The following is a 59,615-nucleotide window of genomic DNA, read 5'->3' on the forward strand; positions in this document are numbered from 1 at the left end:
GACACATCGCTTGTGAATGGTGCCGAGGTGGGATCAGAGAGGCAGGTGTTTTCAAAACGGAGTGACCAATCCAGGCCGGGGTAGGTTTTAGATTCGAATGATGGATGCTGGGAGATAGTATCATCCAAGCATCCATTCATGAAAAGAGCCCCGGGTCTCACAACCTGAGGTTCCTCCTCCAGAAAACTCCCCATCGAACCTGACCCAGGGGGCACGAGCCCAATGGGTTTGCAGCAGAAAGAACTTTGCTTTCCAGTGTCCCTCTCTCTGCGGAAGGAAGAAGTGGAAGTTAAAGGAAGGAAGGAAGGAAGGAAGGAAGGAGGGAGGGAGGGAGGGAAGGAAGGAAGAGGTGGAAATTAAAGGAATAAATATAATTTGCTCGTCTTCTTTTGGGTCTCTTTCATAAGAACCAGATCTATCTGTCCTGTGTCCGTAAGAAACACCACCAGATTCCTCCTCAGTTTGTTGAGAATAGGGGCAATTTCTACTTTTAAAAAAAGGTAACAAGGAATGAGTGTTTTTTTAGATATATACAGCAGTTGCTGAGGCCATCCCGGAAGCTTCCAAGGCCCACCTGGTGGTGGTCAAACCTGCACTTTCTCCACCTGCTTCTCGTTGACTGTCGGCTCTACCATGGAGCTCGGGGTGTAATTGAAAGGGGTCACCCTGGCAGCCCGGCTCGGGGAGCTGTATCTACTCAGAGGAAAGTTCCCGAGAGAGTTGACGGGCGCTTTGTGAGTAGAGGTGACCTTGCCTGGTCTGAAGCCATCCATCTCGCAGTCCTTGGGTGTTATCTTGGGTACCTCCTGTGCCTCCAATGTTGGAGAAGTGCTGCAGTTGGTCTTGGCAGTGGCGAAGTCTTCTGTTTGAACCACGGCGTCGCTGGTCTTCCGTTGAAGGGCTCGCCAGGCCTGGTGGTTCTCTTCTTCCTTCAAGGTGCTAACCAGCGGCAGGGCCGTTGACGGGAGGGTGCTTTTCAGAATATGGGGGATGTCTTCATCGCGGATTCTTTTCCAGGTCCCTTTAACCCTTGCTTGTGGTTGCTCTTTGGTCCATTGCTCTGCAATCCCTAGATGAGGAGAAGGAACCACGGGGAGTTTGGCGGTCTCCTCATTCGTTTTCTTCCCCCTGCCTAATGACTCGGGGCAACAGGGAGGCGTGGAAGCCAGGCTGGTTGTCCTCTTGACAGCGTTGATCTGAGGGGATGATGAATAACGCTTGAAGGGCTCTGGTGGGACGCTGCTTGTTTTGACAGGGAGCCTGGATGGGCTTTCTGAACTGGTTTGCCTCAGAGGCCTGGTGCCCACAGGGACTCTGTGGCTGGGAAGAGGCACCTGGGAGATGACAGGCCGTTGGCTTGGCCCTGCCGGCTTGTCCACCTTGAGATCGTCACAGCGGGACGAGCAAAGGAAGACCGTCGGCAGGCCAAGCCTGCCTCTCTGAGGAGACACACCCTGAGAGAGTGAGGACAAGAGATCACCACGGTGCCTCATGAGGAGGCTGGATGACTCCTTGATGAATGTCAGCTGCCGCAGGAAACCTGAGCGGTCCGGCTTGCTGCTGAAGGACCTCACCGAGGACATGTGCACCAAGTTGAGGCAGCTGTTCTGACAGACGCCCTTCCCATTGACCTTGGGCCTTGGGTCACTGCCTCCTCTTCCCACCTGCTCCTCCAACACAGGCATGGTGTTCCTTGCCGGGAGAGTCTTCTTAGTGGGCTTCTGCATGAAGGGGATGCAAACGGGAGATTTCTGGGTCTTGTGTTGCTTGGAGATGGGCACTTTCTGGACCGGTTTGGGGTTGAGGCTGGGAGGCATAGCATTCCCACCCACCTTCCCGGCTTCGCGAGATGGCATCTGCCGGTTGGGCTGCTGGGATGGCGACATTAGCTTCTTTTGGTTGGGCTGGGATGGCGTTGACGTCCTGGACGACCCGGGGGAAACCGCTTTGGTAATCCAGGCTGGCGGGGTTGCGCTTCTCTTGGGCAACGTGAGGTCCACCATTTCCGAGATCTTCCCAGGCCTGTGGAGACTCCGCGATCTCTGTTGGTTCAGATTCGGGTTCTTCACAGGGGCTTCCAGCTTGGCTGCAGGCCCAGTTTTCCTTGGGGTGGACCTGGGACTCTGCATCTTTGACTCATTTGCCGTGTTGGGCATATAGATCACTGCCCTGCCCTGGAAGACCACCGGTAAGTTGGTCAATGGTTTCTGTGGGCCTAGATTTTTCTTCGCCCTGCCATTCCTGCAAGTGGCAACTCCAGCTTCCGTTGGCTTCTTACCATCTTGAAAAGCCTTTGTGTGCTCTTTCTTCTCCATGTGACCACCAAGGGGCTTCTTCCCTCTCTTCTTCTCCTTCCTGTCCAGAGATAGCTGCGAAGCAGAGCCAGCCGAGAGGCCAGACATAAAGGAGAGGATGGAGTCAGATTCTGAGGATGGCTCCCTGCCTAAACAGGCTGCTTGGTGCAACCAAGTGACAATGGAGTTTGCTCCTTCCTGGATGGCTTTCCAGTCCACGCTGTCCAGATTTGAACCTCTTTCATCGATTGCTTCATCCATCAGAGCTTTGGTCTTCTGCTCCTTGGCCTTCAGGGCCTTCTGCTCCTTCTTGCCATTTGTCCTTTTTGCTGATGGACGTCTCCTCTTGGGCATGGCTAAGCCAATACACTTCTGCAGCTGATCGTCCTCTGAGTTGTAGCTGAGTGAACTGGCAGAGCTGTCCCTCCCTCCGGACGAGGCGGCTCTCATCTCATGCCAACAGTTCACAGTCACGTGTTGGTTGGCCCTGCTGGTGTACCCTGGCATCCTCTCTTCGGGGTTGTAGAGTTCCAGATCGCTGAGGGAACTCAGGGAAGAGCTGAGAGAATAGTACGGCAGGGTCTCATCCGCAATGAGGTTGCTACGGAAGTTGGGCACCATCTTGGTTTTCACCTGGAGCTGCTGTCTCGCACTCGGCTCAGGCTCTTCCTTGGCCGCCCAGCATTCTTTCTTTTGACCTTTGCTGGTCTTCCTCTTGGGTGAATTCTTCATGCTGAGCTCCATCAGGTCATCTGAATCATTCTCATAGAAGAAATAGACTGCCTCCTCAGTTGGCATCGTGTGGCAGAGGGACTGGAAGACCATGTCATTGTTGCAGCCCCCATTCTCCCGGGGACCCCCCTTCCTGGAACAGCTGCCTTCAGAACAGGCCCTCAAGCTGCCTTGCCTCATGAGGGTCAGCTCCAGGTTCTTGAAAGGAATGTGCCCCCTCTTGGACTCGGCAAATTGGGCCCTGCCTGCATGAAGTGGGCTGGTGTGATTCAATCCGGTTTTGTGCTTGTAAGATGAAGCCATTTTGGTTGGAGTGGAGTGGCTGGAGGTTATTCTTCCAGCCCGTGGGCTGCCTCGCTCACACTGCATCGCCTCCAACTTGAGCCCCACTCCCTGTGGCCCTAGTGTTTCCCTCCTCTTCCCAGAGCAATGCCTTGAGTCCCTTTCCTCCTTCATTGGGTACTGGAGGGTTTTGTCGCTCAAGGAAGCTGCGCTAGAGAAGTTGACTGGGGTTCCTTCTGCTGAGTCAGTGAAGGAATCCTCGTTGCCAATGTAGTCCTTGTTGGGTCTGGTAACTGTAGCCCATCTCTGCTTGGGGATACCCAAGTGGGAGTTCGCAGGGACCAGCATATAGACTGGAATGTGCACTGGCTTCTTGGACTGAGGTTTCAAAACCTGGGCTGGAAGGCCGGAGATGAGGGATGTACGGACCTTCCGGAAACGGGACGGCAGGGGTGAGTTGATGCACTCCTTCAAGATCTCAACATCTTCATCGGAGGTTAACTCGAGCCTCTCCGGTTTCCTCTGGTTCTCATTGGCCCTCTCGTCCTCTCTTTTCTCGTGCGTCATGAAGCTCAAGGCGTTCCTTCCTGGGAATGGAGGGATGAGTTTCAGCTCCACATCCTTCTGGACATAGTGTTCATGGAGGGGCAACGCGCTCAAGCTGGAAGCGCAGGAGAAGTTCTCGTTGGGTTTCTCCACAGTGAAGTAGCCCATGGAGTCGAGGTCTTGGGGCATCTGGAAACGCTCTTTGAAGTCTGTGATCTCCATGAATTTCTTGACGTTGTTCTCCCACTGGATGTTGAACTGGCTGGCCTCCTTCTCCGCCTGGCTGCCCAGTTCGAAGAGAGGCGTTTTGCTGCGGCTGGGAGGCATGGTTTGCCCAGGGCTGTCTGGTAACTCGCTAGGACTCACGGTCCTGCTGATCATCTCACTGCAGGGTTCGCTCTGGATAGAGCTGGCAATGGATGGGCTCTCAAAACTGCCCAGGGAGCTGACTGAACTGCAACGGCTCATCACCAGGGGAGTCTCCTGGATGTAGTTCTCAGAGGAGCTGGACGGGGTCAAGTCTTCATGCCGGGAGGGCGAAACGCCTCGAAGGAAGACCTTCTCCTTCTTGGGGAAAGAGATAGCGATGGGCTGTGAGATGGCAGGGAGAGGATCCGCCACCCTTTTCGCCTTCTCTGCTTGCTCTACTCGGTGGGCTTCTTCCACTTCTTCGACCTCGATGATCTCCAGTGAGGAGTCACTGTCCATCTCATTCTCGCTGTGGCTTTGCCCGTCCAGCACGTTGTCAGCTGAGGAAAGGGAAGACAGAGAACTGCACCGGGAGAAGCATATTGGGGTGTCCTCCACTGAGTATTTCTGCAGCTGCTCTTGTGCCACCGGTGTTGGGATTGGCAGCTTCTCCGCAAGCTGGATAACATTTTCCACCGTCCGCATGGACAGGCTTTGGTAGTATGACCCGGCTCCCAACAGCCTCATAGCCCCAGATTCTGGGGGTCTGTTGTCCACATTCTCCATGAGGGGGACATGGTGGTAGGAGGGGGAGAGCTTAATTGTGTGGACTGTTGGGTTGGGATCCAGCTTGTTGCTTGGCGCTGTCTCCTTATATCCAGATTCCTTCTCAGCAACATCGGTGCTTTGGGAAGCCGCCGTTTTCTTGGCCTTCTCAAGAGGTTCCGGTTTCTCCGCCACCTCACCGAGCTCTTGATGCTTCTTCCCCAGGGGTTCCACCTTCTCCGGCCTACTGATCAAGATGTTCTTCAAGTCGAGGCAGCTGGGATGCTTCTGGCGCCGATGCAGCTCATCCTTGAAGTCCAGGAACGTCGTCCTGGTGCAGGGTTTCATGTGCTCCTTGGTGCAGTACCCATCGCTGGTGTTCCCACTGTTGAGGCTGTCGTTGGACAAGCTGGTGTAGGCTGTCTTCAGCCTCAGCAGGGTGTGAGCCCAGCTCAGACCTTCCCGCTTGATGAACCTGCCAGTGTCCGACAGGCGGCACGGGGAGCACGACTGAGCCCGGGTCTCGTGGATTTCGTCGGAGCCGCATTGCCAGTCGAGGCAGTGGTCTTCAGAGCTGAGGCTGAAGCTGTCATCTGAGGAAGTGTGGAGAGTGGAGATGTCTTCCACCAGCTTGTCTATCTTGGCCACAGTCGTGGAAGTCTTGTTGGCCAGCTTCTCAGCTGCCATGGAGACCTTGTTGTCTGGGGGAAGAAGCAGTGTGGGGACCTTTTTTGCTTCCGTTGGCTTCCCGCTCTCACCCTTCTCCGGCTCCAGGCATCTCCTTTGGGCGATGGCTCTGGGCAGAGCCTGGCCTTGGAGGAAGGAGGAGTTGAGGAACATGGAGAGGACTGACGCGTTCCCCGTCTCTGTGCCGCCAGAGACGTTGGGCACCTCGTCGTCGTCGAAGCACCCCGAGTCGGAGGCGTAGTCCTTTGCCAAGCTCTCCATGTGCCACAGGGGCTTCTTGGTGCTCTGGTTCTTCAGGATCTGCTTCTCCATGGTGTTGAAGGTCTCGGCCAAGTGCTTGGCATCCAGCTCTGCCTCCAGCACCTTCTGCTTCCTCATGTACAGCGAGGGCACGCACGACCCAGGCGAGATCACCAGGGTGTCCTTGTACTTGAGGGGCCAGTTGGCCAGGAGGTTGTGGAGGGCTGCGGCGCTGCCCATGGCAATCATCTTGTGCTTGGAGTCGACGAGGTTGCGCAGCATGCTGACGGCGCCCAGGTCCCACAGCAGCTCCTGGTCTCTGGGGCTACAGGCAGAGAGGTTCCAGAGGGTGCCGCAGGCGTTGCTGACGATGGTCAGGCTGTGTGACTTCAGGTGCTGGAGTAAGGTCTGGAGGCAGCTGTGATCCCGCAGGACTTGCCTGAAAGACAGGAGGTTCACATGTAAGGCCAGCACAGGCAGTGGGGGGGGGGGGGATATATCTCCCCCTCTGTCTCCCCCAGTGGAGGCTGGTGGCTCCGATTCTGGAGGGGCTACGAATCCATTCTGCCTTTCAGTCAGAACCAGCCAGAACTCTAAAGGAGCTCTCCAAGGGGTGTTCAGCTGATCTCCCTGGTACATGTGTGTAAGGCTGCAGTCTCACCATGCAATCCTGTGCATATTTACTCAGAAGTAGGCCCTGCTGCTTTCAGCGGGGCTTACTTCCAGATAAGTGTGTGTGGGATTGCAGCCTAACACTGCAGGCCTATACACAGCTACTCAGAGGGAAGCCCCACTGAGGCCAGTGGGATCTATAGGATTGCTACCTCTGCTGCTTTTTCAACCAGTCAAACTGGTCCTCAAGAGGGCTTACTCTGGCCTTCTCCCCCGGCACCCTCTAGATGTACTGCACTATAACATGCTGAGAGCTGTAGTCCAACATGTCTGGAGGGTGCCAGATTGGAGAAGCGTGGCTTACCCCCCAATAATGATGATGCTGATGATAATAATAAACTATCTACCTTGCCTACATCTATACATCTATGCCTATACCTCTCTCTCTCTCTGTCTGATTCTCTGTGTTTCTGTATTTCTGTGCATGTTTCTGTGTTTGTGTGTGCTTCTGTGTGTATGTGTGTTTGTGTGTCTGTGCCTGCATTTCTGAGTGTGTGTGTTTTTGTGTTGGTGTGTGTGTATGTGTGTTTCTCTGTGTGTGTATTTCTGTATTGCTGAGTGGGTGTGTTTCTGTGTTTCTGCATGTGTGTGTTTCTACATGTGTTTGTGTCTGGGCTGGGTGCTGTTATTTGCCCCAAAGAGCAGGATGTCACATGAAGGGGAAAGAGGGGATAGGCACTGACCGGTAATCTTCCCTGGTAGCCACGAGGCTGGAAGTGTTCCTCAGGATCCCCCCTCCACTCTCAATGACGGCTAGTGAGTTGCTCTGACACTTGTAGGTGAGGGTGCTGACCAGGAAGCCAAGCGCCCCCTCCACCATGCAGATTGCAGCTTTATTCTCGGTGCTGTGAGCCGACAGGTTCCACAAGGCGCTGAGAACACTCTTCAGGGTGGACTCCTAGCATGAACAGCAGAATTATCGTGATAACAACAACAACTTGCTGTCAGAAGCACAGGGAGGGCAAAGCAAGCTCGAGCAAATGACCATATCTACATTATAATGCAGTGTTCTGCTTTCATACTTCTTCCACTGTAATGGATTCTCTCCCCCTGAATTGTGGGCATTGAGACCTGGGAAGTGTGCTAAGAACTCTGTGGGGGGGGGGGGAAGGGAGAGAGGAAGGGAGGGAGGGAGGGACAAATGTAATGAGAAAGGAAGAACAAAGAGAGGGAGGGAGGGAGGGAGGGAGGGAGGGAGGGAGGGAAAAGACAGAAAGATCTAGGATCAAGGTAGATGTAGGATGGAGTTTGGATGAATGGAGCAAGTGAATGAGAGAGAGAGAGAGAGAGAGAGAGAGAGAGAGGGTCCATCTAGTCCAGCATTCTGTTCACACAGTGACCATTCAGCTGCCCACAGGAAACCCACAAGCAGGACATGAGTGCAACAGCACCCTCCTGTCCATGCTCCCTTGCAATAGGTGTATACAGGCATACTGCCTCTGATACTGGAGGTAGCACATATCCATGAGGACCAGTAGCCACTGATAGCCTTTTCCTCCTCCATGAATTTGTCCAGTCCCATTTTAAAGCTATCAAAATTGGTGGCCATCACTACATCTTGTGAAAGTGAATCCCATCGTTTAATGATGCGCTGCCAATCAAAACACATTGTGCAGCTATTTCATCTTTTTTTTCTTAACTGATTTTCTGCAGTCAGAGAAAAAACAGAAGAAAGCAAGCAGTGGGAAAACACGGGAGAGTTACAAGCAGAAGATGATGACATCTTGCAACGAGGACCCCCTGTAAAACTCTGTGTTTGAGGCAGGGGTGACGGTGCGAGAAAAGTCTTGTCTGGAGGCATGCACGGATTGACAGATTTCGCATCTCCCACTCAACTTTCTGGCCCGAAATGGAGAGAGGAGAAAATCTAGAACTCTCAAATCCACCATGCAAAGATGTGAAAAAAGTGGAATGGGAAAATAACTAGAGGAAGAGTGCGTGTGGCAAAAGACAGAAACTGGAAAGCATAAGAGCATTTTTAGGGTTAGATATGTGGATGGGGGCCCCTTCATGGATCACTGCCTTGTTGTGGCGAAGGGGCTTGCGTAACTCAGTGAAGCCATAAGCTATGCCGTGCAGGGCCACCCAAGACGGACAGGTCATGGCAGAGAGTTCTGACAAAATGTGGTCCACTGGAGAAGGAAATGGCAACCCACTCCAGTATTCTTGCCAAGAAAACCCCATGGAACGTATCACAAGGCTAAAAGATATGACACCGGAAGATGAGCCCCTCAGGTCGGAAGGTGTCCAATATACTACTGGGGAAGAGCAGAGGGTATTTCCAAGTAGCGCCAGAAAGAGTGAAGTGGCTGGGCCAAACCCGAAAGGACACTCAGCTGTGGATGTGTCTGGTGGTGAAAAGAAAATCCGATGCTGTAAAGAACAATATTGTTTAGGAACCTGGAATGTCAGATCAATGAATCAAGGTAAGCTGGAGGTGGTCAAACATGAGATGGCAAGATTGAACATCGACATCTTGGGAATCAGCGAACTAAAATGGACAGGCATGGGCGAATTTAATTCAGGTGACCATCATATCTACTACTGTGGGCAAGAATCCCTGAGAAGAAATGGAGTAGCACTCATAGTCAACAAAAGGGTGGGAAAAGCAGTACTGGGGTACAATCTCAAAAATGATAGAATGATCTCAGTACAAATCCAAGGCAAACCATTCAACATCACAGTAATTCAAGTCTATGCCCCAACCACTGAGGCCGAAGAAGCTGAGGTTGATCGGTTCTATGAAGACCTACAACACCTTCTAGAACTAACACCAAAAAAAGATGTCCTCTTCATCATAGGGCATTGGAATGCTAAAGTAGGAAGTCAAGAAATCACCGGGATAACAGGCAGGCATGGCCTTGGTGTACAAAATGAAGCAGGACAAAAGCTAATAGAGTTTTGCCAAGAGAACATGCTGATCATAGCAAACACTCTTTTCCAACAGCACAAGAGGCGACTCTACACATGGACATCACCAGATGGTCAATATCGAAATCAGATTGATTATGTCCTTTGCAGCCAAAGATGGAGAAGCTCCATACAGTCAGTAAAAACAAGACCTGGAGCTGACTGTGGCTCAGATCATGAGCTGCTTCTTGCAAAATTTCGGCTTAAATTGAAGAACGTCGGGAAAACCACTAAACCGTTCAGGTATGACCTAAATCATATCCCTGATGAATATACAGTGGAGGTGAGGAATAGATTTCAGGGATTAGACCTGATAGACAGAGTGCCTGAGGAACTATGGACGGAGGTCCGTAACATTGTTCAGGAGGCAGCAACTCAATCCATCCCAAAGAAAAAGAAATGCAAGAAAGCAAAGTGGCTGTCTGATGAGGCTTTACAAGTAGCTCACGAAAGAAGGGAAGCGAAAAGCAAGGGAGAAAGGGGAAGATATACCCAACTGAATGCAGAGTTCCAGAGAATAGCAAGGAGAGACAAGAAGGCCTTCTTAAATGAACAATGCAAAGAAATCGAGGAAAACAACAAAATGGGAAAGACTAGAGATCTCTTCAAGAAAATCGGAGATCTCAAGGGAACGTTTTGTGCAAAGACGGGCATGATAAAGGACAAAGAAGGCAGGGACCTAACAGAAGCAGATGAGATTAAGAAGAGGTGGAAAGAATACACAGAAGAACTATACAGGAAAGATCTGAATGTCCCTGATAGCCATGATAGTGCAGTCACTGAACTTGAGCCGGACATCCTAGAGAGTGAAGTCAAGTGGGCCTTAGGAAGCATTAATAACAACAAAGCTAGCGGAGATGACAGTATTCCAGCTGAGTTATTTAAAATCCTAAAAGATGATGCTGTTAAAGTGCTGCATTCAATATGCCAACAAATCTGGAACACTCAACAGTGGCCACAAGACTGGAAAAGGTCAGTTTACATTCCAATTCCAAAGAAGGGCAACGCCAAAGAGTGTTCAAACTACCGCACAATTGCGCTCATTTCACATGCCAGCAAGGTGATGCTCAAAATCCTACAAGCTAGGCTTCAGCAGTATGCGAACCGAGAACTACCGGAAGTACAAGCTGGGTTTAGAAGAGGCAGAGGAACTAGAGATCAAATTGCCAACATTCGCTGCATCATGGAGAAAGCAAGAGAATTCCAGAAAAATGTCTATTTCTGCTTCATTGACTACGCTAAAGCCTTTGATTGTGTGGATCACAACAAACTGTGGCAAATTCTTAAAGTGATGGGAGTACCAGACCACCTTACCTGTCTCCTGAGAAACCTGTACGAGGGTCAAGAAGCAACAGTAAGAACCCGACATGGAACAACCGATTGGTTCAAAATTGGGAAAGGAGTACGACAAGGCTGCATATTGTCACCCTGCTTATTTAACTTATATGCAGAGTACATCATGAGAAATGCCGGGTTGGATGAATCAGAGGTCGGAATTAAGATTGCTGGGAGAATTATCAACAACCTCCGATATGCAGACGATACCACCCTAATGGCAGAAAGCGAAGAGGATTTCAAGAGCCTCTTGTTGAGGGTGAAAGAGGAGAGTGCAAAAGCTGGTTTGAAACTCAACATTAAAAAAACTAAGATCATGGCATCTGGCCCCCTCACTTCCTGGCATATAGAAGGGGAAGAAATGGAAGCAGTGACAGATTTTACTTTCTTGGGCTCCAAGATCACCGCAGACGGTGACTGTAGCCATGAAATTCAAAGACGCTTGCTCCTTGGGAGGAAAGCTATGGCCAACCTAGACAGCATAGTAAGAAGCAGAGACATCACCTTGCCGACAAAGGTCCGTCTAATCAAAGCTATGGTTTTCCCAGTAGTAATGTATGGCTGTGAGAGCTGGACTATAAGGAAGGCTGAGCGCCGAAGAATTGATGCTTTCGAACTGTGGTGCTGGAGAAGACTCTTACGAGTCCCCTGGACTGCAAGGAGGTCAAATCAGTCCATCCTAAAGGAAATCAACCCTGAGTGCTCATTGGAAGGACAGATAATGAAGCTGAAGCTCCAATATTTTGGCCACCTAATGCGAAGAGAAAACTCCCTGGAAAAGACCCTGATGCTGGGAAAGACTGAAGGCAAAAGGAGAAGGGGACGGCAGAGGATGAGATGGCTAGATAGCATCACGGATGCAATGAATATGAACTTGAGCACGCTCCGGGAGAGAGCGCAGGACAGGAATGCCTGGCGTGCTATGGTCCATGGGGTCACGAAGAGTGAGACACGACTGAACGACTGAACAACAACAAAAAATGTGGATGGGGGCCTGGTGGAGGGGAGAGAGAAGGATTAGCAGATAGCTAGACAACTAGACAAACACAGAGTGGAGAGGAAAACGGGATCACGGTTGCCACCCTGTTGTTCCCTGCTCACCTTGGTGGCCCGTAAGGCGCACTGCATCAGCACCGTGACGCTGCCCACCTCCCTCAAGACTTTCTTGCTGTTCATGTCCGCACGCCAGGAGAGGTTCCGAAGGATGCTGGATACCACCTAAGGAGGAGGAGCAGTTGGGAAGGGAAGGAAGTGAGTTGTGGATAGGGGAAAGGCACGGACAGGGCTGGGGCCCAGGGTTGGCATCGCAGGACACCTGCCAAGGGCCCACAGCCCAGCAGAGGCCCATTGACAAGAACCCCTGGCGTTGCTCCTCCTTTTCCCCACTGCATCCTGCTTGTTCACCTGCCTCTCACTCTGGCCTGGACAACAGTGGTGGTGAGAAGGAAGGAGGAGCAGGACATGCCACGGCCTGCTTGCTCCCTGGCTCTCTGCCTGCCAAGCAAGCAAGGGGGAACAATGAAGAGGAAGAGGAGGAAGAACGAGAACAGCTGGTGACCATGGCAGTGAGAAGGAGGGGGCACATTGAGGGTGTCTTGTCCCCCTCCCAAAATCCCCGGAGCCCATACTGGTCTGCTTCCTTCCTCAGCGTCACTCTTGCTCATGCTCACCTGATGTAACTCCTCGCTATCGGATGCCAGCTGTGCAACGATGGCTTGCATGCATCTCTGGCGAGAGCACAAAGTTGCCTAGGCAGGAGGGAATAAGAGAAGGAGCACAGGGCGGAGTGGGTGCGAGACAAATGTCAGATTTGGGAGGGGGAAAAAAACTGGGATGTCCCACCCTAAGTTGCCCGTTGTCTCCAGTAAAGCACACTCCTACCCAGCCTTGCAAATAAGCCCAGCAAAGTTACCAGCCGGAAAGAAACAAACAGACAAACATGCCACCCAGTTTCACGAGCCTTCTGGGATAGCAGGAGCGGAGAGCTCCGTAAGCAACAGTGCCATAGGGACCAGAAAAAACAGCTGTAAGTCTGGAAGCCAAAGTCAAAAAGAAACAGCTGCACCAATTGAATTTCCAATGTGTTTGGACACTTGGTCTTTATCAAGGGAAGTAAAGGATGTTGTTGTTTTTAATCACTGTAAGATTGTATTATTTTAAATTGCTGTAGACAGCCTTGATGAATTTTAGCAGATAAGGCAGTGTATAGATGATGAGGAGGAGGAGGAGGGGGGAGGAGGAGGAAGGGAGGGGGGAGGGGGAGGAGGAAGGGAGGGGAGGAGGAGAACTGATGCATCTCTGCATAACTTCCAGATGCCACCTCAGAAGCCAGCGCTCAGAAGAACTATTTAGGTGAATAAGCATTTTAGTGATCATGTGTGACCATGGGAGGGAGATGGACGCCATCCGATGCATGCCAACCCTCATTGCCCCTCCACCTCCTGGCTTCTGCTTTCTCCACCCTGACAGCTCCTGATCCCACGGCACCTTGTTGATAACGTCCCCGAAGGTGAGGTTGGTGAGCGCCATGCCGGTGTAGCGCCTGAGGGCCAGATTGAGGGGGTCGTTGGTCATTTGGTGCATTTCACAGTCCACTTGGAGCAGCTCAGCAACAGCCTGCAGCCCACCTAGGAAGCAAAACAGAGAGGGGGAAAAACGGGATGGAGAAGACTGTCAGGCTGGACACTGAGCCCATAGAATCCCAGAGTAGTTCTGATTCTGAGGAAGAGCAGTCGCTCCTGGGAGAGGAGCGCACTCCTCTTTCCCGGGGCCAACAGCTGACGGAGATTCCTCCCACCGGCATTCCTAGCTTAGATAGCAGTCCTGGGAGTGACAGAGTGTAGGAAGCAGACTTGATGGACGTGCGACGCCGACGCAGAGAGCGGCGCCAAATGGAGGGCGCAGAAAGGAGGCGCAGTGCCTGGTTGGCGCGCAAACAACGGCTGTGCCCAGAGGATCCAAGGGAAAAGGGGAGGGACTCTCCCTAGCCCTTAAGTTCAGGGTCTGCCAGTGATTCTCCTTCAAACGGGGACCAACTGTTCCAACGTAGGGCATAGGTACTCTGCTGCTCAGATCTAGTTGCTAACAGTAGAGTCGTTAAGTTGTAAAGGAGGAATAAAGCTTTGAAAAGAATCCCTTTGTCTGTGTCTGGACTTGGCTACTGGATTAGACTGAGAGAGGCCTCCAAGGAGCCCTTGACAAAGACAACGGCAATCGGGTTACCTCAAATCGAAGCTTCTATTTCCTTGTGCAAAACTGTATAAATGTATCCTCATCCGCTGACATTTGGGAAAAGGAAACTAGAAATAACTCATGGAACAGCAGGGCCAGAGCTACACCTCAGGGCTGTTCACACAACGTGCTAACCCACACTCGGCGGTTGAGTGTGGGTTGTTGAACTGTGGGTTGTTTGTTGAACCACGGGGTTAAGTGTGTTATCTCAACCTAGAACATTATCCGCAGGGTGGCTTGTTAACCACCCTGAACAATCCAACAGCAAACCCTGGGTTCTCAGGGTGGCTTGTTCAAGAAAGATAAGCCACACTGCATGGTTAACCCCCTCCAGGGTGGCTCTTTCCCAGCCCTGCAACTGGAAATCTTTTAGGAACATCAGAAGCTGCCTTATACTGAGTCAGACCCGTGGTCCATCTAGCCCAGTACTGTCGACACTGACTGGGGGTAACGGCTCCCCAGGGTTTCAGGCACGATTCCTTCCCAGCCCTATCTGGAGAAGCCGGGGATCAAACCTGAAGCCCTGTGTGGAAAGCCCCGTGCTGCACCCCTTAACCTACGGCCCCTCGAACAATGAGCTGCCCCCAAATGTCACTTACCCAGCTCATTCATGGCATGGCGATACTCTTCGTCGAATGACAGCTTCATAACAGCATAAGTCGCTTGGCAGATCTGCGGCTCAATGGGAACCGGACCTGCAGGGCAAGCGGACCGAGTGAGTTCAGCAGCAGACATTTCTCCATTGCCAGTTTAGTTATGCTTCAATTACGCTCACAGCAGTTCTCATCCAAACCTACGAAGAGCTCACCATGGTGCCAAAATCAACAACGCTTCCCTCATCTTCGGCCATCAAGTGGTGCAGCCCTACCAATTCTGCTGGGACCGTAGAGTGAGCCTTACGGTGCCATCCTATATGTGAAGTGAGCCCCATGTACTTCAGTTAGATTTACTCCCAGGCAAGTCATTCCTTCTTTCATTTGTTTGTTCATTCTTTCTTTCTCAGTACATTTCTTCCTTCCTTCATTTGTTCTTTCTTTTTCATTACATTTGTCTCGTCCTCCTTCCTTCTACCCAGAAGTAAAATCTATGGAGTTCAATGGGACTTACTCTCACTCAAGTGTGTAAATAGGATTGCAGTAGTCATTCACAATATCTCAGGGAACAATGCAAATAATATTAATAACATAATATTAAGCCAGTGTGGAGTAGCCAGTGTGGAGTAGTGGCTAGAGTGTTGGACTGGGAGCTGGGAGATCCGGGTTTGAGTCCCCACTTGGCTGTGGAAGCTCCCCGAGTGATTTTGGGCCAGTCACGGACTCTCAGCTCACCAACTCACAGTCACCAACTCACCTCACAGGGTTGTTGTTGTGAGGATAAAATGGAGAGGAGGAGGATTATGTAAGATGCCTTGGGTTCCTTGCAAGAGGAAAAAAGGCAGGTACAAATGCAATAAATGAGTAAATATTTACTGCATGATATAAATGCAATAAATGAGTAAATAAATAATGATAATGATAATTAGAAGTGTTACATAAAGATCAAGAAATTACATAATTATGATCTGTTAAAACAATGTATCCAAATATAACTAAACCAAACCATAATAAGCCCATCACAAACAAACCCATCTATAATTACTACGTCATAACAGTATTTTGAAACTCGCAACCTCGAAGTGAGCTCATTAAAAGCTGCAGTCTGAAGCATACTTCCCTGGGAGTAAGTTCCATTTAAGTCAGTGGCACCTACTTCTGAGTAGTCATGCATAAGATTGTGTTGTAAACATAAAAGCAGCATTTTTTTTTAAAGGCAGAACATCCAAGCAAAATGAAAACAAGACTTACTGCCTAGAGCTAGTATAGTGTAGTGGTTAGAGTCTTGGGCTAGAACCCAGGAGACATGGGTTCAAATCTCTTATTCATCAACCTGAAGCTCATTGTGCATGATCTTGGGCCAGCTGCTGTCTCTCCACCTAACCTACCTCACAGGGTTGTTATGAGGATGAAGTGTGTGTGTGTGTGTGTGTGTGTGTGTGTGAAAGAACAATGGAGCTCCTTGGAGGAAGAGGTAAAAATATAATAAATAAATGCCAATTAATAAGTACTGACCCCTTGCAGTCCTACAGGCCAGCAGCAGGCAGTGCCCTTTCTGGCCTGTGGTAGTGGTGGCGCTGTAGAGTTCAGACTAGCTGAACTCTACACCGCCCTCTGTTTGCATGTGGCACATGAGTGAGGCACCGGCATCGTGCCACCAGAGAAAGAAATGGCAAGCCCGTGAGGTGAATCACTCTACCTGCTCCCCCTTCGGGACTCTTGTCCCCTTCTTTGCTGCGCATCTTGAGCCAATCCCAGCAGGTCTCTGAGTAGGAGCGGATCTGTTCCAAAACGTGGAGCACCCTCATCTCCTTCTTGGCCTGCCCTTCATTGGGCTGGGAGAAGATGATGTTATGCAGGGCTGCATTGGCCTGCATGCGGCAGTCCTTCCCCGCTGCTCTGGGGCTCTCCAGTGTGCCTGGCTCCCGATCCGTGTCGTGGAGGATCTGGATGAGCAGGGGCAGGCATCCTGACTTCCGCATGGCCAAGCAGCTCCCCTGCGAGCTGGACATGGCCAGCAGGGTGCAGGACATGTCCTTTTTGTCCTGATTGGCCAGCATGGAGAGGAGCCAGAAGACCACTTCCACCTGACGATCGGGGAGAAGAAAATCAGAGTGAGCCAAGGAGAGCTGCAAAGTTCAATGCAGCCACCTGGTGGCGCCAGAGTAAGATCTAGGCTGCAGATTTCGATGGCGCCACCAGGTGGCGCTGGAGTAAAATCTAGGCTTGCAGCTGGGACCCTGCAAACAATTTCCTGTGCTCCTGTGTAGAAAATTAACGGGCAAACAGAGACCTAGAAATGTGCCCATGTGCATGTTTTGCTGCCTGTTACATGCATGTGCCATCTTCCCCATTGCAACCTCCTGGTTCACCTGCCTCCAGCTCTGGCCCAGACAACAGTGGTGGTGAGAAGGAGAAGCAGGAGAGATGCCGTGGCCTGCTTGCTCACTGCCTGTTAAGCAAGCAAGTGGTAGCAATGAGGAAAAAGAGGAGGATGGCAGAAAGAGCGAGGGGGGCCTGTGGAGGGTGTCAAGGGCCGCTCAAAACCTGTGCCAGATGGCAGCCCTGCCACCACCCTGCCTATAACTTCACACACACATACACAGAGTCCAAAATTGGGACCCCCACCCACCCAATATTCCAAGGCACAGATGAGATGTCTTGGACTATAATTCCAATCAGCCCCAGCCAGCCTGGCCAAATGATCAGGCATAACAGGGGTTGTAATCCAAAATATCTTGAGGGTGCCAGGTTGCCTACTGAATGACTAAGACTATGAAATCTTTGCTCAGGCACACATTAACTTGATGGTTCAAGACTCAGAGGTGGGCAGATCTCATGCTTGTGGGATATATTTGGTAGGTGTGTCTGTGTGTGCGTGTTTTTTTTAACTAAAAACCCAAGATGTACCAACTGGAACCTGGTGCAAAAGATTCACATGTCAAATGCATTCTGAGCCTGGGAATTGGGTTTAAGGACCAAAACTGAATGGACCTCATGGTCCTTCATTCCATAGGTCAACTCCTGGTTACCGTAAGCGTTCTTCATTTTAGCAGTATATTTTAGAATGGGAAAAAGGGAATCATTTTGTAACTGCTACTGCTAAACACGACTTAATGACTGAACAACAACAACTGCTAAACAATTGGAAGTCAGAAACCCTTGATGATCCAGTGCAAATCTCCCAGAGATCTACCAATAGAACCCAATCTATCTCCTGCCCAAGCTGGGCCCAACTCAACATACTCACTCTCTCGGCCTCAGAGCACCCAGTCTACAGTATGGGGATGATAACACTGGCGTACTTTACAGGGCTGTTGTGATGACGGCGCAGTGATCATGTACAAAAAGCACTTTCAGTGCTTGACATGCACTACAGGGGTGCTTAGATATTATCAGTTTTTTAAAATTATTATTCATAATAAATTATGCCTTGGATTCTATGATAGGTGAAAGCGGGGATATGTTATTGTTATAGTAATGGTAGAGCACCTGCTTTCTATGCAGAAGGTCCCAGGTTCGATCCCTGGCATCTCCAGGTAGGGCTGGAAAAATTCCTGCCTGAAATCCCGAGAGCTGCTGCCAGTCAGTGTCGACAATACTGGGCTAGATGGACCCAGGGTCTGACCCAGTATACAGCTTCTGTTGTTGTTGTTATAATTTTTGTTATGTTATGATTTTTGTTATGAAAAATATGTTATGATTTTTATAATTATGATGGTTGTTAATAATAATCATGTAATATTATTAAGTTATTATATAATAATAACAAAGCAACACATTAATAATTAATATTAATAATATAATTATTATTGTGTTGCATTATTATATAATATTATAATGTTACTATTATATAATAATAATTAAGCAGCATATTAATGATTAATAATATCAATATATTATTATTAGTAATGTGTTTGTTATTATATAATAGGATTATGTTATTATTATAGAGTAATAATGCAACACATTAATAATTATTAATAGAATAGAATAATAATTATTAATGTGTTGCATTATTATTATTACAACAAAAATCAAAGTAACAAACCAGACAAAACAACAAAAAAATGACAATTGGCCAATATGCTGTAGTGATCTGACTTAAACCAGGGAGATCTGCATTCAAATCCCCCCTCATCTCACTGTGTGACCTTGGGACAGTGGCTGCCTCTCAGCCTGACCCACCTCACAGAGCTGTTGTGAGGTTAAAAACAGGGTGAGGAAAGAATCACACCCAGTGCTGTCAGCTCCTTGCAGTAAGGGTGAGATCAATGTGAAGTGAGTTTTAAAACTATGGCTTGCTTCTATTTCATTGCTAGAACCCCGCGGCGGATTCTCTCCCTGTCTCCGAGCGGGAAATATCCATCTCTCCCTTTTCTTGGAACTCGTGCCATTCAGCCTCCCGGGAAGCCTCTCCAGTTAGCAAGCAGTTACATCACTCAGTAACCTGCCGGCTCCCACATGGGAGTTTTATTTTATTTTTGGCTCTCGCTCGAATATAGCAGCTGTCAGCGGAAGAGAAGATTCAGCCAAGACATGAGAGCAGCCTTCAAATATATGATGGGCTGTCATGCAGAAGATGGAATGGACTCGTTCTCTGTTGCTCCGGAAAGCAGGACTAGAACGAATGCTCAGGAGTTGAAGGAAGGCAGATTTGGGCAGATCATTAGGAGAAACGTCCAGCTGCTGAGGCTGTGCGACAGACAGCCTCAGGAGTGGTGGCACAGTGGTGCATTTTGAAGTGCAGGTGCTCCTCATGACAATCCCTATAGCCATGCCCCCAAGGAGAGCCCCAAAATGGCAGGGAACAGGGAAGTCTGAGCGGGATGGCACATGATGTCAGCATCCCTGCTAAACAAAAAGTCCAGGCACTGCATCCCTGTGAACCCTGCCTCCACTACTCCACTGCTCAAGAGGTGGTGGGTTCTCTTTCACTGGAAGTATTTAGGCAGAGGCTGGAGAGATATCTGTCAGGGATGGTGGAGTTGAAAGATTCCTTCACTGAGCTGGGGTTAGTTTAGATGACCTCAAACTAGGGATATAAAATCTGTTCTGTGTGGGTTTCACAGATTATCAGGTGCCTCTCGTTCCATCATCCGCTCCTTGACGGAATCAGATTTTTTCCAGTGTCCCAAATGTGTACAAATTCACAGTTGTGCAAACTCCCAATTCCGCCCCCTCCCAATGCACATTTTCATGCTTTATGGTGGAAATGCACATTTTTGGCTGGTGTTTTTTTTTATTTTACATATTTTTCTACAACTATATTTGTGTAAAATTCCAGAAAGTTAAAAAAAACAACCCTGCTCTTTAAGTCTGCGGAATCCATGCAACTCGGGAAAAGCTGGTCTGCTATGGAATCAGAAGGTCGGATTCATAGAAATCCAAACTCATTTAATTCTATTGTGGATTTCTCCGACATCCCTACCTCAGACCCTTCCAACTCTGCTTCTATGAATTACAAAGATTCAGAAAAGGGAGAAAGCAAAAGTGTGTGGCTGGTCTCACCACATTCAGTGATCTGAATGCAACTTGAATATTGCTTATGTTTCATGCTATATAGTTAAGGTACATGGTGTCATTGTTGAATATAATGTTTGGGTGAACACTGTTGGATACCCTCTAGAGGGAGGTATCAGAAGGCTCAGCTGAACCCCAAAGTTTGCAGAAGTATATAAAAAAAGAGGATCTTGAAGAATAACAGCAACAATCCAATGAGGATGCACCACACTTGATCAGTAGTCATGGAATACTGACTGAATGTTGGGAGAAAAAAAAAGAGAGGATGGAATAGAGTAGCATGGAAGCGGTCATAACTGACTGGCTGGCTGGGGAAAATGGAATGGAATATCGCTGAGTGGAGCAGCGAACAGGAACTCTCCGTTCTGCAACGTTTTTGTTGCATATCTCACTTGGTTCATTTCGTTTGTTAAAACAAAATGAAAAAGGAGTGCGAGAAATTAATCGCCGAAAAACGAACTGTCTACTTTGCTATTGCCAGGGAGGTTCTCCTGCTCTTCGGGGTGGGTTGGAACCTTGAGGCCCTCATCCTCTTCCATGCCGGACAGTTTCCCGCAGAGCTACAAGGCAACGAAAAAAGAAAAAGAAAAATTAGAAGCTTTTCATAGAACAGGGAGTCTGTAACAGAGTAGATGGCACCCTGCTGGGTTCTTTTTCTTCATGAATTAATTCACTGTCTCAGATGAGCAAAATCAAGACAGTTTCCTCTGTTTTGCAGGCAGGAGCAGAGGATGCAGCCTTATTCCAGGTCTGACAATGTATTATTATCATTATCATTATTGTTGTTGTTGTTTACATTTCTATAGTGCCCAAGAGCCAAAGGTCTCTGGGCAGTTTACAAAGATTGGTCCATTCAGCCCAGGATCCTGACTGGCGGTGTCTCTCTTGCATTCCTGGGGACAGAAGGCATCTTTCTTGTCACTTGCCAGGTGTATGTAAGACATGGGCTCTACCGCTCTACCATTTCCCATAAAAACGAAGCAAGATCCCAGTCCTCATAGTTCTAAATCAGACCCGGTGGCATGGAGCACTTTTCATCAGCTTAGGCTGATATACCGACTACACCCTTTTCTGGACAGAGAGAGCAAAGCTACAGTTGTCCAAGCTCCGGTCATCTCTTGTCTGGATTGCTGCAATGCGTTTATATGTGGGGCTGCCTTTGAAAACAGTCCAGAAACTTCAGGTGGTCCAAAATAGGGCAGTGAGATTATGAACGGGGACTGGCTGCTATGAACATATTACACCAGTACTTTTCCAACTGCACTGGGTCCAATTGAAAGTGCTGATGTTTACATTCAAAGCCTGTATGCCCCGGCTGTGGGCTGCTAAGGTTTGGAGGTGCCGAGATAGTGATAAGCCAGACCCAGGTTTGCTTACAAGGAGCCTTTATTGAGTACCTACAGCGCACAGGCGGACCCAGTGGTTGGATCAGACAGCTTCTGTGAACCCAGAGCCAAGGGGTACAGTGGGTCTTATACCATACACGTCAGCAGTGAGGCAGCATGACAGCAGCAAGCATCAATTAGCGTCCATTCCCAGCATAGGCTAACAGCGCTTGTTCAGAAGGAGAACAATCAGACGTTGCCCAGCACAGCCACCTGTAGCTCGGCATAAACAGAGCCTCACTTCTCAGGCACGTCCTAGGCCCTGATAAGACGCTAGCCTTCGTTAGCATGGAATGTGCTGAGGCCGCGCTATCGACCTTTGACTCAGCTCACATGCTCAGAGGCCCTGTCAGGGTGGACACTGAGCCCATAGAACCCCAGAGCAGTTCTGATTCTGAGGAGGAGCAGCTGTCCGTGGGAGAGGAGCACGCTCATCCCTCCCAGGCCCTGCAGCTGGCAGAGATTCCTCCTGCTGGCATTCCAGACATAGATAGAGGTCCTGGGAGTGAAAGAGCGCGGGAGGAGGGCTGGCTGGATGCTCGACGCAGACGCAAAGAGTGACGAGCTATGGAGGGTGTGGAAAGGAGGCATAGCACCCGTTCGGCACGCAAGCAATGGTCGCGTCCAGAGGACCCAAGGGAAAAGGGGAGGGACTCTCCCTAGCCCATAAGTCCAGGGTCTGCAAGTGATTCTTGTTCAAACGGGGACCAACTGTTTCCAACCTGGGGCACAGGTTACTCTGCTGTTCATAGCTTAGTCGCTGGTGATAGAGTTATGAAGTTGTAAATGGAATAAAGCCTTGAAAAGAATCCTTTGTCTGTGTCTGGAGTTGGCTACTGGAGTAGACTGAAAGAGGCCAGCTAGGGCCCCCCGACAGACCCACTAGCGAGGGAATTGCACCAATAATGAACCTAAGCCAGCCATTATGGAGCTCTAGGCCCCTCTAAAACTACAGGAGACTTGGTTACAGGCCTGGGGCCATTACAAAGCCCTAAATGGCTTGGGGCCAGATGACCTGAAGAATCACCTCCTCCCATATACACCTTCCTGGACCCTAAGATCATCCTCATGGGTCCTTCTCCGTGAGCCCCTGCCAAAGGAAGTGAGGCGGGTAGCTACTAAGAAGACAGCCTTTTCTGCTGTGGCCCCCCAGCTGTGGAATGAACTTCCCAGAGAGGTTTGCCTGGTGCCTACATTGTGCTTTTTTCAGCACTATGGGAAGACCTTTTTATTTTCCCAGGCATTAGTTTTTCAGTTTCTGCATTAAACTGGTAGTGTATTTTACATCTTTCCACTGCTATCTTCTATCTGTGTATGATGATGATGATGATGATATACTGTTGTTTTAAACTCTCATATTGCATTTTATGTGTTGTGTTTTATGGTTTTAATTGTTGCAAACCACCCAAGAGCTTCAGCTATTGGGAAGTATAGAAATGTAATAAATAAATAGGTAAATAAAGCCCGGATTTAAACAGGAAGCCACCTTACACCAAGTGAGACCACTGGGCTGAGTCTAAATCAGACTTCCCCAACCTGGTGTCCTCCAGCTGTGTTGGACTACATGTCCCATCACCTCCAGAGGCACGACATAGGAGGTTGCCTCCCAAAGAGTACTAGGCCAAGACACACACACACACGCCCTCAAACCTGGGGGCGGCCATGTCAGAGTGAAGTGACACCCTTGCAAAGGGTCAGCCCCCGCTGAATGAGGTGAGGCAGATGGCCACTAAGGTAGTGGAACCTTTCTTCAACACTGACAGTGGGATAACATCCTCCATGCCCCCGCCCCCCGAAGGCGGCAGGCTAGCTTAGGGCATGCATCAGCTACCCTTCACCCTTCTCCAACTTCTGGCTGCCGCCTCCCAGGACATGCCACCTGAGGCAACTGCCTCACTCTACTTAATGGTAGTGCTGGCTTGATCTTGGTTGTGCTCAGCACTGTTTTTCTCTCATTTTAATGTTTGCACTTTGTTTTTAATGTATTGTACACCACCCAGAGAACTTGGCTTATTGGGCCATTTAACAGTACAGACAGATAGATAGATGACAGAAAGATACATAGAAAGGTAGATAGATAGAAAGAAGACAGATAGATAGATAGATAGATAGATAGATAGATAGATAGATAGACAGACAGACAGACAGACAGACAGACAGACACATAGAAAGATATAGATAGACAGACAGAAACATAGATAGATAGATAGATAGATAGATAGATAGATAGATAGATAGATAGATAGATAGACAGACAGACAGACAGACACATAGATAGAGAGAGAGAGAGAGAGAGAGAGAGAGAGAGAGAGAAACATAGATAGATAGGTAGGTAGGTAGGTAGGTAGGTAGATAGATAGATAGATAGATAGATAGATAGATAGATAGATAGATAGATAGACAGACAGACAGACAGACAGACAGACAGACAGACAGACAGATGGAAAGATAGATGGAAAGATAGATACTAAGATAGAAAGATGAAAGAAAGAAAGAAAGAAAGAAAGAAAGAAAGAAAGAAAGAAAGAAAGAAAGAAAGAAAGAAAGAAACATAGAAAGAAAGAGAGAGAGAGAGAGAGAGAGAGAGAGAGAGAAACATAGACAGACAGAGAAAGAGAGAGAGAATATTGCCTCCTGCTTTAGAAGGAGTACAGGAAACACTTCAGTAGGAAATAGCTCTTGTGAGGATGCTCAAGGCCAGCTTTCTCCTCTCCATGGTGAATGTAAAAATGGCAAGAAAGGAGCCATAGTTGGCTCACATCAGTTTTGAGGCACTGAGGTATTGCCAGACAGATCACTTGCGCTCTCTCACGCTCTCTCTCGCGTGCACACACGTGCGCACACACACTGACAGCTCTGTCGAAAATCTGTGCGGCCCAGCCCTGGCACGGTGACCACAAAGCTTCCATCCCTTTGTTGGCCTACATCTCATCTCCATAGCAACTGCCCCTTTTCCCCAGTGCCAGAGACACACATACAAAAGCCGAACTCTCAGAGGGGGGTGGAATAAAACACGAACATTCTGCTTCTTTCTGGGACCATTTCTCATACAGTTGGACTGTCCCAAATTCACCCTGTTTCCTGGTCCTTCTCCCTGGTAAATCATTTCATCCTGACTTTTGCTTTTGGAGGAGAAGGAGAGTGCGTCATCTGAAATGTTGGTGTTAGTTGCTTGCTGTTTTTCAGCTCCCGACCTGGAGGAATCTCCAGAAGTTGACATTTCAGATTGGGGGAATGGATACATCTTGTCTTGAGCGCACAGGTGTGTAAAGCACGTGCGCATGGACACTATGTGCAGCAGGCCATTTCCCACCCACACTGCTGCTAATTAAAATGTATCTATATTTAGTTAGTTGTATGTATCATTTTTTTGTTATGTCCATTGTTGTAGTGTTTTACTTATGTGTTGTTCTGGAGTGTGTGTGTGTGTATATATATAAAAAAAACTAGTTAAATCTAAGAGGGCAGAATAGATGCATCTCACCTCCAGTGCACAGGTGTGCAGTTGCGCATGCCTCAATGCTAAGGGAGCCATGAAGTGCGCAGCAGGCTGTTTCACACACCACAACTGCTTAAATCTTGAAGCTGCTTGTATGTAAGTATTCTCCTGGTCACCATGGGTGACACAGAATTGCATGTGGGCAAGTGACTAGTGCTCCATGCCACCTTTGCACCCAGCATGGAAAACAAGAGGAGGGAAAGAGCACAGAAATGCAGTAGACCATTGCAGGAGAGATGGAGCTCTCCGTTTCTTCTCTGCCAGTCCCAAGAGACAAGCAACAGTTAAGTTTTGCTTTTTGCAGGCTAGTAACTTTTGTGGGCTTATTTACCAGGGAAGCTGAAATGAATATCTGTGAGCAAGTATATTTCTTTGCTGTTGCCACTTTGTCCATTGGCTTGTGATTTTTTTTTAATGTGCTGTTATCAGGGATGTTGGAGGAATTGGTTTGGGGGTGGAGCTCAGCAACCTTTTGCCAGCTCGGCCCCCCGGATGCCAGCTTGTGGATCCCTGAGCTTGCCTGACTCAGCATGAGCCAAGTTGGGCAAGCTTGCGGTTCCCTGCTTCTCCAGCCAGTGGGTGCTGGATTCCATTACTAGCTACACACTGGCTGTGGTGTGTAGTGGTTAGAGCAGCCTTCTCCCAACTGAGACACTCACCAGATGTGTTGGGCTACAATTCCTATTATCCCCAGCCAGCATGGCCGGTGGGGGAATCTGGGTTAGAGTGTCAGGCTAGGACTAGAGAAGTCTTGGAAGACTCAGTATAAGGCAGCTTCCTTTGTCCTAACTGGGATTATGGAAGAGGGGAAGACATCACAGAGTATAGAAAGTGAAATCCTGCAAGTACAGAAAGCGAAATTCTGGAAGAATAGAGTTAAATTCTGCAAGTACAGAAAGTGAAATCCTGCAAGTACAGAAAGTAAAATCCTGCAAGAATGGAGTGAAATCCTGCAAGTCTAGAAAATGAAATCCTGCAAGTACAGAAAGTGAAATTCTGGAAGAAGAGAGTAAAATTCTGCAAGTACAGAAAGTTAAATCCTGCAAGAATGGAGTGAAATCCTGCAAGTATAGAAAGTTAAATTCTGGAAGAACGGAGTTAAATCCTGAAAGTATAGAAAGTGAAATTCTGCAAGAATGGAGTGAAATTCTGCAACCAAAGTAACCCGCCCACTTTTGGCTCTGGCTCTGCCCACTGTCAGCCCTGGCCCCAACTGACTTCTCCTATGGGTCAGTGCCACTTCATAGGGAAAAGGTTCAAAGGAACAGAATGGGGGAACCCATCCTTCTCTGTCTCTCTCCCCCCGCCCCCAGATACTTGGAAGTCTCCTTACCTGCGGTTCAGACTGCTGCACTTTGCCTTGGGCCTCCATCAGCTCTTTGTCAATCTGTTCCAGCCGAGACGCCCGAATCTGCAAGTTTTAAAAAAATCAAAATATTGTGTTAGCAGCCAGGTTCCTCCTCCCAGGGGCAAGCAAATGGGCATTTGGTCACGGACATAACACTACATGCCTCCTTTACTTTGTACCCCAAACAGTTCAGTTTAACACAGGGGTCCCCAATGTGGTGCCCACAGGCACCCACATTTTTTTCTCATTTTTTTAATATACATACACGGATTTGTATGCATCCAAAGCAAGGAATACATATGAAATGCATACAACTTTCTCGTAATTATACATAGGCTTCAACAAAGGTTGACCAAATATCAGGATAAGCATCCATTCTGTCAGGGTAGACACTGAGCCCATGGAATCCCAGAGTAGTTCTGATTCTGAGGAAGAGCAGTCGCTCCTGGGAGAGGAGCGCGCTCCTCTTTCCCAGGACCAACAGCTGACAGAGATTCCTCCCACCAGCATTCCTAGCTTAGATAGCAGTCCTGGGAGTGACAGAGCGTAGGAAGCAGACTTGGTGGATGCGCGACGCCGACACAGAGAGCGGCGCCAAATGGAGGGCGCAGAAAGGAGGCGTCGTGCCCGGTTGGCGCGCAAACAACGGCTGCGCCCAGAGGATCCAAGGGAAAAGGGGAGGGACTCTCCCTAGTCCTTAAGTTCAGGGGTCTGCCAGTAATTCCCTTTCAAACGGGGACCAACTGTTCCAACTTAGGGCATAGGTACTGTGCTGCTCAGATCTAGTTGCAATCAGTATAGTTGTTAAGTTGTAAAAGAAGAATAAAGCTTTGAAAGGAATTCCTTTGTCTGTGTCTGGACCTGGCTACTGGATTAGACTGAGAGGGGCCTCCAAGGAGCCCTTGACACATTCAAAGGTGGTGTCTATATGCTATCCATTCAGATATTGAAAGCATTATAAGGTCCTCAATCCATTACATTATAGGAGGCAAGCGTTTATCCTTCCAATGTTGCACTACCAGTCTTTTAGCTGACAAAAGGGCACAGAGAATCCATTTATGCTGACCATTTGTTCATTTCCATGAAGATCAATAATTTAAAAGAGCGCATACATCAGTGAATAGGAAAGACTGTTCCAGTACAAAGTTTATCTGTGTACATCAGTGAATATCAAAGACTGCTCCAATACAACATTCATTTGTGTGATAATCTCCCCCCACAAAGAAGCAACTACTGGGCATTGCCAACATGGTTTATTAAATTCAACCTGAATGGAATTTGTCTTTTAAAAAAAAATGTTTTAACTGTTTTAAGCTGGTGCTTTAGGGAGCAATCCTATGGCTGCTAGTCAGCAGCTAGATGGCCATAGGATATGTCAGTTTCTGGGAAATGACCTCAGAGCCCGTGTTCCAAGGTCGGTTCCCTGAAAATCAACCCGCCCCCCCACCATGCTGCCTCACAGGCAGCTTAGAATGGCCCTGCGCTCCCCGCTTGGAAGAGGAGTGTGGAGCGGCGAAAAAGGGGTGTTCCAGGGGGCGTTCCAGGGCGGGAAAGGCAGAAATGCTGGTACAACACATTCTATGTGTCTTCTGGCAGCCGTTTCCCCCGCTCCACCTTCCCATGGCTAGACAGCCGAAATCGGCTGTCTAGACACAAATGCAGGGCAGCTGAAGCGCGGAGGGGATGATCCCCTCTGCGCTTCTCCTCCCCTGCATTGGATAGACAGTAACCTCCGAATTTGGAGGCAGCTGCCTATCCTGATAGGATTGCGCCCTTATTCTTTTACCTTTGTTGTTCACCACTCCGAAATCTTCTGATGTGAAGCGGTATATAAATATTGTAAATAAATAAAACATTATTATTAATTATTATTAAATTTATTAATCGCCCATCTGGCTGGTCACCCAGCCACTCTGGGCGATGTACAGCGTACACTAAAACAGTTTAAAACAATAAAATTCTACAGTAAAAACATTTTCTAAAATACCCTAACCCGCCCCAAATGCCTGCCTGAACAACCACGTTTTTAATGCACGACGGAAGCTCATTAAAGAGGGGGCATGGCGGAGTTCCCTAGGGAGGGAGTTCCACAGAGTGGGGGCCACCACAGAAAAGGCCCTCTCCCTCGTCCCCACCAGTCTAGCTGTCCTGGCTGATGGGACAGAGAGAAGGCCAGCCGAGGCTGATCTTGTTAAGCGGCCTGTCTGGTGCTGCTGGAGGCGCTCCTTGAGATAGGCTGGGCCAGAACCGTGTAGGGTTTTAAAGGTCAAAACCAACACCTTGAATTTGGCCCGGAAAACAACTGGTAGACAGTGCAACTCCTTCAGCACTGGAGTGATGTGATCTCGCCGGCAGCTGCCTTTAATCAGGCGAGCCGCCGCGTTCTGTACCAGCTGCAGCTTCCGAACCACATAGAGTGCATTACAGTAGTCTAGACGAGAGGAGACCAGGGCATGTGCTACCAATGGGAGCAGATGGTCGGGAAGGAAGGGGCGCAGCCGCCGTATCAGATGGAGTTGATACAGCGCTGTCCGGCTCACAGCTGACACCTGAGCCTCCATGGACAGCTGGGAGTCCAAAATGACCCCCAGGATGCGGACCTGGTCTTTCAAGGGTAGCCGTACCCCATTCAACACCAGGTCAACATCCCCCAACCTCCTCTTGTCTCCCACCAAAAGTACCTCGGTCTTGTCAGGGTTCAGCTTCAGCTTATTCCTCCCCATCCAGCCACTCACCGTCTCCAGACATTTGGACAGGGATTCTACGGCCAACCTTGGTGAAGATTTGAATGAGAGGTAGAGCTGCGTGTCATCCGCATATTGATGACACCGCACCCCAAACCTCCTGATGATAGCCCTCAGCGGCTTCACATAGATATTAAATAGCATCGGGGAGAGGATGGAACCCTGTGGCACCCCACAAGTGAGTGGCTACGGGTCCGAAACCTCCTCTCCCAGTGCTACCCTCTGGTACCTGCCGGAGAGGAAGGACCGGAACCACTGCAACACGGTGTCTCCAATGCCCAACCCCTCCAGGCGGTCCAGGAGGATACCGTGGTCAACGGTATCAAAAGCCGCTGAGAGGTTGAGGAGAACAAGGAAGGAGCATTCACCCCTATCCAGAGCCCTCCTCATATCATCTACCAAGGCGACCAAGGCCGTTTCTGTCCCATGCCCAAGCCTGAAGCCCGACTGAAATGGGTCTAGATAATCAGTTTCTTCCAAGTGTGCCTTCAACTGCACCGCCACCACCCGCTCAATCACCTTGCCCAAAAATGGCAGATTTGAGACTGGGCGAAAGTTGTTCAGAACTTGGGGATCCAAGGAGGGCTTCTTTAAGAGCGGTCTTATCACTGCCTCCTTGAGGGCTGATGGCATCACTCCCTCCTCAAGGGAGGCGTTCACCACCGCCTTGATCCCCTCACCCAGTCTCTCTCTGCAGCCCATAATGAGCCACGATGGGCAAGGATCAAGTAAGCAGGTGGTCGGCCTTACAGATGAAAGCACATACATTTAAAAGAAGTATTCGCTGTATTGCATCACTAGCAATTAGCCGAACGAGATGTTCCTTTATTAAAGAGACGCTGCAGAGTCCAATAGACATGAAACCCAAGTTTTTGCTGAATAAGATGCAGCTTGAGATCCATAGATGCGACAGGTAGACACAAAGTCACAATCCACCAGGCATTTTGTGGTGGTGCCCACAGCAGTTTCTCAAATTCCCAAATGTGCCCATGGGTCCAAAAAGGTTGAGGACCCCTGCTTTAACACCACCCTCCCTAGCTTAGATGGTAACAGAGATGCTGACAACCCCCCTCCCATTTTATAGATCACCCCTCCCTTGGAGATGCAGGAAATCAGGCTCATTGGCTTCGCTATGGCTATAGCCACTTTGCCTTTGATGCCACCCACCGATGGCATGTGGCCACCGAGACCTTTCCAAGATGGGAATACAGCCCTCATGCTGAAAAAGGCAGGCTAGTTATTAATCTTCGAATCGTCCTACGTTTGGAGATTCAGTCCATTTCCGGGCCCGATTCAAAGTGCTGGTGTTAACATTTAAAGCCCTTAACGGCTTGGGGCCAGGCTACCTGAAGGATCGCCTCCTCCCATATGTGCCTGCCCGGACCTTAAGATCATCGTCAGCGGCCCTTCTCCGTGAGCCCCTGCCAAAGCAAGTGAGGCGGGTGGCTACTAGGAGGAGGGCCTTTTCTGCTGTGGCACCCTGGCTGTGGAATGAGCTCCCTAGAGAGTCTCACCTGGCACCTACGTTGTACTCCTTCCGGCTCCAGATGAAGACCTTTTTATTCTCCCAGGCATTTGAGCTTCCTAGTCTTTTAGCTTTGCTGTTTTAAATCTGTATTTTAAATCTCTGCATTGCTGCTAGGTTTTATTCTGGTTGTATTGTTCTATTGTGGTTTTAATGCTTTTGTATTTTATATTGAACAAATTTCTCCCTCATCCGACACTTGGTAGTATATGCTCACCTGCGCCCGCTGGACCATTTCGTCGGTCGTCCCGAAACGCTCCTCCATGAGCATGCGGATATGTTGGGCTTCGAATTCCAGTTGCTGGCGGATCAGGTCCATCTGCATCGAGAACTAGGGAGGGGTGGAAAAGAGAGTGGGTGAGAGAGGCAAGGGCAATCTACCAATCATTCCTTTTCTCTCCTCTTCTTCCGTGTCCTCCTTCAGCAGTTCTTGAAGGAGCCAAAGATTTGTGGAATTTTAGCACTGGGAAGGACCATGGAGATCATATAATCTACCTTGCCTCTACCCAACCCTTCTACCAGAGAAGTTTTTATTTTGATATTAGTTATTACATTTATATCCTGCCTTTTTCCTTGTGCAAGGAACCCCAGGTGGCTTCCATGGTTCTCCTCATCTCCCATTTTATCCTCTCAACAACCCTGTGAGGTAGATTAGGCTGAGAGTCAGTGACTGACTGGGCCAAAGTCACCCAGTGAGCTTCAGGGCCAAGTGGGGACTCAAACTTGGATCTCCCGAGCCCCAGTCCAACACTCTAACTGCTACACCACACCGGCCATAGCTATGGAAGCATTTGAAAGAACTCATGGATGCCTTCTATGGAGTTACATCACTGCTCCATCTAGCACAGGGGTGTTGAACTGCTTTCAGCCCAAGGGCTCTCAGAGAAGCTCTTGGGGGCCACACTGCAGAGGTGGGCAGAGCCAAAGGCAACATGGGCGTGGCTTAAGGCAAAAGAGGCAGGGTCAAAACGCCAACCTATTTTAGCGTCAAGCTCTTCCTCCCCGTAACTAAGCCTTGGGAGAGGCATTTCAGCCTTTCAGAATACGGCGGAAACCACCCAACAATTGGCAGCGAGGGAAGAGGATGTGGCCAGGGGACAGCAGTGTGGCCATATTGGGAATCTTAAATATCCTCAAAATCCTGAAATCCTGGATTGGCGAGGGGTCTTAGTGAGCTTCCACAGTTGTGTCCTGTACAGTGTGCCGAATGCACAGAGATATGTCATAGCCTAACCCAGTCAGTAGATTTTAGCAGGCTTTAGCTAACAAAAGTAGGCCTCATTCCCTAGGCCTCTGACATTGTTTCAATTAGTACAAAACCAGTGCAGCAAGAACTGTACACATGCCTTGTGACCTCACCCATTTTTGATAGGGAGCAGTGTCTTATCTTGCCCATGCGTGGGGAGGCTCTCACTCCTAAGGCAATTACGTTCCCAGGCTGGGATGCTTTGAGAAACTTTTAGAAGATGAGAGAGGGCCCTATACACTTGAGAACAACGCAACCACTTGGGTCTGGCTCCAAGGGGAAATACCACTGCTGGCCTGGAGAACTTTTGTTTGGTCCTGGAGAACGTCTCGTATATTTCAGAGACTCAAATAGACAGCCAGCTTGTGACAAGGCTACCTGTCTTGTCAACTGGAGGGATGTGAACTTTCTTTGTATATTCTTTCTCCCTCCATATATCAACTTGGTGTATTTAATAAACTGTTAAACTGATCCATTTGTGATCTGTCTCACTTCAGCACTCATGAATCTGGTTTGATTGGGACCTAAGTCGATCAGGATCCCATAAATCCAAAACAATTGGGACACCAGATTCAGTCTGTGGCCTTAAATTCAACACCCCTGATCTAGCTCATGACTTCTGTCCTCTGACTGGCAGACACTTCCCAAGGTCTATATTTTCCAAATCCTGTATTTCTGGCTTGAACATTTTGGAGGTGGGACAATATTTGGGCAGATTCCTTCATTTTCATTTGCTTGCAAGATGTCCCATTTACATTCCACTGTGTTCGCATTTTGCATTCCATAAACAGGGGCAGCGGTTGTTTATTTCGGCTTGTTCTTTATTTGTTTTTAGAGAAGTGTTGACACGGTAAAGCCACTGAAGTTGGCTAAAATTGCCTTCCACGTTAACGTTTATCATCACAATGTATGATGTGGTGGTTTGTGTGTCTGGGGAGGGGGGAGTCCTCAAAGTAAACATGTTATAACTTTATTTTTATATAGAATGTTTGCATCTAAACATAATCCGATTAAAAAAGAGACTGAAAACACTGAATCCAACACCAGCAATTTAGTTAGGGTGCATAGACTACACGATCACAAAACCATTTGCGCATAGAATCATAGAATAGTGGGGTTGGAAGGGGCCTATAAGACCATCGAGTCCAACCCCCTGCTCAGTGCAGGAATCTAAGGAGTGTGATATTTGTGCCAAGTTTTTGTCTCAGCTCCACATCTTGAGGAATCCCTCTTCCTAGATGCACATGCACACCTGGGACTAGCAGCTTGAGAAATTCTGCGCTAGCCTCAAACCTAGTCTGCCAAAACCCTGATGGGTGGGCTCACCGTCTCCACGTGAGGGAGTTCATCCAGCCGCTTGGAGAGGCTTTGCAGCTGAGTGTAATACCACAATTTCTCCTTTTCCTCCTTTTCAATCTCAGTTAGCAGAAAACACCTGGAGTGGAAGAGGCAGGGGGAGATACAGCAATAAGAACATGCCCTGGTTCTCCGAGCATTCAGTTTCACATCATGACCCCACTGGGTTCTAGTATTATGGGAGAGGGAGAAAAATGCATCCGTGTCCACTTCATGCATAATGTTGTACACCTCTATCATCCCTCCCCTCATGTGCCTTTTTTCTAAGCTAAACAGACCCAGGTGTTGTAACCTTCCCTTGTAGGGGAGTTTGCTCTAGCCCTTGATCATTTTAGTTGCCCTTTCTCGAGCTCTACAATCTCCTTTCTCAGGTGTGGTGTCCAGAACTGTAGACAGCATTCCAACTGTGACCACACAATAGATTTGTCTAAGGGCGGTATGATCGTGGCTGTTTTATTTTCTAATTTTGCCAAACTTGGAATTTGCCTTTTTCACAGCAGCTGCACACTGGGTTGGCAATTTCAGTGAGCCACAACCCATAGTCAATTATATTGATTTTATTAATTTAAAATAATTTTGAAGCTTTCTTGGTCAGTGACCGCCAGCTCAGATCCCATCAGCATATATGTGAAGTGGGATTTCTCCCCCCCCCCGCCCCCCCAACATGCATCAATTTACACATGGTTACATTGAACCACATCTGCCATTTTAATACCCATTCTACCAGTTTGGAGAGATCCTTTTGGAGGGAGGGAGGGAGGGAGGGAGGGAGGGAGGGAGGGAGACAGAAACTGTAGATGCTGGGGGGGGAGAGAAAGAAGGAAAGAAACTGTAGATGCTGGGAAGAGGGAGGGAGGGAGGAAACTGTAGGTGATGGATGGGGAGAAAGAAAGAAAGAAAGAAAGAAAGAAAGAAAGAAAGAAAGAAAGAAAGAAAGAAAGAAAGAAAGAAAGAAAGAAAGACTGTAGGTGCTGAATGGGGAAAAAGGAAGGAAGGAAGGAAGGAACTGTAGCTGGGGGGAGTGAAAGAAAGAGAAAGAGAGTGTAGATGCTGGGAGGGAGGGAAGGAAGGAAGGAAGGAAGGAAGGAAGGAAGGAAGGAAGGAAGGAGGCAGGCAGGCAGGCAGGCAGATGGGGAGTGCCTCCCCAGGGTCACTCTCCAGGATTTTGCCCCATACCTCCATCTCATCCTTTATCTTATCATAAAGTAAGATTCCAGTCCTCATGATTCTCAGTCAAGGGCTGATTTAAATAGGAAGCTGCCTTAGGTTCAACCAGACTCTGTCCATCTAACACAATATTGTTGACTTGAATTCTTCTCTCCAGTAGAAAGAGGCCCTTCTGACTAACTGATCCTTCTAACTGGAGAGGCTGGGGATCGAACCAGGGCATTTCTGCATGCAAAGCAGGGGTTCCACTACAGGCCCTCCATAACTATGTCAACAGTTGGATTCCTATCTCACACATAAGAACGCAGGAAGAGCCCTGCTGGATCTGACCAAGGGTCCATCTAGTCCAGCATTCTGTTCACACAGTGGCCAACCAGCTGTCGACCAGGAACCCACAAGCAGGACACGAGCGCAACAGCACCCTCCTGCCCATGTTCCCCAGCACCTGGTGTACACAGGCTCACTGCCTCTGGTACTGGAGGGAGCACACAGCCATCAATACTAGTAGCCATGGATAGCCTTCTCCTCCAGGAATTTGTCTAACCCCCCTTTAAAGCCATCCAAATTGGTGGCCATCACTATATCCTGTGGTAGTGAATCCCATAGATGGACTATGCGCTGTGTGAAGAAGTCCTTCTTTTTATCTGTCCTGAATCTCCCAATCAGCTTTATGGGACAACCCCGTTAAGTTCTAGTATTTTGAGATGGAGAAAACTGTATCCCTCTCCACATTCTCCACACCAGGCATCATTTTGCCGATCTCTGTCATGTCTCCCCTGACACTCTGTTTTTCCAGGCTCAACAATCCCAGCTGTTGTAACCTTCCCTCATAGGGGAGATGCTCCAGCCCCTGGATCATGTGAGTTGCCCTTCTCTGCACTTCTTCCAGCTCCACAGTATCTTTATTTAGGTGTGACCAGAACTGGACACAGTATTCCAAGTGTGGTCACACCATAGATTTGTATGGGGCAGTATGATGTTGGCAGTTTTATTCTCAATCCCTGTTCCAATTGTGCCTAACGTGGACTTTGCCTTTTTTACAGTGGCTGCACACTGGGTGGACATCTTCATTGCGCTGTCCACCACGACCCCCAGATCTCTTTCCTGGTCGGTCACCTCCAGCTCAGATCCCATCAGGCTAGACTTGAAGCTGGGATTTTTGGCCCCAACATGCATCACTTCACACTTGCTTACACTGAACTGCCTTTGCCATTTAGATGCCCGTTCTCCCAGTTTGGAGAGAACCTTTTGGAGCTCTTCACAATCCCTTTTTGTTTTAACCACCCTAAATAATTTGGTGTCATCAGCAAACTTCGCCACTTCACTGCTCACTCCTAATTCCAGATCATTTATGAACAGGTTGAAAAGCATTGGTCCCAATACGGATCCCTGGGGGACCCCACTATTTACTTCCCTCCATTGGGAGAATTTACCATTTATTCCTACCCTCTGCTTTCTGTTCTTGAACCAGTTACTGATCCATAAGAGGACCTGTCCTCTTATTCCAGGACTGCTAACTTTGCTCAGGAGTCTTTGGTGAGGGACTTTGTCAAAAGACTTTGGGAAGTCCAAGTAAACCATGTCCCCCGGATCACCCCTGTCTACATGTTTATTGACACTCTCAAAGAACTCTAAAAGGTTAGTGAGACAGGGCTCACCTTTGCAGAAGCCGTGTTGATTCTTTTTCAGCAGGGCTTGTCCTTCTATATGCTTACTAATTTTATCTTTAATAAAGCCTTCAACCAAATTACCCGGAACAGACATTAAGCTAATCAGCCTGCATTTTCCCAGATCCTCCCTGAATCCCTTTTTAACAACTGGTGTTACATTGGCCATCTTCCAGTCCTCTGGTACAGAGGCCAATCTTAGGGACACATTGCATATTTTGGCTAGAAGAACAGCAATTTCATATTTGAGTTCTTTAAGTACTCTAGGATAGAGACCATCTGTATTGGCCCCAGGAGCGTAGCCAAGTCATTTGTAGTGTTAGAGGGGCCTAGAGATCCATAATGCTTGCTTCAGTTCATTATTGTTGCAGTTCCCTTGCTAGTAAGCCTCTGAGCATGTGCAGATGATTCAAAGGGCTAGCACAGCCTAGCACATTCCATACTAATGAGTAGGGATGTACGAACGTTCTGCCACGGATCTCGGGGAGGCCGAATACCAGCGCATTCGGCCCCCCGAAATCGGTGGCGGAACGGCCTGCCACTCCCCCGGGACGAGACTTACCTTGGGCGGATCTTCCTGGCGGCGGCGGCTCCAGTGGCGGCTCTGGCGGTGGTTCGGCGGCGGCCGGTATTCCGACCGGCTGCTGCCGCCACCATTTCCAGTTTTAAAAAAAACAACAAAAAAAAAACCTGATAGGCTACGTAAAGATTTACGTAGCCTATCACGGCTAGGTTTAAAAAAAAAAAACCATGATAGGCTACGTAAATGTTTATGTAGCCTATCACGGCTGACTTTAAAAAACAAAACAAAACCAAAGCATGTACGCAAATGGCGGCGGCCATGGCCGCCGCCATTTCCGTTCCTTATTTTGGCACGTCTTAGTCTACGTAAACATTTACGTAGACTAAGACAGCGAAAATAAGGGGAATGCAAATAGCGTAGACGCTACGCTATTTGCGTTCCCCTTATTTTCGCCATCTTAGTCTACGTAAATGTTTACGTAGACTAAGATGTGCCAAAATAAGGAACGCAAATGGCAGCGGCCATGGCCGCCGCCATTTGCGTACGTGAGTTTTTTGTTTTTTTTTAAAGTCAGCCGTGATAGGCTACGTAAACATTTACGTAGCCTATCATGGCTGACTGCAGGGGCGCAAATGGCGGCGGCTATGGCCGCCACCATTTGCGTCCCTGCTAGCCAGCGGCCAGATGTCCGGCTGCTGGCGGAGCCAGCCGGCGGCTCCGCAGAATCGCCGTGGAGAACAGCCGGCCGGCCAGGATTCTAGGGGGGGAGGAACAGAGCGCCTCCCCCCCCCCAGCAGCATAATCCGCGAAAGGTAAGTGATTTCCGTACATCCCTACTAATGAGTGAGAGTGTTATCAAGCACTCTGCCTGGGAAGCGAAGTTTGTTTACAGGTGGCTGTGATGAGAATCAAGTGCTGCTCGTCTATCCTGGGAATGAACGCTAGGGGGCGCTTGCTGCTGTTATGCTGCCTTATTGCTAACATGTATTGCATAAAATCCATTGTACCCCTTGTCTCTGGGTTCAGAGAAGCTGTCTGATCCAACCATTGGGCACGCCTGTGTGCTCTAAGTTACCCAATAAAGTCTCCTTTTAAGTAAACCTTTGAATCTGATTTAACACTATCTTGGCACCTCTAAATTAAGAGGTCAAAGCCCACGGCTGGGGCAACACACTATCTGGGCCCAGTGATTTATTTACTTTCAATTTGTTGATGAGGTTGAGAACTTCATCTTTTGTCACCACTATTTGCCTCAGTTCCTTATGTACTTTTGACGTACTCCCAGATGTTACATCAACAGGAGGATTGGATCCAAGGGCATTAATGGACTAGCAAAGGTGAGACGGGGAAATAACCAGGAAGGTATTTATCTGTCCCCAACCTCTTCCTCCCCTCCCAGCTCCTCATCGACACCATTACCTCTCCCTGTCAAGCTCCTCCAGGAGCCGGATCGTGGCCCGACTCAGGTCTCCCATGCTGTCCTTTTTCTGGAGCATGGACGAGTGGGCCGGGCTGTCCTCGAGGCTGCGGCCCTGGCAGACCGGCTCCGGGACCAGGGCCGGAGGGTGGAATTTCAGGTTGTACAAGCTGGTGATGTCCATCTGGAGTGCTGGAGGGGCAGGAGTCAGGGAGAGAAGGACAGTGGGAATGTCACCAGTTCACGGAAGTCCTAGATGCGGGTTGTAGAACCTCCCATGGTTCAAATCCAGCCCACCTGGGGTAGCAATACAGCCCCCCCAGGGTTGTCCAGAAGGCAATGCCCCCTTTCTCCCAACTGCCGATGGTTTGATGGTTTCCTGGCTCTGGTGCTGTTTTTTCCCCATTCTAAAAGGCTGAAAAGCTCTTAGGTAGAGCTTTCCGGTAAATATACTGATAAGTTGGCTTTGCTCTTTTTGCCCTTAAGCCTGCCCCTTTTGGCCTTTGGCTCTGCCCACCACTAGACACGGGCCCCGAGAGCTTCTCCGGAATAGACTTCAAAACCCCCAACCTCTGGAATTCCTCTTAGGCATGTACAACTCCTGCTGTTTCACCAGGCATGCGTCCTGCGCTTCCAAGCCTATCTTCCCAACCTGAAGGACTAGAAACTTGCTTTAAAAAAAAAAGCCACCTCAAATGTAAGCCCCAATCCTTGCGGGGGATGAATTCTGTTGCCAGATCACTAAACGTCTTGGCTTTTTATCGACTGCAAGGCTGGATTTAGGGGCAGGCAACTCAGGGGGTTTGCAGGGGGCGGGGGGAGACCTGTCATGTGCTGTCTACCCAAGAGATCCACTCAGTGGCTGCAATTAATAGTGTAAGCATCTTGCATGGCACAAATATATTCAAATACTTAGTAATGGCTGGCTGTGGGGTGCTGGGAGATGTGCATTCCAACATATCTGGGATGCACCAAGCTGCAGACGTCTGCCTTTCGGCCCTGGTGGTGGAAGATGCATGGAACCTTCTGCCTGCAAAGGCTTCTGCTCACCTTTCAACTGGTCCAGGACTTCCATCTGCCCGGATGACACCATCACCTTGGCTTCCTGTTCCAGCTTGCCCTGAAGATGCTTCAAAACTTCCTGAGGCAAGATGATTAAAATAGAATAAAGAACTGAGGACACACAGGAAGCAGTTTGAATGAGACGCCTTACCTTCACGTGCTCAGAGGTACCCTTTAGCATCATCAGCAACATATCGCTATCATGATCATTATTATCATCCTCATTTACAGTAACATCATCCTATTATTATCATCATCATTATCATTATTATATGTTGTTCCCTTTCCGGCACCAGACGAAGACCTTTTTATTTTCCCAGGCATTTTAGTCATTGAGCTCCATTGTTTTAAATCTGTTCTGGCATTTTAAATTATCTGCATTGCTGCGAGGTTTTATTTTGGTTTGTACTTTTATACTGTAGTTTTACACTTTTACATTTTACATTATTTATTTATTTCTATACTGCCCAATAGCCAAAGCTCTCTGGGCGGCTCACAAAAATTAAAACCACAAAGCGCAGCTCAAAACAATCTAACATATGAAAGCGTAAACCCACAATAGAATGGTACAACCAGAATAAAACCTAGCAGCAATGCAGAGATTGAAAATACAGATTTGAAACACTGGAGCTAAAAGACTAGGAAGCTAACATGCTAAAATACTGGGAGAATACAAAGCTCTTCACCTGGCTCCAAAAGGAGTACAACACAGGTGTCAGGCGAACCTCTCTAGGGAGCTCATTCCACAGCTGGGGTGCCACAGCAGAAAAGGCCCTCCTCCTGGTAGCCACCTGCCTCACTTCTTTGGCAGGGGCTCACGGAGAAGGGCTGCTGAGGACTATCTTAAGGTCCAGGCAGGCACGTATTGGAGGAGGTGATCCTTCAGATAGCCTGACCCCAAGCTGTTCAGCGCTTTGAATGTTAATACCAGCACTTTGAATCGGGCCTGGAAATGGACTGGCCAGTGCAGCTGGAAAAGTACTGGCGTAATGTGAGCTCACTGGCCAGTCCCATAATGTGATCCTGTCTGGCAAAAATGCAGAGCAGGAGGAGCACGGGTGGGAATCCTGACAGGAGTGAACCCTTCAACATTAAAACCACTACAGCATTTGACTGGGTTTAAATGATCAGTCTTCACGCCCTTTCCAGAATCCAAGAGTGGAGAACAACTGTAGTTCTCTGGAAGGGGGCGGGGGGCTTCTAAGACTTGGGAGCAATGATGGAGAAAGACTCCTAGTTTGTTACGCAGAGTTGAGATGGCTATCTGTCAGGGGCACTGTTGATGGGGATGGACTAGCTGACCTCTGGGATCCCTTCCAACTCTGTGATATGCAGGTGCACTCAAGACAAGATGTGCCCAGTCCCTACTTGGAGATTTGGAGACAAAGGGGTGGAGGGAATATGTATGTATTTATTTATTGCATTTATATCCCGCCTTTTTTCCTCTTGCAAGGAACCCAAGGTGGCTTACATTATCTTCCTCCTCCTCTCCATTTTATCCTCACAACAACAACCCTGTGAGGTGGGTTGGGCTGAGAGCTTCCATGGCTGAGTGGGGACTAGAACCTGGATCTCCCGGCTCCCAGTTCAGCGCTCTCGCCACTACACCATGCTGGCTCAGTATTTGAGCTGAAAGCTCTTCCTGCTAGTCACTAAGCCTTAGGAGAGGTGTTTCGACCTTTTAGAATGGGAGGCGGGGGAATGGCGCGAAAACCGGGAAGTGACGAAACGATGGGTGGTTGGCGGTGGGGAAGGGGTTAGCCCTCAGTCCAGCCAAGACTGGGATGCTGTTGGTGGGTGGCTCCGCTGACCAGAGGGAGGGTGCTCAACCTGTTCTGGATGGGGTTGCACTCCCCCCGAAGGAGCAGCTCCGTAGCTTGGGGCTCCTCCTGCAGCCATCTTTGTCACTTGAGGCTCAGGTGGCCTCAGTGGCACGGAGTGGCTTCTGCCACCCTCGGTCGGTGGCCCAGCTACACCCCTGTCTGGACAGGGACAGTCTGGCTTCAGTTGTCTATGCTCCGGCAACCTCCAAGCTAGATTACTGCAACGCGCTCCACGTGGGGCTGCCTTTGAAGGCGGTTCGGAAGCTGCGGCTCGTGCAAAATGCGGCGGCCAGATTGATAACGGGGACCAGACAGTCCGAACACATACGACCGACTCTGGCCCGCTTGCACTGGCTGCCTGTATGCTTCCGAGCTCGATTCAAGGTGCTGGCTTTAACCTATAAAGCCTTACATGGCTCGGGACTGCAAGTCCTGATGGAACAAAAGGGCCTAGATGGGCCCTTGGTCTGATCCAGCAGGGCTCTTCTTATGTTCTGAACACCTCTCTCAGCATGATCCAACCTGTACACTATGCTCTGCATCCAAGGCCCTCCTTTGAGGGAGACCCAGAGGGCGGCAACAAGGGAGAGGGCCTTCTCGGTGGTAGCCCCCCGTTTGTGGAATTATCTCCCTGACGAGGCCTGCCTGGCACCAACATTGTCATCTTTTCGGTGCCAGGTTGAAACTGCCCTCTTCTCTCAGGCCTTTGGCACCATATAGCAAGTTTTTGATCAGGTCCTGGATTGTCTCTGGCTGATTGTTTTAAGTTGTTTTAGATATATGTCATTGTTGCATGTGCCATCTGGTTTATGTCCTTATGTGAATGGTTTTTTATAATTTATATAATGTCTTTTAATGGTTTTTAATTTTTGTGAACCACCCAGAAAGCTTCAGCTGGTAACCCCAGAGGGCTGAGATGGGAAACCAGATAAGCTGGAGTTCAACACCTTTGTTTTGGAATCACTGGCGGAGGGTCTGTACCCTGATGGATGACAGTTTTAGAAGCTCACCATGACACATTTTTATTAGGTATCGCTGCTGTGCTCTATGCAGCCTGCTCTATGTATGTCTTGTTCGCTTTTGCTACAACAGCCAGCATGTGCCACTCACTCGGGAGCAAAAAGAGCATTTTCCCACTCTGGATTATCTGAGAAAAACAGCCCTGTCCTACCATATGTGATCAAGTGTTCAAAAACAGGCTTCTGTGGCTGCAGTTGGCGAAATGCACAGCTGCACACGACGCACAGCCTCAGTGTTCATGTCTGAGCCAGGACACTCCCGTTCCCTGCTCTGAGATATAACCAGCTCTTTGTAAAATGATAAATATAAATATTTATAGGCCACCGTCGCGGCTGTAAGAATGAAAATTGAGGAGCCACGCGGATGAATGCCGCCTAACGCCAGACAAATAGCAAAGAAAGAAAACCAAGCCAAGGCAAAAATACAGAAATACAGCATGTATCTGGGATCTATAGGCCTTAGCATTCATGCGCATGGGAATTCTCATGCACATGTGTGCTAGAGACAAGAAGCATCTACTACCAACTCTGAGTTTTCAATTCGAGAGCAGCCTCCCCCAGCCAGGTGCCCTCCAGGTGTGCTGAACTTCAATTCCCATCATCCCCATCCCCATGTTCCAGTTGGACTGCTCCCCATCACCACCACACCCAGGGCGAGGTGACATCAACTGCCCTGTGGGAAAGAAAGAGTGAGGGAGACAATAGCAGGGAAATGGACCATCAGGGCCCTATTCCAGTGAGACTGCCCTCACCCCTGGAAGGTGAGAGGGGAAGCAGAACCCCTCTCCCCTCCCAGCTGCCTGCTTAATTTTTCCTCTTCCCTCCCCATACATTTTTCCGTGTGTGTCGTGTCTTTTTTTCAATTGTCAGCTTGCAGGCAGGGACTGCCTTTGTTGCTGACTGATTCTAAGCTACTCTGGGGGGCTTTTTTGGCTGAGGAGAGAGATTTTAAGAAATACTTAGGAGTCATACTCAAACACATCTAGCTTCAAAAACGGGTTGAGGGAGGCTTCTCTAGAGACTCAGATCGGGATCAGGACCACAAAGAACGACTAACCTGGATGAACAGCATTTCGCCCACCCAAAAATCGCACATGCCACTAGTCCACAAAGAGCAACAGAGAAAGCGACTCACCTTCATATCTGAGGTCTCATTTTCTAGCTTGGAGAGATGGTTCAAGTTGTCCTCCAGCTCCCGCTGGAGATGGGTGTTCTCTTTCTTCAACACCTCCACCTGCCTCACCAGTTGGTCGTAGCACGCGATGGATCCAGACATCTTCAGTTCCTCCATCAACTCGAGAGAGGCAGAAAGAGAGAGGAAGGCTTATAAAAATAGCCACTAGTCTCATTGGCAGGAACAAATAAGCCAGTAGCAATCTATTGAGGACTAGTGACTTATATATGCTTATTTGGTGGCAGACAGTAGGGGGAGCCCAGAATTTCCAGTGAGCTGGTCCCTCCGGAAAAAAAAAAAAAACACCTTTGTGGGGTGTGTGTGTATTAATCAGAGAATTAAAAAGGCACACTATACATTAATAGATTTTTTTAAGGGGCAAGGGGATATTTATTGTTGTTGTTATTATTATTTATTACATTTATACACTGCCCCATAGCCAAAGCAGTTTGGGCGGTTCACAGATGATTCAAGTCCATACTCTCTGAACTACATGTAGGTAGGTGTATTGGCCCCAGGAGCGTAACCAAGCCACCTGTAGTGTTAGAGGGAACCTAGAGATCCATAATGTTTGCTTAAGTTCATTATTGGTGCAATTCCCTTGCTAGTAAGCCTCTGGGCATGTGCAGATGAATCAAAGGGCTGATAACAGCCCCAGCGCATTCCATACTAATGAATGCTAGAAGGCCTTATCAAGCAGCGCCTGAGAAGTGAAGCTATGTGTTGATGCTGAGCCGCAGGTGGCTATGCTGAGAACCTAGTGCTGTTAGTCCATGCTGGGAATGGACGCTAGGGGTGCTTGCTGCTGTTGTGCTGCCTTATTGCTAACATGTATGGTATAAACCCCATTGTACCCCATGGCTCTGGGTTCAGAGCAGCTGTCTGATTGGGCATTGGGGACGCCTGTGTGCTGTAAGTTACCCAATAGTACTCCTTGTAAGTAAACCTGGGTCTGATTTATCACGATCTTGGCACCTCTAAATCAAGAGGTTGACACCCACGGCCAGGGCAATACAGTAGGGACAGATACCAGTCAACTCAGTGGCAGAGAAAACATACCCTGTGCATGTTCAGAGGTGCTCATGTACTCATTTTTAATTACATTTTCATCCTACCCGTCCTCTTCCGAGGAGCTCCAGGTGCCCCACACCTCACCTTGTATCCTCACAACAGCCCTGCAAGGTAGCTCTGGCTATTGGGCAGTATAGAAATGTAATGAATAAATAAATAGATTTGGTTGAGAGAGAGAGAGAATGTAATGAATAAACAGATTCGGTTGAGAGACAGACAGAGAGAGAGAGAGAGAGAGAGAGAGAGAGATTTGGTTGAGAGAGAGAATGACTAGGCCAAAGTCATCCAGAGAGCTAAATGAGGATTTGAACCCAAGATTCCCCAACTTTAGTCCAGCACTTGAGGTTTATAAAATTATGCATGGAATGAAGAAGCGGGACAGAGAGGCATTTTTCTCCCTCTCTGGGAGAAAAGGTAGGGCAGCTGTGATGTTGGTGGTAATCCCCTCAATGCCCTCTACAATGGGGGGTGTTGAACCTCATACCCTGCGGGCCAAAGCTGGTCCTCCAAGCTTTCCCAGCAGCAATGTATCAAAGCAGGGGGTCATGGTCCACACAGGCTGGGGGGGCTTCATTTTGTGGGGGCCCGGGCAAATTGCCCCATTCCTCCCCCCCTGACTACTCGTGGGCTTCCCACAGGCGCCCAGTGGGACTGGACAGACGTTTCGTCTGGTCCTGCAGGGTTCTTATTTTCCATTCTTATGGGATCCCATTACATTCTTGTAGCTAATAGACATTGCAGGACCAAATTCTCTCTAAGCCAGGGGTGTTGAGCCTTTTTTATCCTGAGAGCCAAATTCCATTTTGGAGAAGCTCTCAGGGAACCCATTTGACACCCATTTTCTAAACCTTCTTTTTAGAACTATTTTTTTTCTATCACACCATCCTTGATATAAAATGAGCACCAACTTTCTGCATGCACTTGAGTAACCCAGGGCTGAACCGAGGCTCGCCCTTAAAACACACTTTCTACGGCTGGCTGGGCCCATCTCCTAAAATGCACAGAGCCATAACCCAGTGGAGGAGTAACCCTCCTCTCAACATATACAGAGTGCTTTCGCCATGATCTCTGAGCCATCACAAACAAACCTTAGCAGCTCTAGGATTAGCAGTGGGCTTTCAGACAGGTTGGATGCACCCAAGCTTCCCCAGTATCTGGTGACGTGCCAATCATATCGGTTTTGCATTCATAGGTTCTATTGGTCCCACCTTGAAAGCATTCAGACATGGTGTCTGATTTGTTATTGTTGGGGGTCAACTTTCCAGTCTCCGTCAGTGAAAACACACATGCCTGACAGAACAGGCAAACTGTTAATCCATCCTTGAAACGACAACATTTAAATACTTTGATTTGGATCTGCGCACACTGTCGTCCCCTACAGCCACAGGATTGCGTGCTCGGCACCCAGAACATGCTCAGAGGCAGCCACCTCGTGCCAGGAATTCCTTGACCCCCCCCCCCCCCCAATAATCATTCCAGACAGGTCGCAAAGACAGAAACGACTTGCACAGTTATTAATTTATGGAAATATTTCTGCTCTGGCGTGGACAGGCAAAAATAAAGAAAAGCACGCCGAGTGTGCCAAAACAGCCTTTCCTTGAAGTAAGCACAGGAATTGAGGGGGGCTTCTTGTCTTGGGAAGGGGGTGCTGATCGCCCCTCCTCTGGTCCCCCCACAAACATATTCTCCATCCTTACCCTCATTCTTTGTTCCTCTTTCTCTGGCTCTTCTTTGTCCTCCTCTCCCCACAGCTTCTGTTCCTCCACTGTTTCTCGCTCTCTCTTTATGAAGGAACCACACAGAGACCTCCTTCCCTGTCCTCACGGCCTCCCCGTTTTTCTCCTCCGCCCCTCCACCCCTGCGTCCATTCTCCCATCCACCAGCTCCCTCTCCCACCTGGTTTCTCCTTTGGCCCCAACCACGCAAACAACAGTCCAGAGACGATGGGAAAGACGGCACAGCGCAGAGGCGCACGCACGAGGACAACCAGAAAATGTCACATATATAAGATCAAAGAAGAGATCAGCAGATGTGTGCAAGGGGTCAGATGCCCCACACAACCTATGACCTTCTGGGATTGAGATTCTACCTCACTTCGATTTTCTTGCTCCTCATCCCACCCATTCCCCTTTTCAGGGCTCTCTTCAGGTGTGTGGCATGTACCTTTTCTTTAGCTCCATTTTTGAGCATTCTCATGTTCAACGCAGTGCATGAATGCGCATGGTGTAGGGAAAACACCACATTCCAATGCAAGTCGCTTTCTCCTTCTCGGGCTCCTGGCTTGCGAATGACAAGTCATGCGGTTGGTGTATTGAACTGCATAGCTCTGCTGAGACCCCTCCCCAAGATGCCCCTCCCTTTGCTACCTGTAATTTTATTGCAAGCGATGGGGCAGGCTTTGTTTACCATGCATTCCATCACAGTTTGGCTCATTCCATCGCTTTCATGCCACATTGGGTGGCTGGTCTGGTGGTGTTTGCGGGGGGGGGGCATATTCTGCCACTTGGGGATTTCCGCAGCCTCAAAGAATGGGCCAATGGTCCATTCTGCCTTTGGCAGAATCAGACTATCGGTATTCTATATTGTCTGCAGTGGCTTTCCATGTTCTCAAAACAGCTTCTTTCCAGATTGAACCTGGGAGCCTCTGTGGGCAAAGCAAGTGCTCTGTCACTGAGCTATGGCCCTTTCCATTAAAAGAAAGCAAGCTTCCAGTCCTCATGGTTCTGAATAAAATACGTTTTTTTCAATAGGAACAAAGGAAGTTGCCTTACATCCGCTTAGGGATTTTAATATATTAAGGGGCACGAACCTATGCACATTTAGACAGAAAACAGTCCTACTATTTCCAGCATGCCCCAGCCAGCAGAAAAAAGTCCTACAACTCCTTTGCACTCCTTTTAGAGGAAAGTTGGGGATTAAGGATTTGAAATAAATAAGGGTGCAATCCTATGCGTGTTTAGATGGGGGAAAAGTCCTATGACTTTTTTCTGTCTAAACACACATAGGATTGCTCCCTAAGCAGTATAGAAGTATTATAATGAATAAATCAATTAAAATATATTGAGCAGGATTTTCAATCCCATTCAGCTCCATCTTGCCTGCACTGACTCTTCAGGGTTTCTCAGACAGGAGCTTTTCCCCAGTTCTAGCTGGAGATGTGGGGACTGAACTTTCTGCCTGCAAAGCATGCGCTCTACAATAGCTTTCTTCATGTGTAATTAAAAAATAATAGCAAAAAATATATAGGCGGGCCAGAAAACAATTCTTTTGTTTCCCCCGCTGACCTGGAAGCTCTTCTCACAACAGCCAGGTGATTGCACATACTTAGAAGGAAAGGTACTCTATGCATGCTTAGAGGCATTCTCGGGTTTGAATCGTCTGTGAGCAAAATACATTTTGACGGTGTTGTTTATGGATAAAATAGATCTTGTGCAGCATTTTGTAGACATTTATTACATAAAATATGTATAACTCGTCGTTCTGTTAAAGCACTCAAAGAGCCTTTATGACAAGAATGATAATAATGCAAACAACAGAGTGACAGGGTTTGCATTTAACGGCAGCAGTTCCTGGGTTGTTTAACCCAGGCTTGCCTGAGTTGATGGGTGCGTGTGAGCCATTTGCATTTTATTAGTGGTTGCTTTGTGACATGTGAACCAGGAAACTCTGGGTTGCTTATGGGTTAAACAACCCAGAGTTAACCCATGGTTTATTGTTGGGTTCACTCTGTGTTGCTTAACCCATAAAGAATCCAGAGTTTCCAGGTTCACATGTCACAAAACAGCCCAGGTGTTCCTGGGCTGTTAATTAAAAGTGTAAACGTCCAGTGCTCATCCCCGCAAGAGCTGGGTTAAACAACCCAGAAATTGCCCGTTGTGACATGTGAACCAGGTCAGTATTAAAAGAAAGACAACCCATTAAGCCTTTAAAAAAAAATAGAGCGATCAATTCACAACCAATGACAAAAAATCCTGGAAGTTTCAAAACATCCATAATTTAGCAGGACAAAAGCATGCTGAAAAACACCCATTCTTTGTGAGCCACTAATGGAATTCCACGAACAGCAGAGAAGGCTGTCTCCTAGCCAAACTCAACTGAGATGTTGGCAGGACACAGAGAGCCTTTCTAGCAGCCCAGACAGCCCTTGTAAGCTCCTTACAATTTTAGACTGTAGGTGCCTTGCAGGCAGGGCCTAGTAGCCTTCCACAGATTTCATTTGAAACTTTTAAAACAGGGATGCCGAACCTCTTTCAACACAAGCACCGAATTCCACTTTGGACAAGCTTTCAGGGGCTGCATTCCAGTGGTGGGCAGAGCCAAAGACAAAACAGGGTGGAGCCAAAGGCAATGACCAAATCTACCAGCACCTTTTAGTTCAAAGCTCTGACTGCCAGTAACTAAGCCTCAGGAGAGGCACAGCAACCTTTTAGAATACAAAAAAATAGACTTGTGCAAAAGCTGGGAAACCTCAAATGATGGGCAGTAGAGAGTAAGGTGTGTGTGACCATCTGAGGAACACCAGAGGGCTGGATACAGCCAAATTTGGTCCACAAGCTGGATATTCTCCATCCCTTTTTAAAAACTGTGCACATCCTCCAAGGATCTGAGGGCAGCATTTTTGGTTACTGTCCTGTCCAGCTTGGGTTAAGGCACCCAGAGGGGCTAAAACCAGCAAGGTGCAAGGCATGGCAAGGCCAGTCCAGGTGAGGCAAGACCAGTCTGGTTTAAGAGTGCTGAATAGGCAGGCAAGCTAGACCAAGCAGGGTCTTCCAGGACCTTGGCTAGCTCCCAATTAGCAGAGATTCAGGAAAGGGGAGCTATTGTCCCAGGGCCAGTCAGAGGCTTTTTGAAGCCTTATAAAGGGTTGCAGCTCAAGACCTGCAGTTAGCTCCACCCCCTCAGAGAGGTAGCTTGTTTCTTAAAGGGCTACTGCATGACTTGTAGCTGCTGGCTCCTGAAGGGTGAGGGAGGTGAAGGCTGAAATGGGGGAGTGTCTTCTGCACCAGGAGTAAGGCAGTGTCAGGAGTGCCCTGGTGGCCTCTTTCAGTCTACTCCAATAGCTAACTCAAGACACAGACAAGAGAATTCTTTTCAAGGCTTTAATCCTTTTACAACTTAATGACTCTTTTAGATGCTAATCACCAGCAACTAGGCAAAGAACAGCAGAGTGGCCTATGCACCGAGTAGGCAGTTGATCCCCATTTGAAGGAGAGTCACTTGAAGACCCTGAACTTAGGGGCTAGGGAGAGATCCTCCCTCTTTCCCTTGGGTCCTCGGGACGCGGCCGTTGCTTGCGCGCCAAACGAGTGCTACGCCTCCTTTCCGCGCCCTCCATCTGGCGCCGCTCCCTGCATCTGCGCCAAGCGTCCAGCAAGCCCCCCTCCCACGCTCTCTCGCTGCCAGGGTCACTATCTATCCCAGGAATGCTGGCAGGAGGAATCTCTGCCGGCTGCTGTGCTTGTGAGAGATGAGCGAGCTCCTCTCCCACGGATTGCTGATCCTCCTCAGAATCAGAACTGCTCTGGGGCTCTATGGGCTCAGTTTCCACCCTGACAGGCAGAGTCACATCCTCTGGTCTGGGAGGCCCTGGCCTAGCAGGGACTGGATTAATGGAGTTAGTCTCTTCTGTTTCTGAGTCCTCTTCGGAGCCAGAGGACAGGTCAAGGCTGGGGAACATGACAGTTACCCATGCTCATGCTACCCTTACAATGACCCTGTGAGGTTGGTTAGGCTGAGAAAGAGCGCCTGGGCCAAGATCACATAGTGGATAAAGTAGCGGTTACAGGAACTCTGGGGGAAAGTGACCATGTTATACTTGAGTTCTTGGTTCTAAAGGAAGCAAAAGCTGAGTGCAGCCAAACACATACCCTGGATTTAAGGAAAGCTGATTTTAATAAACTCAGAACAATGATCAGTAAGGTCCCAGGGCAAGCGACTCCAATGAGAAAAGGAGTCCAAGATGGGTGGGAGCTTTTAAAAAAGGAAATTCTCAAGGCACAATTACAAACCATTCCAACAAGAAGAAAAGGCGGAAGACAACGGAAGAAGCCAATGTGGCTTCACAACAAGCTTAGAGATGAACTGGAAACAAAAAAGGACACATGTAGGAAGTGGAAAGAAGGCCAAGTAACAAAGGAAGAGTCCAGGCAGGCAGCACAGAATTGCAGGGATGGCGTCAGGAAAGCTGAAGCTGAGAACAAGCTGAGGTTAGCGAGGGAGGCTGAAAGCAACAAAAAAGCTTTCTTCAGCTACGTGCATAGTAAAAGGCAGAGGAAAGAAATGGTGGTTCAGCTATTAAATGAGGATGGCAAAATGATAACAGATGACAAGGAAAAGGCAGAGGTGCTCAATTCCTACTTTGGCTCAGTCTTCTCCGAAAAGAGGGTCTATGACCCCCCTGGCAAAGGTGAAGTACAGGCTGAAGGGGCAGGACTGCAGCTTGAGATCGACAGGCATATGGTCAAGGAACACCTCATTACTCTGAATGAGTTCAAATCTCCAGGGCCAGATTAACTGCATCCCAGAGTAATAAAGGAATTGGCAGAAGAACTCTCAGAGCCGCTGTCTATTCTCTTTGAGCAATCCTGGAGGACGGGGGAAGTGTCCGATGACTGGAGGAGGGCTAATGTTGTCCCTATCTTCAAAAAGGGCAAAAAGGAGGAACCTGGGAACTACAGACCAGTCAGTCTGACATCAATCTCTGGGAAAGTTCTGGAGCAGGTGATAAAGCAACCCATCTGTAAGCACCTTGAAAACAATGCAGTGATTACTCGAAGCCAACAGGGATTTGTCAAGAACAAGTCCTGCCAGACAAATCTGATGTCATTTTTGGATCAGGTCACCTCCCTTGTGGACTGTGGGAATGCTGTGGACATAATATACCTCAACTTCAGCAAAGCTTTCAACAAAGTGCCCCATGATATCCTGATGAGCAAACTAGCTCAAAGTGGGCTAGAGGAAACAATGATCCGGTGGATCCACAGTTGGCTACAGGATCGGACTCAAAGAGTGCTTCTCAATGGGATCTTCTCCAACTGGGGAGAGGTAACGAGCGGGGTACCGCAGCGCTCAGTCCTGGGCCCAGTGCTCTTCAACAGCAATATTAATGACTTGGAGGAGGAGGTGCAGGGAACGCTGATCAAATTTGCAGGTGACACAAAATTGGGAGGGATAGCTAATATTTTGGAAGACAGAAACAGAATTCAAAGTGATCTGGATAGACTGGAACGTTGGGCAGAAAACAACAGAATGACATTTAATAGGGATAAATGCCAAGTTCTGCACCTAGGAAAAAGAAACCAAATGCACAGTTACAAGATGGAGGATACGTGGCTCAACAACACTACAAGCGAGAAGGATCTTGGAATTTTTGTCCATCACAAGCTGAATATGAGCCAACAATGTGATGTGGCCGCAAAAAAGGAAATGCCATTTTGGGCTGCATTAATAGAAGCATAGCTTCCAAACCCTGGGAAGTACTAGTTCCCCTCTACTCAGCACTGGTTAGGCCTCATCTGGAGTACTGAGTCCAGTTCTGGGCACCACATTTTAAGAAGGATGCAGACAAGCTGGAGAGGGTTCAGAGGAGGGCAACAAAGATGATCAGGGGACTGGAAACAAAGCCCTATGAGGAGAGACTGAAAGAACTGGCCATGTTTGGCCTTGAGAAGAGAAGACTGAGGGGAGATAGGATACCGCTCTTCAAGTCCTTGAAAGGTTGTCAGAGAGGAAGGCCAGGATCTCTTCTCGATCATCCCAGAGTGCCAGACACAGAATATTGGGCTCAAGTTACAGGAAGCCAGATTCCGGCTGAACATCAGGAAAAACGTCCTGACTGTCGCAGCAATACGACAGCGGAACTGATTCCCTAGGGAGGTGGTGGGCTCTCCCATGCTGGAGGAATTCAAGATGAGGCTGGGCAGCCACCTGTCAGGGATGCTCTGACTTGAGTTCCTGCACGGAGCAGGGGGTGGACTGGATGGTCTCACTGGACCCTTCCAACCCTACTATTCTATGATTCAACCTCTGGGAATGCTCTCCCAAATAGAACTAAGCCAATGCACAATCACTCCAATTCTAGATAATTTATTCTGCTAGCCCATGTGCGTGCGCGGTGTGTAGGAATGCATGTGTGCAAGGCAGTGAACTACACACAAACAAACACATGCCATATGCACATGCTCCCCTCTGAGTCCTGACATTTCAGCAGGGATTTAACACACAGGGGACTCCTCAACCCTTTATGGGTCACTGGCAGTTTTGAGAGAGTGTGGTGGGCACTCTCACAAAATGGCTGCTGCAGGGTAGGCAGCCCATTCATGAAATGGCTGCCATGGTCGCCATGGCTGGTCACCAAACACTCATTTCCCAGACGGCAAACTGGTGAGACTGAACAAAAAGTCACTCGCCCAGGATTCTAATAAAGGCAGAGGCGGGGTCTGAGTTCGAAAACACGAAACTCATTCTTTAATGAGCTTCTGCTGTGCATTAAAAATGTGGTTGTTCAGGCAGGCATTTGGGGTGGGTTAGGGTACTTTAGAAAACGTTTTTATTGTAGAATTTTATTGTTTTAAACTGTTTTATTATACACTGTACATCGCCCAGAGTGGCTGGGTGACCAGCCAGATGGGCGATTAATAAATTTAATAATAAATAAAATAAAAAAACCAGAGGGAAGCACTTTGCTTTGCAGAATACCAGCCTCCCAGTTTAAAAAAAATAACTAAACAAAATGTTAAGAAATAAAATAAAAATCAGGAGGGGCCAGGCGCCACATTGGAGACCCCAGTGTTAAAGCATATCTCCGTAATCATGGGAGCTAGAAACTTGGCTTTAAAAAGAAAAGGGGAGAGAAGGAAGGGAGGAAATGCTGATGCTTAAAAAGAAAAATGCTGCTCCTAAACATTCTGTGGCTTTTCCGTGCCTCCACAGTGCGAGGCCTCATCCAGCTAAGTGGTGTGCTATTATATTATTGAAAGGAGAAGCATTAAATTTCTAACAGCGCCCCAGGAGGCCTGCAAGAAGGTTGCAAATGCAATAGGTTCCTTCACCCTGTTATTATTGATAGATTGCCTCTGAACATGGATGTTCTATTGAGCCATCACAACTAAGAGCCATTGACAGAGCTATGCTCCTTGGATCCGGCTAGCCCATTTTTTCTTTTAAAGCCATCTAAGGCTGTTCTCTTGGACACATTGACCTGGGGGTAACTCTCATTGAACCCTGTGAGACTTACTCCTGAACAGGCATGCCTAGAATTGCCCTGAAAGCTGGTGCTCCGCATCATGCGGCGGTGAGTTCCGCATATTAAAAACCACCACAGTGTGCATGCCAGAGCAGTTCCTTTGGATTGTTCTCAATTCTAGCATTAGGGGAGGGGAGGAGAAATGTTGCTCTTTCTTTCCACTCTCTCCACCTCACTATAATTTTATAAATCTCTTATACTTACCTTCTCACAGTTAGCACCCCCCAAAAGGCTTTGGAGAAAATGTTTTTTTTAATTGACTAGTTAGAACCTAACTAGTCAATTTAAAAATATAAAAAAACCTTTCTCCAAAGCCCCCTTTTTCCTGGGTTACAGCTGAGTTTAACCCCAGCTGACTCAAATCTGCTTGGGAACCCACAATGCAGAAAAGAAAGCTGGCTTTATCAGGATCCAAGCACCACAGAGTCAAGCCAGCCTATGCCCCCCCAAAAAACCCTACTGCCCCCCCCAGCAAACACACTTCATTGGGCACCCCAAAATGCCAGGCAGAAAATGCATGTTGGGCCGGCAGGGGAGAAATGAGGGATCGGCTTTTAAAAATCAGTGCAAAATTTTTATTTTTTTTTAAAGCAATTTCAAAATCAATACATCGCCTTTCCTTTTGCTCCCCACCCCAATATGGAGACAAAATCGCTCCTTGGTTCTTTGAAGGTTTGTTTGCCTTTCAGTGGCAAACAGCTCCCCAGTGTCTTGTCCCCGAGCAGTAAATAAATCAGAACAAAATGGGGGGGGGGGAGAAAGAGATGGAGAGAAAGAGAGAGAAACACAGGGCTGATAAAAATGGGTCCCAGCCAATAAAAGCCCAGAAAGTGCTCAGGGGTAACCATGGAGACAGCCAATTGCATCCAAGCAGCTGGAATATAAAGGTAAAAAGCAGTGGGGGAGGAAGGGTTTTTGCCCCCATCTTGGCTCTTCCCCATATCCCCCCACCCTTTTCCCTGCCATGGTTTTTTTTTTTCTTTTCTTCTCCTGTCCTGGCAAGTTTCGTCATGAAAAATAAATGTGATACAACAGTACATCGTGGCGTCTGGGTTTTCTTTTGGCAGCCTTCCTCGGGACTGGCTCGGGAAGAAGCAGACAAAAGTGGGAGTTCAAAAATCAAAAGAAACAACACAAACAGAAGCAACAGCATTGGAAAAGAAGAACGGGGGGGGGCAGAGAACTGGAATCCCCCCTTTTTTCTTGCCCAATATTTTTTCGCCTGTGTCCTTTGCTCCCCCAGTTTTATCATCATCAGCTTTCTCTCTTAAATGCCTCCACACATTCTTCTTCACTGCCCCTTATGCCCAGAACCCTTTCTCCAAACCATAGTTTTCCTCCTCCTTTAAACGCCTCTGCCCACTGTGCCTCACTGCCCCTTATCCCTGGAACCCTTTCTCCAAACCATACAGTTTTCCCACTCCTTTAAATGCCTCTGCGCATTCTTCCTCACTGCCCCTTATACCCAGAACCCCCTCCCAAAGCCCCATGGGTCTCCACTCAGTCTCCATTACTACCCCCTTATATCTAGAATCCTAATCCTGAGGTGGGTTTAGGGAAGGATTTGCAGGAAAGAAAGGAAGACGAAGTAGCAGCTATGTAGTCTTTCCTCTCTCTGTTCCAGGGATGGGCAACACGTGGCCCTCCAGATGTTCTGGCCTAAAATTTTGCTGAAGAATCCAGTGCCTGGATTTGCTTTTCTTTTTTTCCTCCTCCCTCCCAATACCCTTTCCTTTTGTGTCATGTCTTTTAGATTAGGGGCAGGAATTCTCTTATCTCTTAACTTGACGAGCCCCTCTGGGAGCCTTTTTGGCTGAAGGGTGGGATAATGCTATAAACAAACAAACAAACTCCCAGCAGCCCTAGCCAACACAACGAATGGTGGGGGGTGATGGGAGCTGTAGGCTGAAACACCTGAACAGCCAGAAATAGCCCACCCCAACAACATTGTCAAACGCCTGCCTTTTCTGCAAGGCATTTTGGCCAGGGGGCAGCAGGGGGGTGCCGGTGACAACCACTCACTCCCAAACAAAACGAATACACAACTGCATGTTCTCAGCACCTCTTATTATGTTTTCTTCTACATTGTGGAGTTCCCCGCTCCCTAGGAACATACATTCTAAATCGCACAGTAAGGGCTAGACAGTCACAGGGGAAGGCAGAGGGAGCAGAGTTTATAGGGTTGAGCTGAAACGTCCCCAAACCCCATTATTTCACCATCCCATTGTCAAGCTTGGAATTGGGGAGGGGGTCATTTTGATGTTCGGGGGGCCATGAAAGTGTGTGAAATCGGTGGTGACAGCGTTCCCAGGAGTCCTGGTGACAGGTCTTTTGTTTCCCCCAAAGTTCAGGGAGTGAGGGAAGGAATGGAAAATGACCCTCTCTCCCATTGGCTTTGGGATGATGTAGTGTAGTCACAAAGCCAGTGGGAGTGAAAGCAATGTTTCCTGCCATCACTGACCAACTCTTGGGGGAGGAAAAATTTGACTGCTCCATCCAGGCCCTGCCCCCAGAACTGGGAAACATGTGTTGGTGACTCCTCCTGCAGGGGAGGGCTGGTTTGAGCAAACCTTCCCCCCAGCCCCTGACCTCCGCAATGTCTGTCCCCAAAAATCTGTCCTTCAAACAGAAACCCGACGAAAGCTAGGCAGACAGGAGCGAATTCGATGTGCAACAGCCCCCATTTAAATGCTAAGTATGGTTCTGGTCACCAAGTCTGTTGGAGAAGCAGCAAAAGGGCCTTGTGGTGGGGGGCAGTTTTCGCCCCCACCTGAATGGGGCCCCAGAGTATGCACTTCCTCCCCAACCCCTTGAGGGGGTACAATATTTTGTCGATGTGCAGAACAGCTAGAAATAAGAAGAGCCCTGCTGGATGCGACCAAAGGTCCATCTTAGCAGGGCATCCCATTTCCTGCAGTACACAGATGCCTCTGGGAAGCCCACAAGTGGGGCAGGAAGGCAATGAACAGCCCCACCAAGTTCCTTGTTCTCAGCGTTCACACTTAGTTTGGACCAAGGGGAGGGACCTATCTGTGGCAGTGTCCAGTCTCTGGAATTCCCCACCACCAGCCAAGGGAGGAACATTTCATCACCCCCCTCTCTAATGGCTCTCCATAAGATGGTAAAGAAGAAAAACAACCCTTCCCTTTAAGGTAGGCTTTTGCGCTGTATCTGGTTGCATCCCTTTGAAGCAGTTTTAATGGCTGCAGTTAAAGTACTTTTGATGGTTGATGTATTTTTGCTTTTAAAATCTCTCTCTGGTATTTTAGTGTTTTATTACCGTTTTGTTGTATTGATCGCTTTTGTTCCTTTTTAAATTATGTTATCATTTTAAGTTAGTTGCCTTGGGCTTGTAGAAGGAGAGACTGTTATAAATGTCAGGAAGGAAAGAACGGGAGGAAAGGCAGGCGGGCGGGCGGGCGGGCGGGCGGGCGGACGGACAGAGAAAGAAAGAAAGAAAGAAAGAAAGAAAGAAAGAAAGAAAGAAAGAAAGAAAGATGGACAGAGAGAGAGAGAGGGCAGGAAGGAAAGAAGGACGGACGGACAGACAGACACTCTTGGAGCATGGATGTTCCATTTATAAGAAGAGCCCTGCTGGCTCCATCCAGCCCCAGCATTTCATCCTCTACTGTGGCCAATCAGATGCCAACACAAAGCCAGCAAGGAGGGCGTAATGGCAATGGCCCCACCCCCCACCCTGCCTGTGAAGCTCCCTGCTGCAACAGGTCTTTAGGGCAAGGATGCCAAGCCTCTTTCAGCCTGAGGGCTCCATTTCAGGGAAGTTCGCAGGGACTGCATTCCAGCAGTGGGCCAAAGGCTGAAGGGACGTGGCCCAAATACCCAAAGTTTAAAGTTTAAACTGTAAAACCAAAAGTATAAAAGCTCTTGCTGCCAGTAACAAAGCCTTAGGAGAGGTCAGCCTCTTAGACTGGAGGGAAAATGTACCAAACATGGGAAACTACCAAACGATTGACAGTCAGGGGAAAGGGGCCCAGAGTCAACACCCCTGCAGTAAGGGGTTGCTTCTCCTGTACACAGAGGAATCAATCACTTGGAACATTCATGCACCACCAGGTTCTGTCTTTTTTCCCCCTCTTTCTTACATTCTCTCTCTCCCTGTCTCTCTCTGACTTTCTCCCCTTCTGTCTTTCTATTCTCTCCCCCTCTCTCCCCTTCTGTCTTTCTATTCTCTCTGTGTGTCTGACTTTCTCTCTCTTTCTCCTCTTCTGTCTTTCTTACATACTTTCTCTTTCTTTTCTGTTTTTCTCTCTCTCTGACTCTCTCTCTTTCTTTCTCCCCTTCTGTCTTTCTTACATTCTCTCTCTCTGTTTCTCTGTCTGACTCTTCCTTCCTTCCTTCCTTCCTTCCTTCCTTCCTTCCTTCCTTCCTTCCTTCCGTCTCTTACATACTTTCTCTCTCTTCTATGTTTCTCTCTCTGACTTTCTCTCTTTCTTCCCTTTCTGTCTTTCTTACATTCTCTCTCTCTCTCTCATTTCTCTCTCTTTCTTACATACTTTCTCTCTCTGACTTTCTTTCTTTCTCTCTTTCTTACATTCTCTCTCTCTCTCTTTCTTTCTTTCCCCCCTTTCTGTCTTTCTTACATACTTTCTCTCCCTCTCTCTTGTTTCTCTCTCTCTGACTCTTTCTCTCCCCCCGTCTGTCTGTCTGTCTGTCTTTCTTTCTTCCCCTTTTGCCTTTCTTCCATACTCTCTCTCTCTTGCTCTGACTTTCTCTCTCTGGTTGGCAAGTCTCCTCATAAACAGGTCACCTTCCCCCACCCCACCCTGTATCTATCATCTGGTGCAGCACTCACTAACATGGTGCCCTCCCAGATGGTTTGGACTACCACTCCCATTATTCACAGCCAGCATGGCCAATGGGAGTTGTACTTCAACCACTGGAGGGTTGAGGGAAGGCCAAGCTAAGTCCCTAACCCCCTCAAGATCCAGGCATGGGTTTCTGATCATTTCATTACTATTATTCGCTCCACCTTCTAACCCAGTTTGAGGAGGAGGAGGAAGAAAAATGAGATAAGTATTAGAAGCCTGGTTTATTTTAAGGTTCTCAGTTCATTATCAATTAATGTCCCCCCAGGCTTCTGGGAGATGGGCTTGGTTCATCACAGCTGACTTGTCATCCCTTTGCACCTCTGTGCCGTGTAGGCAAAGCTCCAGACAGCGAGCTGTTCATCAGATCGTCACCTGGCCTTCTTCAAGGATCCAATGCTATTGGGAGATCCAGGCATGAGCGATCCGCTCCTGCATAGCGCACACAGCGCTCTGAGGTTCCAAGGGAACACTCGAAGAGTTCTTGCCAGCCATGGCATGCCAGATTTCCCCAAGCTGGGTCCCTCCAGATGCTCGGGTCTACAACTCCCATCAGCCCCAGTCAATGGCCAGGGATGATGGGAGGGGTAGGTCCAAAGAACAGGATAGATCATGGGAACCTCTGCCCCTGTGGACCAAATTCAGCCTGTGGGGATTTCCCATCCATACTGTCAGCTCCTTCACCAGGTCTTGTCCCCCTGATCTCCTATCAGAGCCAGATCTTGCAACTTTTCCCCTGCCAAGTAGGGAAAAAAAGGCTCCCTTTCTCAGCACTCAGTAGAGAAAAGCTCAGTGCTTGACAGACTCGGGGTAAGTCAGCTTTGGAAGTTGATTGGGATGTGTGTGGTTTAAATTCTGTTTAGGAGGCAGATTTGATATCTTCAGTATCTGATGCAAGTTGGAAAGCACTGTGGTCACACTTCTACAGAATCAGACTCAAAGAGTGCTTATCAATGGGATCTTCTCAAATTGGGGAGAGGTAATGAGTGGGGTATTAAAATTAAAACAAGATTCTAGTCCTCATGGTTCTGGTTTTTATTGTTAGCTGTCATGAACACCATTCTTTTTTCTATCTTTTTGGGTGGGAAGGTGGGATACAAAACAAACAAATAAGGAGGGATAGAGGCACTTGTGGGACTTTCTGTCTCAGGTGTCAGAATAACTTGACCACACCTCGACAGGAGTGGGGAGCTATTTCTTGCTCTACCTCAGGCACCGAAATATCTCGGGCCAGCCCCGCAACAAAGCTTCCCCCACCCCAAATGAAGCTGCTGAAAAAGAAACACTGTTGGGCAAAAGGGCAGATGAACTTGGCTCTGCTACTGATCCCAAATTCCTGGGCTGAGCATATGCTCAGAGGCACCCTTGTTTCCTTAATTCTTCGCAGGTGTCCACCCGTCTGAGCCACTCTTTTGCACCTGGGCTCTGGGTGGTAGATCTTAGGCTACCAGTAAAAAAAAAAAGCAAAGGTGATCCTGTGGGGGTGTTGTTTATTAGTCTTTTTTTTTTTAAAGCATCAA

The 59,615-nt window shown here is 48.4% G+C and overlaps 1 protein-coding gene across 2 annotated transcripts; it reads right to left on the bottom strand.

The window, feature by feature from the left end:
* Positions 1-584: 584 nt before the first annotated feature.
* Positions 585-43,071, bottom strand: LOC146333980 (adenomatous polyposis coli protein 2-like). 2 transcript variants are annotated; one of them, XM_084825127.1, is made up of 14 exons: positions 42,916-43,071; positions 38,927-39,017; positions 37,879-38,068; positions 33,073-33,181; positions 30,718-30,831; positions 26,217-26,294; positions 20,467-20,559; positions 16,176-16,563; positions 14,483-14,578; positions 13,140-13,279; positions 12,323-12,400; positions 11,754-11,870; positions 7,091-7,305; positions 585-6,174 (listed from the first exon to the last, which is right to left on the bottom strand). In XM_084825127.1, exons 1-14 carry the CDS (start codon positions 43,069-43,071, stop codon positions 585-587), a joined length of 7,455 nt encoding a protein of 2,484 aa, XP_084681253.1. The 2 variants fall into 2 exon arrangements, with proteins under 2 accessions (XP_084681253.1, XP_084681254.1); XM_084825128.1 differs by having other exon boundaries at positions 16,176-16,556; positions 20,460-20,559; positions 42,916-43,059.
* Between the last annotated feature and the right edge of the window lie 16,544 nt (positions 43,072-59,615).

Source organism: Heloderma suspectum, chromosome W, assembly GCF_057233095.1.
Source record: "Heloderma suspectum isolate Gila_16-S chromosome W, 16-S_ref, whole genome shotgun sequence".
Classification (NCBI taxonomy): domain Eukaryota; kingdom Metazoa; phylum Chordata; class Lepidosauria; order Squamata; family Helodermatidae; genus Heloderma; species Heloderma suspectum.

Coding starts and splice junctions, on each gene's coding strand:
- LOC146333980 (XM_084825127.1), bottom strand. CDS start 43,071: ATGGAGGAACTGAAGATGTCTGGATCCATCGCGTGCTACGACCAACTG. Junction 20,560..26,216: donor TGCAGCAGTCTGAACCGCAG/GTAAGGAGACTT, acceptor GTTGCCTTGTAG/CTCTGCGGGAAACTGTCCGG. Junction 16,564..20,466: donor ACCTCCCTGGCAATAGCAAA/GTAGACAGTTCG, acceptor CCCGATCGTCAG/GTGGAAGTGGTCTTCTGGCT.